Here is a 71,666-nt window from a genome sequence, read left to right as displayed (position 1 = left end):
GGTAATGTGTAGGGTAAACATGGACAGGGTCACAAAAGAACAATAAGTGAACTCAAGAGAGTCACATGCCAGATGTCAGTATAAGCACAACTTCACATGGCATTAATTTAATTCACTCAACGCACATGGAAGTGTCCCTGTAACTTGGTTGTCTGCTGTCTCTGTGCTACTTGTATGTATGACCCAAAGTGAGTGCACCACCCTTAGGATTTCCTGTATAGACAGAGAGCATCTGTTCTCTTCTATAGGAAGTCCAAGTGAGATAAATATCGATTTCTACACAGTTGTTTTCAATCCTTGGAAGGAAGGTAACTAGCAATGGAATTAGTAGAGAAGCACCTAGCAAAATTAAACACCAGGACAACTGTCCAAAAAAGAAATTTAGTTGTCTGTGATACTAGTAAGTGAAAGCGGCCTTAGAGGCCTTTCAATTCCTAAAGAGAAGGTAGAACATCTCAGAGAGTCTATAAAGCTTTAATATCTGTACTCACCTCACTGTGCATGCTCAGTTGCTCAGTTGTCTCTGAATCTTTGTGACCCGCACAGACTGGATGGAGCATGCCAGGCTCCTCAGTCCCATGCATTTTCCCATCAAGAATACTAGAGTGGGTTGCCATTTCCTTCTCCAAGGGATCTTCCTGGCCAGGGTTCGAAGCTGCATCTCTGCATTGGCAGGAGACACTCAGCCTCCTGAGCCACCGGGGAAGCCCTTATTCACTTGACTACTTCATCTTAAATTCAACATGGCTTAGGACCTGTGGGGAAGCACTTGGTGTGGAAGTTCATCTGTGCTTCCTGTTCCTGAAAGTACCATCCTGGGATGGTTGAGGCTCCTTCCTCCTCAGAGCTTTGTGGCTGGTCTGTTGGGTACCTGCTTGACCCCCTCTCCCATCCCCAGACAGACACACTCCACTTCATATAAGAGAGGACAGTTCCTTCTGTCTTGAAGGGGCCTGCTCTTGTACTCTCTGTGACCACTCCGCATGCCTCCTGTCAAAACCAGCCAGCATGGCTTGGGGTCAGATCGTCTTCATTTAACTTTCTATCACTCCTTTCCCATCTGGCACAGCATGGAGCTGCAGGAGGTTGAAAAGAAGGAAGTGCATGAAGAATCCAAGGATGAATGTGTTTTGATGCCTTCAATTCTCCAAGGAAGTTCTGATCAGCACCTGCCTTACAGTGATGACAAATTTAACTTTAATGAACTGGAAGTAGACGTTGATCCGGATGGACCATGTGGTTACTCTCATGCTAAAGAAGATGAAATTCCAACCAATATCTCAGGTAGCCCCCATATTATTTGTCCCCACAAGCTGTGTAGACCAAGGAAGGTCATCTCTGAGGACAGGCTGTATAGACACATCTTAGTCGAAACCAGGGAAAAGGGTCTATTATGGAACAGAGACATCAGGTGGTCAGGGAGCTTTCATTCTTTTCTTGGCTCTGGGCTTGCCTCTGTCACCCTGACCCCAGTGTCAGGCATTTGACCCAAATCAGTTTTGACAACTCTCACCCACCTCAGCTGGAAATCCACAGGAGGTATCTGTCAGAACTAGTTTGGAGCCAGTGTATTGTTACCTGCAGTGATCTAATTTTTGTAAATGTTCCTGGCCTCTCCAGAAATGATGATGGTGTTGCCTCTTTATAAGGAGAGGTGATTTCCAGGTTTGGTTTTATTCCTCTCAGCCCCAGTCTCCCCTTTCTCGATGTTGGCAGGTCTTAGCTAAGATGTTATCTGACACCAAGACAGACACAACTGTACCATTGCCTCGCTTGGATGTTTCCATGCAGCAAGGCTGGGCTCTGGCAGTTCCTCCAGCTTCCAATGGCCATGGCTTCTGTGTAGCACCAAAGATTCTTTTTGATTTGAGGGTTAGTACAATTCACTGGGTTATCGTGGTGTCTCAGATGGTTAAGATCTGTCCTCAATGCAGGGACCCAGGTTCAATCCCTGCGTCATGCAGATCCTCTGGAGAAGAGAATGGCACCCACTCTAGTATTCTTGTGTGGAGAATTCCATGGCCAGAGGAGCCTGGTGGGCTGTAGTCCACGTGGTCACAAAGAGACGGATATTACTGAGTGGCTAAGGCTTTCACAATTCACCCATCACTCTAGCCCCAAGTATAAATTCCTCTAAACCATCAACAACCACATAATCTGATGGGACTAAGCAGTACTACAGAAATAATTCTAGAAAATAACTCAGCTCATGTTCCAGCATCTCTGTGGAAAATACATTTTTAACTGCATATACAGACTCAGAACAAAAGATGATGGGAGAGATACCAGCTCAAGCAGCAAATTTCCTCAATGGCTCTGGAAGCAGTCCAGTCTAATTCTCATAAGACTTAAGTGTCCTAGAATAACTTTGCTAAAGAATTATGTTCTTACAATGAGAATATTAAAGTCCTTGTTGTATATGTGATTACTGAGTAGATATGTGTGAGGTCTGATTTTCTTATTATGACCTGCTGTCTCTGAATTTCTTACTAGACAATGAAAATTATCACAAGCAAGTGAGTGGACAAGAGCTCACATTTCCCAGGTAATTTGAAGATCTGTGGGCTGTGAATGTCAGTGGTGACAGCAAGAGACCTCAGATCCAAAGAAAAATAGAAAGTAGCCTATGTAACTCTTTCATCTATTCATTCAACAACAATTATCTCTTTAACAACGTTGTCTATTTATGTTTCACATGTTTTTGCATTTCAATTTTTTAATCCTTCAAGTTTAGTAATGTACAGTGAGTTGATGCAGGTGAAATAACCAAACCTAGGAGTTCCTGTGTTCATGTGCTTTCTCCTGAGTGGTTAATGCAGGGTGAGATTCTATGGTCTTACACTGGTTTGGCATCAGCATGTTGGCAAATATTGGATTTCAAGGGAAGAAAACAGAATGATATTCATATTACAACAAACTATTGAAAAAATAGTTATTGAAGGCAGAATATCTAGTCTATAACTCCTTTTTCTCCAACTCTGAAATACTAATTTGGAAGGTATATTTGTGCAAATAAAAAATTTTAAATTGAATGGAATAGAGTCCAAACTCAAACAAATTTTTAACTTCTTAACAGCTGTGATGACTTGGACACAGGATATCCAGATCAACACAATGTGTGCAGAGAAGTTTGCACCGAGGTCCCAGTCCTCTGTGTGTGCTGGGAGTCATGACATTAGCATGCAGGGAACGTTCCGACTACTCCTTCAGCCACCGGTTGTGTGGCCAGTGTTCGGAGAACCTGCTGTCTCTTTCCCACCCCAGGGCAGCCACACTCCACTCCACATCAGGAGGAGTTACGTCCCTCCTTAAGGGGGCTGCCCTTTTGCTTTCTGTGACCACTTTCAATGCCTGTCCTCAAAACCAGCCAGATAGCTTGGAGTCGAGTCCTCTTAAGCTTCTGTCCTCCCTTTTCCCTCTGACACAGTGTGAACATGCAGGATGTGGAAAAGAAGGTGGTGTTCCCGCAATCCCAGGATGAATGTGTTTCAGTAGCTTCCACTCCCCAGGAAGGTTCTGCCTGCAACCAGCCTTACAGTGATGGGAAAGTTGCATTTGATGAAGAGAATGTGGAGTCTGCCGTGGATGGAGCCTGTGGTTGCTCTCATGCTGAAGACGATGAAATTCCAACTGGTCTCACAGGTAGGCTTCACTACATCTGTTAGTCTGCTCCTGGAGAATTAATCCCCTTTAATAGACCCTATGCTTACATCCTGAAGCCTGGTTTGAACCAGACTCTATAATTCCATTTAAAATAAGACATTCTATGAATGAACTTTTCTAAGTTCCCTGTCATGGGTGTCCCTGTGGTAAACCACTCTACCCAAGGTGGTCCAGCCAGACTCATGTGTACCTCAGCAGCTGTGGCCCAGGAGATACCGTTCAGGCTTCCTAATTTTGAGTGAACCTCTTAGCTCACATGAAATGCTTTAATTTTCATTTCTGGGTAATGTCCCTGAGTTCCTACACCTGTCCAGGGCTTTTGGCAGGCTTGTTTATACCTTTGGAGATGTCACTACTTTGATTCACTTCTATCAACCCATAGGCTCTCTTTTCCTTTGACTTATCTTGTTCGAAGTCTTCTGAAACCAGAAGGTAAGCCACACTGTCATCTTTTGGTATGTTTCTCTGAGCTAAGGCAGGGCCCTGGAACTTCCCAACCTGATGAATGGCCACTGATTGCAGCTTTGAGATTCATTTGACTTGATGGTGTATGGATTCCACTTCCATTTATCTCAGTGTGTAATCACTTATCCCATTAGTAAACAACATTTCAGATGAAAAAAGCCTGAGTATTATAGCAGGCTGAGAATGTAGCAAAGTTGTTCCCCAGGAACTGTGGTGAAAAGGATTTATTTAGCTGTTTGCACAGACTCACGACCAGGATATTCTGCCAATGACATATGACATCAAGGAAATTTGCCCAATGGCTCAAGAAGGAAACCCAGTGCCTTCTTATGAGGCTCTTTCTAGGGCCTCCTGGATGATTTCTGTCTCAACAGCCTGTTACCACATTGCAAAGACAGGCATACGATTGGGCGTTTTTGAAAGGCATTTTCCCGATATAATTCTCCTGTTAATTTATTTGCAGAAAAGCAGAATGATCATGATGACCTGAAAGGACCAGAGGTGGTTGCCCCGAGGTAATTTTGAATATCTGTGGGCTCTTTGTACAGTGATGACATCTAGAGACCCCGATACAGGGAAAACCGGAAAGTGCTGAATATATTGTGTCGGCAGTTTTGCCCACCACTATTATCCTTTATCATAATGTTCTCTGCTTTCACTGTGGTACTTCTATTATTTCCCATTTCGTATTTACTTGTGAAGTATAAAAACCAAATCAGTTGACCCGGGTGAACTAAGTCAGACTGGTGCTTTTATACTCAACCAGTATGTCAGGTGTGGTTTACAGAGTGAGATGTGTATCTGCTTTCTGTTTGGTGTTGCATGCTGGTGTGTGTGTCATAGTAATGTCAAGGCAGTGTAAATGGAAGTGTGAAAGCCAATGTTCTGTGTTCCTGTATGTGAGGCATGACTGCACCATCAGAGAGAATTCAGTCTGTTCATCAGCCTGTTCTTTGGCCAGAGCACTGAGCACCTACTGCTGTTTCTCTGTTCTGCCCCTGTGAAACCACGCTGTGTCTCACACACAAAACAGACTTTTCTCTCTCTAATGGATGAGACCCTTGGCGTGCTTCGCCACTCAAACATTCCACCAGAACCAGATAGAACTGTACAGTTTCTGATCAGTCTTGGCTTAGTCTTTTGCTCTCCCTCTCCCACCAGGTTCAGTAGACAGATGCCACAGATGGGAGAAGATGGTGTCCCACAGAACTCTCTGGATGACTATTATCTGACTTACTCGGTGCTTCCTAACCTGTCAGACTCCTTCTGGCCTTATAGGAGCACAGCCGTCTTCTCACCTGAGGACCTGGATGTCTCTTATGCTCGGGATGTAACCAGTGAGTATTTTCTTGAGATAGAACTCCACCTGGATACCCAGGTAGACTCTGTGTGCTTCGTACTCCTCGCCGCTGGGGTGCTGAGATTTCTCATCCCTGTTGGAAGTTCTGTAGACAGTGATTTGAATCAGACTCTGTGGTAGAGTTTTAAGTACAGACGTCAGGTGGGTCTGGGAGCTCTGCTGTCTTCTTCATTCAGGTGAAGCCTACGGGTCAGGCCCCAGGTTAGATCATGGACCCAAGGCTGGTGTGACACACTCACTCACTTGTATGTGTACAGGGGTCCGGAGATGACTGTATTTTTTCCTGACTCCTTTGCGATGTCTCTTCTTACCCACAAGCCTCCCATTTTCACACCCAAAGTGTCCCTTGAATTTCCACGCCTTCCCACAGGCGCTCACAGCCTTCAGTATTTGTTCTCCCCTGGTGTCACTGCTGTCACCCCCAGTGTCTGCTTCTCTAAATTGCTTGTCTTAGCAAACCAATCATCTGGGCCCCAGGATGCAGAGAGCCCTCCCATCACCTTGCGTGTGTGTTTCATGAAGCAAGGCAGAGCCCTGGCATTATCCCGCCCCATGAATGACTGAAGGATCCGTGTAACAACTAGGATTCATGTCACTCGAGGATTTGTTCATTCCACTCATCATTCTGCTAAAGCAGTCAGCATATGATGAGAAAAGCCTGAGTATTACAGTATTCTGCAAGAATGCTGTGGGCCATTCCCCAGACTCTGTGGGGAAGATGAATCTTTAACTTTTACTGAGACTTGGAAGAGAATACTGTGGTGAGGATCTACCAGGGAAGGGAGATCTTGCCTGATGTCTCAGGAAAGTAAACCAAGCAGATTCTGAGAGATCCAACTTGAGGCACCTGGAATATCCTTCTTAAATAGCCTATCATCTCATTGCTGATATAAATGTCCCTATGGTAGTATTAGACATTGGATTATTAATTTACACAATGAGATCTGCTAAATGTTTCTCAACCTGTCTGAATTTATCCATAGAAAATCTTGCTGATCTTGAGGACGAGGAAAATCAAGACATCATCTGTTCTAGGTAACTATGGAGAAACACGGGTCTGACATCAGTGGTGACATTTGGTCATCTCACATGCATGGGAATCAGAAAGTGCTGCACATGCCTATTTCTTCCATTCAGACCACCACAAATTGTCCCTGTAACACCGTTATCTGTTTTCACCCTTTATGAATCCCTCTCAATTAGAGTAACTTGCAGTCAGTTGAAGCAGGGTTACTGATCAGCCACAGGATTTCTTGTACTCCTCTGTCCTCTCCTTTTTATTAAAACCAGCATGCCATACTTATCTGCCTCTGTCTTTGGTCTTAAGACCTTGGCAGGTATTTCATGGCAAGGAAAGTAACTAGGAAAAAAAAAATTCATGTCCCATCGCATTATTAGAAAAATTGGTCTGGTAGACACAAGATTCTAGGAGTCCATTATGCTGCCAGAGCTGGTATTCATCTGGATGCAGCATGTAAATTTCAACAAATTTTATGGTGCATTTGAAGCCGCCTTTGTGTTCTGAGGGCGTGTGTGACATGACTATGTGTCCTGGGGTGGCTCCTCTCCTTCCTCCTGAGCTCATTTCTTCTCTGTGCTCAGAGCGTCTGATGCTCACTCTCCCTCACTCTCTCTCACTTTCCCTTTGCAAGTGCTTTCAGGCCCAGATTGGGGTTGTGGGTGGGGGGATTGTTATGCCTCCCTTTAATGGACTCCCCATTTGTTTTTCGCAACATGTCCCTTAACCCTCCCATCAAAACCAATTATTGCTCCAGGTTGACTAATCCCTCTTGTTTAACCATCTGCTCTCCCAACCCCACAAATCTCAGTATGGACCAGCTGGTGGTAGAAGAGAATGAAGTCCACCCGGACTCACTGGATGAATGTTATCTGGCTGCTTCTATTGGCCATCATCTGGAAGGCTCCTGTCATCCTTCTAGGAGTGTCTCCTTCCCAACAGAGGAGAGAGAAGTTTTCTTGGCTCTAGATGTAAACGGTGAGTACTCCCAGACAGATTCTTAGGCTCTGGTCGATTAGAACTATGTTCTCAGTTTGAACTTTTAAAAGGCATCATGAGCCTTTGCAAACTTCTTGCCCCAGGCTGCCCTCTGTCACCTGAACTCGTCTCACCAGCACTGCTCTGTGGTATCAAGTCAGACCAGAGAGGGCAAGTGGAGGGATAAGGGCAGAATCTCAGCTCCCACTGTCTCACCTGCAGGAATTTGTGTAACAGAGCTCTTTTTATCAAGATAAGAATCCTTAGAGTCATGAAATTTTGTTCCTAAATTTATTTCTTGAATAGTTTCTGGCAAGGTCTCTGGCTTTACATTCATGATTGCAATCTGCTCCATATTTTTAATGCACGTTATATTGTTCCTCAACTCCAGATTCTTACCCCTTTGCTGCCTACCTCCCTCTGAAGCATTTAGATACTAGGTCCTGAGCATCAAATCTGTCTATGCCCTGCCATTTCTGTGAAGCCAAATATCTGTCTCTGTTGTTCCATCCTCTAGAAACACCCTTGTGTTTCATCCTTTGTGAAGCAAAACGGAGTTTTCCATGTGTGGGTTACAGTTTCATTGTTTTAAGCAATATCAGTGGTATAATCTCAAGGAAACACCCATAACCTGTGTATCTGATGGGGGTATTGACCTAATTTATGGGCCAGGTCCACTTGGGTATCAGTTCATAGGGTGTGGAGATTAAAACCTAGTGTGAAATCCTTCTTGGGCTAGTTTTTTGACTTTTTCTTTAGGAGAAGCATTCTTATTGTTAGGACTTTGATACATAAGATCATCTTGATAAACCAAAAGAAACTCCATTATGTATCAGACTTTATCTGACTTCTTTTAAAATGATATTGGGCATATAAATGTTGTCCGTCAATCAGTTGGCGCCTTTTCCCCTTGGAAGCAGTTTCTTTCTGATTTCTCATTCTTCCCTGAGGAGCAGAGAAGCAAAGGCTTTCTCAGGATCACAGTAGTTCAGAAACCAGAAAGGGAACACACAGTTATTGTGCACCTGCTGTCCTCCATGCTCTTCCTAAGCGAGCTCCTAGTGCACTATAACCCCTTCAGCCCTCCCAGGCACCCTCTCAGGTAGCTGTGGTGTCCCATGGTGGAGCCGAGGGCACTGAGGATCAGCAGGTCCCTTCCCTGGGCCCAGACTCCTGGCCACTGGCAGGTGGGACACTGACCTCTCCTGGGCCCGACTCCCTGGCTCAGGCTCTGTCCTCTCCTCTCAGCAGTCGGACCATCAGTGACTCAGAGAGGATGTTGCTCACGTTTTTCTCTTTGCCCTATCCAAATGATTTGCAACTATCTTAATCTTCAAAAGAAATTTGCCAGAGGGCTGCAGAGAAGCCCTGCGGTCCCTCACTCAGACTGCCAGCTCCCAGCCCCTCTGTGCACTGTGTCCCAAGGGCAGAGCCAGCGGCTCCCTGGCCCCTCCAGGTGGAGCCACAGCTCCATGGGGCTCTCTCTGGGATCAGCCAGGGTGAGAGTCCACCTGCTCCCCACTCGTGCCCCCCGGTTACCTGCTGTCATGACGGGTCCAGGTGGACCTTGAATTTGTCTGTGCTGAAGCCATTGAAAACTGTGGAGCTCTATCTCAGAGACACTGACCGCCGGGTGTGGGTTCCCGTGAAGAGGATGAGTGAGGCTCAGACACGTGACTCAGATATGTGTCTGAGATGTTTGTTAGTGTGTGATAGGGCCCAGTCCCGGGAATCCATTGTTCACAATGGGCCAGGAAAGGCCAAAGCCCCACAGATGGATTGAGATGAATGAATAGAATATCTAACTATACAGCATCCATCCTGCGTCTGGGTTCACATGATAACCTGAGGACAGTGTGAATAGCCATTATGCAGCCATGCGGGTACAAGTAGTCAGGCCTACCCCGTCCTCTCTGTACAAGGAGAAACCCTGCAGAAACAACACAGACACTTGATTTTTAAATTATATCTTGATCTTCTATTGGAGGCTCTTCCCCACACTAACAATATTGGGCAGTATTGTTGATGATTATTAAAATGTTTGGTTATTATATATTCTGTCAACGCAAAGAATATTCAAAGCATAGGTTTAATAAAACCCATTCTCAAGAAAGGCAAATAAAATTAGATGATGAAATTACACAGTGCTAATTAAAGACAATCCTAGACATCGATTCATAATAACATTGGAGAATATTAGTTTTGACAGTTCTTTCAAACACCAAATTTGTTGATATACAAGGATTTACCCTTCAGCATAATGTGAATTATCATAAAATCTGATGAAGTGTCCTAAAACATGATGATTAATATTTAATGAAGTTTGCCTGGTGGAAATATGAAGGGCACACCAAACTGAGAGAGGTGCTTTTGGAAACAGCCCTGGAAGCTCACAGAGGCTCCTAGTACAGGGCTGGGGTCAGAAAGGGGCCAGCCTGAGTCCTAGGAGGATTTGCAGAGGGAGTTGTGGGAAGTGATGTTGCAAAAGAAAGAGGGACAGAAGCCAGGAGCCCTGGAAAGGCAGGTGAGGAGGTTAGATCTGTGTAGCAGGGAAGGGAGGATGAATTTCCATAAACTGAGGCACATGTGATAAAACAGGATTGGGGGGGGTGATAAGCCAGGTGACCTTTCAGAGAGTGGAGAGGACTGAATCAGAGAAAGCAGTGGGAAGGAGGTTGGATGAATCTTTGATGAGAGTCAAACTCAGATGCTCTCTGGAAGACTAGAGATAACAGACACATGAGAGACAGCTTCAGAAACAAACCCTGTTGAGGGTGCGGACGCATAAGGAGGTGAGAGGAGGGACCCACAGCAATGGAGAGCAGGCCCCGGCGGCCGGGACCTCACAGCAGCCTGAGCTGCACCAGAGGAGGGAACTTCGTGCCTTTGGTTAGCCCAGGTTCTGAGAATATGTACTCATTTCGCAGTGGAAATATAAACAGATTTCATTAGGAGCACTGCCCAGGCACCAGCAGGAGGACATGTATTGAAGGAGTATACTTATATAATCTCTCTAAAGAGACACATAGGTGTTTCCAACAGGGTCTTGGCCCTCTCCCCCACTAGTTCTAGCTGCTAATACCATCCATCCCCATTCTGCCCCACGTGGGAATGGATTTTATTCTATATGTACATGTACGGGTGAGTTGAAGGGTAGACAAACATTTCAAGCAAGGAAGTTCAAAAGGGTCTGGAATGTACTGTATTTTCTCAGCTCAAATTCTAGTAGGACCTGAAGCTGTCAGGCCATATGTCCCTTCCGGTTCTTTTATTCCTGTGGGTAGATATCAACAACTCTTTCTCCCCCATGCCTTGATGCTTGTCTAGAAGCTTCTCTCTAGGCTCCAAGACTAATTAGGCTCATAACAGAATAAGAGGCTTGACCTCCTGTGTCACCCAAAACCTCTCGACTCAAGTGGGTGATTTCTCATCTCAAGAAATTGCAGCCTAGCACCTGCCTTCTCAACACCCCAGTCCCAGCCATAAATACGGCGCCTTCTTCACATTGATGTCTGCCATTGTTGTCTGGGTTATTGGGTGGTTTCACTTATGGGCTAGGACAGCAGAAATGGGCCCTCTGGGAGGGCTTAGCAAGAAAAAGCTTTCATTGGTTTCATTCCTGAACCCTCTTTTCCTTTCAGGTGACACCTGGGAGGACTCTCACCAGGAACCTGTGAGTTTCCCAGGGTCAGAGGTGCCAACTTCACAGGCACAGCTTCAGAAAAGCACCCACATGACTGATTGTCTGCAGCGGCAGCTGGACCAGCATCTTGACTGTGGTGACAGCAAAGCCATTCTTGGTCTTTCTTCCACCAACTGGGCCTTTACCACCAACCCTGATTCTGGAAACCAAGGACCACTCTTTCTAGGTAAGAAAGAAAAGGGGATTAGAACGCTCTGTCCATGTGCTGGTCATCACAAAGCTGTGGGTGGAGGAGGCAGAGGGCTTCTCCCAAACCCGCTTACGGCCCAGTTGAAACCCGTGACACTCTAACAGAGTGAGGTGATCAAGAGCCTGGGACTTAGGACCAGCTCAGCCTCAGGTCCTGGTTCTGCAAACTCCTGCTTGTTTAACTGAGCCAACTTATTTATCTTCCTAGGTATTTGCCTCTCTCGTCCCTCAACTGAACTCATGAAAATTCTATCTCCTTTGCATGATTGTTGGGAATCTTAAACAATATAATGTCCAGGGCATCTGATTCGCTAAAATTTGTTTGATAACCACTATGAATATATAATATCTAAGCATTGTGTCTTTCTGGTGCTTTAACGCTTACAAAATGATTGCACAATGGTTGTTTCCTCTATGGTAGCATAAGCTTTATTGTCTCCCTTTCTCTAAACCCCATCTTCCCTTGCTTTCTCAGGAAGGTAGCTTGGCCAGTATTTTCCTCTCCTTTCAACATCTGTCATCAAGACAATTTACTCCTGTTGGGTGCTCCCAGAAACAGTGTATTAGCAACATGCAATAGGAGTATAAACACTGGCCCTGCAACTCAGTCCCATGTTGGCTTTTCATATCCAGTTTCTTTTCCTCATTTTCCCCTCATTTTAATATAAAGGGCTACCCTCATTCTTGAAGTGCACCCATCAGTCTCTTTTGTGACCCTCCATTTAATTCATTCTCTCCACTCATCTCCTTTTCCGTCTCCTAGTCTTCCTCTCCTCTGGATCCACCTCTGTTCAAGTTTCCTTCAAAGAGCTTTCAGACCCTCACATCCATTTCATCTGGGACGTGTTCATCCTTACCCTCCCTCGCTCTCCATATCCTCCACTGGAGCCTGGGGCTGCCTGGTGCTCCTCCCTCAGGCTGTGGCTTCATGTGAGGATCCAGGAGAGACGCACGTCCTCAGGTGGAGCTGAGCTGAGAAGGAATCCCCTGGTGCAGCACCCAGAGTCTCACGGAAAGTGCTCAGGGAGGGAGGGGTGCAGAGCCTGACAAGAGCCAGTAGGTCTTGTGGTGTTTATTGTCTCCTCTTCCGCTTATCTCTCCTGTTCTTGTGCTTGGTCTCCCACATTCTCAGCCAAGACTGAACCCCACTGGCTCAGTCACTCTGTTTCCTGCTCACCTTCCATGGAGACCTGAGCATAAATCCAGGCTTCACAGCAGACTTGCAGCAAAGGGTAGTCTTAATGCCCTTTACTTTCACACCCCTTCACACTGTGACTCCCATCTGCCCTCCCCCATATCTCCTAGTTCCTGTCACCAAATACAGCTTCTTTCTCATTCTTCTTATTTTTCTATTTTCTTTTCCAAATTCAACTCATCAGGAAGCCAACAGAATGATCCATTCAATAGCTCAAATCCTTCATTCATTTATTCCATCAAAAACACACTCACCTTTGAGTTTTCTTCCATTTTTATCATATCATCTATGCCTTATATAAATTATGTATAAATATCATATGTAGTGTGTGTCCATATATATGAAGTGTATATTGATGCACATTTAAAAGTTTTCCAATTTAGACTTCCCCACTTCTTTTCTCTCATGAGGTTCTCCTTCAACTTCCACTTTCCTTCATCTCTTCCCTCCCAACAGTACAAACTACATCCTGTAGGAGTTTCTTGCCTTTGTCTTTTCTACCTAGGAATTTTTGGTTGTCATCCATTTTATTTTCCTTGCTCATTTTTGGCATTTGGAAACACGTTCGCCCTGTGGCACACTTAGCAATAGTGGGTAGTATGAGAAAGATCAGCAAAAAAGAAAATATAAAAATATCTCCATTGCTTCACCTACCCATGGGATTTCAGATGGCCTTTGTTGTTCCTGGACACTTTTGGTACCTGCTGTCCTTCTTGGGTGAAGGAGTAAGTCTCTGTAAATCATGAATAACAATGGATCCTGTTGGCTGTGGTTTTCTCTTCAGAGCTGGATGCTTCCATCAGAATGAAGAACCCTCGCAAGCTGGAAGGTGAGGGCTCCACAGCAAGCACACAGGAGCATCCAGTCTGTAACAAGATTAAAGGCTTAAGTGTCCTGAAACAGAAGATTCTCAGAAGAAAACTGCTGTTTGGCAAGTGGAGACTAGCGTGCAGATTCCCTGGCCTTCAAGCTTAGGGTACAGAGGTAATCCCATGCACTTCTTCCTTATGCTCTTTATCTCTTATGGCTCAATCTCCCACTAAGTTTTCTCTTCCCCATTTGTTCACTCAACAGCTGACACACCTCTGTGTGGTCTTTCCTCTCTTTTCCGTGGGGGCTGCCACCCTGCAGTGCCCTTCCCTCTCACTCTCCTGTTTCCACTCTGACCCGTACTGTTTCCCCACTGCTACCGTCCTCATATTCCCTCTGACCTTTCCTATTAGCCACAAGGAAGCCCAGATCCATGGTCCTCCTCATCAGAAGAGCGGCATTTAAGCCACTGAAAACATTGGCCTTCAATCACACACATTCTTGGTTTCCTCACCTGACTTTCCCCCCTTTGCCTCCAAGTCCACTGCCTCTTTCTTTCAGGATCATGACTGAAGGAATCTCTCACATGTGAGTTGGCTTCTGGAGGAATGAACCTAGGAAAGTCCTTAACCCTCAGCTTTTCCACCTGAATAAGAAATGCCAGAGCTGAAGGAAAAAGCCTTGATTACTAACATAAAAGAAGAACCTGGGTCATAGGTGGGAGTGCTGGACTGGCCTGAGTCATGATTCCCCTCAGGCCCTGATGGGCAGAACTTTGCTAATGTGCAGGGGCTTCCAGGAACTCACTGGAGCTGGCATTAGGGGGAGGGCAGTAAATGGCTCCCTAAAGGGACACTGGGGAAAAGGAGATAGAGAAGCCAGGTTTTCAAAATACACAGAGCGTGAGATGGACAGCGCTCGGACCTCTCCAGTTTACTCACATTATTCCTTCTCAGTATTAGTCAAAGCCCAGAAAAATGAACTGAGTTGAAGTCTGAGGCCAGGGAATGTAGGACAGCATTATACTGAATTAACTTGGGCCACATTTATGAAGACCCAGGGAGATACACAAGAATACCAGATAATCATTGCTTCTGACCATCCAATTGAGAAGGCCAATTATATATGAGAGTAACAGCAAAAGACCAAAACATCTTTAGGGCCAGTGGGGAGAAGTCCATATTGGAATAGAAGGAGAAAATAAAAAGAGTGATGTGAAATAGTGTAGTCTAGTGTGTAGTTCTAAATCATGCTATTGTAAAATGTAAACGGGTTGGGTTTTGAACTAACATGAATGCCTTAACCCAATCCATTGAAATTCTGATTTTAAAGTTCTGAGGATGAGGTTTGGATATCAGTATCTGTCCAAGCTCTGCTAATATGCATCAAGGATCAGAGGACAGTGGACCGGATAGGATATAAGTAACCAACATGGCAATGGCCTATGAGTGGCTGCTTCCTCAAAAAGCTGAATATCAACAATTAAGGGGATTTGCATTCTTCTCTTAACAGAACTATTTTGTACAGCCTGGAGAAGAGAAAAGAGAGAAAAAGAGATGTAGATAGTTAAGTTAGATATATAATCTCTCTGTTTGGATTCAAGTTTCTCACAATTTTCATAGTACAATTTACAAGAAAAAAAACAAACAAACAAAAGAACATTACAAATGCCTCAAAGTATAAAATCAACCCTCCCCTTGCCACAAGAATGCAGTTTAGTATTTCCTTTTCAAATGTTAAAATGCACTTGCAGTTAGCTATTCACTTGACGTGTTTCACAGTCTACTAACTGGTCAGAAGAGCAGATGCAACAGAGTTTTTTTCACTGAATATATTCTTTATGCAAAAGCCCCCTAATGAGTATTAGGCTTTACCCTGCTATGTTTACCCTTTTACACACCCGTCTATCAGTTCAGTTAAGTTCCTCAGTTGTCTGCAAATCTCTGCGACCCCATGGACTGCAGCAGGCCAGGCTTCTCTGTTCACCACCAACTCCCAGAGCTTGCTCACATTCATGTCCATTGAGTCGGTGAGGCCATCCTACCATCTCATCCTCTTTTGTCCCCTTCTCCTCCTGCCTTCAATCTTTCCCAGCATCAGGGTCTTTTCCTGTGAGTCAGTTCTTCACATCAGGTGGCCAAAATATTGCACTTTCAGCTTCAGCATCAGTCCTTCCAATGAACATTCAGGACTGATTTCCTTTAGGATGGACTGGTTGGATCTCCTTGCAGTCTAAGGGACTCTCAAGAGTCTTCTCCAACACCATCGTTCAAAAGCATCAATTCTTTGGCACTCAGCTTTCTTTATGGTCCAACTTTCACATCCATACATGACTACTGCAAAAACTCTAACTTTGACTAGATGGACCTTTGTTGGCAAAGTCACATCTCTGCTTTTTAATATGCTGTCTCAGTTTATCATATCTGTTCTTCCAAGGAGTAAGCGTCTTTGAAATTCATGACTGCAGTCACCATCTGCAGTGATTTTGGAGCCCAAGAAAATTAAGTCTGTCTCTGTTTCCATTGTTTCCCCATCTATTTGCCATGACGTGATGGGACCAGATGCCATGATCTTCGTTTTTTTGAATGCATAGTTTTAAGCCACCCTTTTCACACACCTCTCACTTTCGTCAAGAGGCTTTTTAGTTCCTCTTTGCTTTCTGCCATGAGGGTGGTGTCATCTGCATATCTGAGGTTATTGATATTTCTTCTGGCAATCTTGATTCCAGCTGTGCTTCATCCAGCCCAGCATTTCACATGATATACTCTGGATTTAAGTTAAATAATCAATATGACAATATACAGCCTTGACATCCTCCTTTCTCAATTTGGAACCATTCCGTGTTCCCTGTCCAGTCTAATGATGCTTCTTGAGCTGCATACAGGTTTCTCAGGAGGCAGCTAAGGTGGTCTGGTATTCCCATCTCTTTAAGAATTTTCCATACTTTGCTGTGATCCTCAGGGTCAAAGGCTTTGGCCTGGTCAAGAAAGCAGAAGTAGGTGTTTTTCTATACACTAGCAGAAAATACTAGGAGAGACTCTTTCTTAGAGAAAAATTTGGGAAAAATGTGATGAGAATTTAGTGTAACTAAACTGAATGCTCTTTCACTTCAGAGTTTGATTTGTGTAGATGTCAAGGATATTCCTAGAAATGCCTTAAGGTAGATCCAGCATGAAATCACCTTCATAGCATTTTGGTGTCCACAGGATGCAAATGGGTTGAGACACAGTTCCACTCCCTGCTCTCTTTTTGCTCATTTTATTTTGAGTTTACCCCCTTTCCATTCATTCCTCAGTCTCTTTGGAGCAGGATTTCCCTGAAACACTTAATTCCTGTCCAGGAGGATGACCAAATAGCCTCTATTAACTGTTGACTCGTCCAGATGGGAGCTTTCCTCTTCTCCTCTACCATCCTGCAAATGTGTAGGAAGGGCCTGTGGCCTGGGTTGTCAGTAACAAGTCATGTGGTTTTGGATAGTCCTTAGACCTTCAAAACATAGCTCCTCCCCTGTAAATTATGGAACTGGACTTGCATACATTCTGAGGTCCCTTTTGGTGCTCACATCCAGGACTCTCCGGTAGCCTGCTTCTCCTCCTCAGAGGGCAGGGATGAAGAGGTAGAAAAGGGTTCTTTCTCAATGAGGATCCTCTGCTCCCATAGCAGTCTATTTCCAGCTGTGTATGAGGGACGCTCAGCACGTCCATCCCTGAATGTGTGGGAAAGCGTACAGATGAAGGGGATTCAAGAGTGAAAGGACTGTTGAGGATTGAGTGGTGGGGATCCAGTTAAGGCTCTGAAGCAGCTCTGAGCTGAGACGTCACCAAGCTCAGGTGGGGTGAGGAGGGGTCCTTCGATGCTGCACCGCAGGCTAGAGGAAAGTTTAGGGAGGTATTCCTTCTAAATCATGGATCTCACTTTCCTCTCCAGCCAGCCTGTGCTCTCCCTTCAGCTCGTCCTGTCAACAGCTCTATCTGCCCCTGGCCCCAGTCACCATGTGGCCAACCCTCCAGTCTCAGCAGGACCTAACAAACACTCACATTGCTTCTCTCCCTCTCTCTGTCTTTCACAGATACCAATTACTTTAGGAACTAAGGAAAGATATTGTCAATTTGAGAAACCACACTATAAAATGTACCTTTTCCATTTGATGCAAAAAAATATCTACGACAGCAACTCAATTTAAACCTCAGCAACACTGGAGGGATCCTTTCCTGAGAATGAGCATCCCAACCGACAACCACGCTCCACACCCCAAGGGACAGAATTGATGGGAGTCATCCCAGTCATCAGCCTCAGAATGTAATCCTCAGTAATGTGATCAGTGCTTTGATGGACACACAGTTTGGAAAGACGTTCACTCTTGCGCCTCTAAATATTCGTCCTCCACACACCAGCATGGGAACAATTGGAAGAAGACAACATATCAACCCGGTCGTTCTTTGCCACCAGATGGACTGTGCTCAAAGCAGACAGCATTTACTATGCATTGTTCTTGCTGAAAGTGTTTGTCCTGTGTTTACTATTGAGGTAGATATCAGATAACTGCAGAATTTAGACCTTTGAACCAGACAACTGGCCTGTCTTTCTTCAAAAAGTCGATGTTTGCACCAAAAAGACAGCAAAAAGGAGAAGAGATGTTTGAGGTTTCAAAGGACTAAAAAGATCGTGTTACTTTATTTCTTTAGTCCTTTGGATCCTCAAACCTCTCCTCAGCTTCTTGTCGCTGTCTTTGATGGTCGTGACATTGACTTGTTTGCAGAGGATAGGTCAGCTGTCTACTCAAAGGTCTCCATTTTGCAGTTGTCTGATCATTTCCTCATGATTAAATTCAGGTGAACCCTTTTTGCCAGGAACACCATCTAGTACATGCTGTGTGCTTCCTAGTGCAGCCTGTTTGGAGGCTAAGAGTGTCCACTTTACCTGTCACCACTATCATTATTTTAGCATTGAACACTGTTATGCAGAGGCTTAGAAGATCTGTTCATTGAAAAGACAGGCTTTTGTGTCTGTAATGAGTAATTTGATGAGTGGTATTTTGAGAGTGTATGAATATCATACTCTATGATGCTCTTTCTGTAAAGATTTCACCATCCTTTATTGATCCCTGATGTGTGTCAACTATCATATGTGTGGTATTGCCAGCTTTGTGCTGTGGAAAAGACAATCCCTACCCCTAACATATTATTAAAAATATTTTTGTGTTTCAGTGTGGACCCATGCTTTTTTAAAATTCAGTGTTATAATCCCTTATTTTCTTACATTTATTTTTAATTGGAGGCTAACTGCTTTACACTGTTGTGCTGGTTTCTGCCATACACCAGTGGGAATCAAACTTAAGTATAAATATGTCCCCTCCTTCTTGAACCTCCTTCCCACCACTCCCCCACCCACAGTCCATTATTAACATGATTGATTTTATTAATATAAAGACTCTGTTTCTCATGTGCCGTGCTGTGCTTAATTGCTCAGTCGTGTCCGACTCTTTGCACCCCCATGGACTGTAGCCCCCTGGCTCCTGTGTCCATGGGGATTCTCCAGGCAAGAATACTGGAGCGGGTTGCCATGCTCTACTTCAGGGGATCTTTCCAACCCAGGTATCCAGGCCAGGTGTCCCCCATTACAGGCGGCTTCCACCAGGGCAGCCCAAGAATACTGGAGTGGGTATCCCATCCCTTCTCCAGGGAATCCGACAACCAGGAATCGATCCGGGGTCTCCTGAATCCCAGGCAGATTCTTTACCAGCTGAGCTACAAGGGAAGCCCCTTTGTTTCTCCTATTCAGTTTTGTGTCTTAAACTCCTCTCGCATCTTTTCATCTATGTTTACCATTTGTAGTAGATGGTATCTTCTGTGTTTCTTTCTCTGTGATTTTCTTTTCTTTGTGTATGCATATTTGTGTGTGTGTGTGTGTTTTGCTTGGTATTTTGGAAGGCCTGGATAGCTAGTTAGTGCACTAACATTTTTGACACGCTAGTCCTTTAGTATTTTGTCACATGTCTAATATTTGAAGTATATGTTTTAAATGTTGTCTATCAACCTCAACTACTTACTACTGTGATGATCGAGGACATTCTTTGCTTTTTTCTTCTGTCTTTACCTACCTGATAGTATTATTACCTTATTGCATTATTTCAACCCAATCAAATGTATGCCCTTTATATACCATATTTTCCCTACCTTTTTTTGTTAATGTGCTAGTTGGTAGGGTAGAGGTAGGAGCTGGAGGAGGGGCCCACTAGGTCCTTTCGACCCCCTGGTGGCACAGGATGGCTGTCCCACTCTGGGAATACTAGCAGCCTCCCTGCAGAAGTTTGAGGGTGTACCTAGGCTGCCCTTACAGCAGGGCCCACAACACAGTGGCTTAATCAATCTACAATCACATATATTCAGTGATGACCAGATGTACAAAACTCAGTTTCCTGTCAATTCTTGATGAGTAGAGTTCATCTTTAAAGATTTCTCATGATGGTCTGAGGACTTCTTAAGTTTGATATACCTAATACTTTTTTTCTGTTGCTTTGATTCAGTACAGACACCTTGGCAAAATAAAAAGTACTTATCCACAATGAGTTCTATTGATTTTTGAAAAAAAAAAATATTGTCTTAATTTGTATGTTCTGCTGAGATGTAGAATGCAAATTGATGTTTTTTCACTGAGGACAAAGAGTGATTGGAGCTTCAGGATATGTTTTCTTTTAGAAAGCAAGTCTTTCAGCTCTCCTAGGATAGGTCTTAGAACTGACCATTCCAGGTCTGTTTCCCCTAGGTCTCTATAACATTCTCTCCGATCCTTTCTCACTATCTTTTGTTCATTTCTATTCTGTTCGATGTTTTCATTTTTAATGCAGTGTCCCTTATTAGTTTTGATAAATATGTTCTCTAAGTACCGTGTCATTTAGCCTTTTTTTTCAAAGAATTTTCTTTACCGTCAATTTTTTTTAATCTCTGCCAGTTCCAACTACTCATTTCTTCTTTCCTATCTACTTCTATCTCATGTTCTGCATTTTTAATTAAAATATTGAAGTTTTTTCCATGTGTATGTGTCTACAAATGCTTTGTTCAGAATAATTCAAAATATGGATGCCATTTTACATTTCCCAATGTTCTTTGTGTGATTTTGAGGCAATCTTCTTATTTGCTGAAATTTTTGACTCCACCTGCAATGCGGGAGACATGGGTTCGATCCCTGGGTTGGGAAGATTCCCTGAAGGAGGGCATGGCAACCCAATCCAGTTTTCTTGCCTGGAGAATCTCCATGGACAGAAGAGCCTTGAGGGCAACATACAGTTCATGGCGTCCGCAGAGCTAACACAACTAAGCACACAGCACTCGAAAAAACATAGCTTTGACTGGAATATAGTTGGAACAAAAGTTTAAATGTCCTTCCCTGGTTATTCTGACATCTGTGTCAGCTCTCCGTCACTCATAAATGATCACTGTGTCCCTTCATTGTGAGTCATTTCCCCTTCCTCTTTGGATACCTAAAAATCTGATGGAATCCCAGACATTGTAAATTTTGTTGGGAGCTGGATCGTTTTGTGTTCCTATAAATGTTGAGTTTTGTTCAGGGTTGCCCTTAAGTTATTGGTAAACAGTTTGACGGTCTCAGGTCTTGCTTTTATGATTTGCTAAATGGTCTGGAGCAGCTGAACACTCAGTCTAGGGATAAGAAATTCCTGCTACTGAGCTAAGACTTCCTTGAGCACTCCACTCCACGATCTCCTTAATTACAAGGTTATTATTAGTATTTCCTAGTGTACCTGCTGAGGGCAAGCATGACTGTGAGTGCCAGGCTCTCTGTTCTCTCTGACCCTGTGGAAGCTTTCCCCCTGACTTTGGGGAGTTTTCTCCCAGGGCTGCACTGATCAGTACTTTGCTGCCCTCTGGAGGAGCCTCCTTTGCAGGGCTCTCCTGATTACCCTCACCATCTCTCTCCTCCCTGGGACTTTGTCCTATGCACTCTAGCTCCTTTGACATCCAGGAACTTGTCCTCAACTCAGCAAGGTCCACTGGGCTGGTTTTCAGTTTGCTCCTGGTGCCTCGCTTGGGAACTCTCCACGCAATCAGTTGGAGCCACTGGAGCCATTGTTTCCCATCTCTCAGGGATCACTCCCTGTCCTTCTTCACCTGATACCAAGTCTCCTGAAAATCTCTGTTTAATGTCCCCAGTCTGACTTTGTGGTTTCAGCAGTTCAGTAAACTTAGTTTCTATTAATTGTATATGGGTGTGGGGACCCTCTGAACTCAACTTGTGAAAAAACCATTAAGATTCGGAAAGAGTTCTACATGGTACAGAACACAGGTTCCCACTAAAATCTTTTGAGGTCTGCATTTGTCAAACAACAATTAAAGACTTCACACAAAGTGTCACGACTAGCAAACATCTTGCAAAGAAATCAGACATCATTGAGTGAGTGAACAACAACTGCAAGTATCTCAGTAGAAGTTTTGTCTGAGGTGTCTCAAAAGTAATCACACCCCTTCATTCAATTTCTTAAAGATTGGCTGACCTGCCTCTTGAGAAACCTGTATGCAGGTCAGGAAGCAACACTTAGAACTGGACATGGAACAGATTGGTTCCAAATAGGAAAAGGAGGACATCAAAGCTGTACACTGTCACCCTGCTTATTTAACTTATATGCAGAGTACATCATGAGAAACGCTGGACTTGATGAAGCACAAGCTAGAATCAAGATTGCAGGGAGAAATATCAATAACCTCAGATATGCAGATGACACCACCCTTATGGCACAAAGTGAAGAAGTAAAAATTCTCTTGATGAAAGTGAAAGAGGAGAGTGAAAAAGTTGGCTTAAAACTCAACATTCAGAAAACTAAGATCATGGCATTCAGTGCCATCATTTCATGGCAAATAGATGGGGAAACAGTGGAAACAGTGGCTGACTATTTCTCTGGGCTCCAAAATCACTGCAGATGGTGATTGCAGCCATGAAATAAAAAGACACTTACTCCTTGGAAGGAGAGTTATGACCAACCTCGATAGCATATTAGGCAGCAGAGACATTGCTTTGCCAACAAAGGTCCGACTAGTCAAGGCTATGGTTTTTCCAGTGGTCATGTATGGATGTGAGAGGTGGACTATAAAGAAAGCTGAGTGCTGAAGAATTGATGCTTTTGAAATGTGGTGTTGGAGAAGACTCTTGAGAGTCCCTTGGACTGCAAGGAGATCCAACGAGTTTATCCTAAAGAAGATCAGTTCACGGTGTTTATTGGAAGAACCAGTATTGAAGCTGAAACTGCAGTCCTTGGGCCACCTGATGCGAGGAGACCCGAGTGTGCTTTCCAGGTTAAGAAGATTCCCTGGGGAAAAAAATAGCGACCCACTCCAGTATTTTTGCCTTGAAAAAATCTCACAGAGAAGCCTGGCAAACTACACTCCGTGGGAACCGCAAAAGTCAGATACAACTGAATAACTAAATCACTGCCAAGGAAACATAGATTAACTCTGCAGTTATTACTTAGTTATCAGGGGAAAGCACGCACGCAGTCCCCCACTACCATAAATTACACAGTCGAATTTCCCCTATTTGAGGAAATCGCAGAGGTCAACACACCCGGACTGCAATGGGTGAGCCTCGCCCTGGGAGAACCACCTTCTTGATCATGGTATCTCCTCTGCCAGGTAAGTATGAGTTGACCTTCCCCCTGCCCCACACAGCCTTAGACACGTTCACTGTACACACACGCTGACTTTGCCGTTTCCCCGCAGTTCTTCCACTATCCTCCGTACTCTCTCCTTTCCCACACCCCGTCAGTCCCTCCAAATAACTCTTCTAAAAAAAATATCCAACAAAATCTCATGAAAATTTCCGTAAGGAGGGAAGTGGCTCGCTAGGAACAGGACCACTTCGCTGCAAGATTTACATAAACCAACCCCATTCGGGACCTCTAAGGCGGCTCCTCTTCTTCAACCCAACCCACCCCTGTGGAGATAACCAATGGCGAGTCCCCTGTGACGGGAAGTGACGTCATGACTTCATCAACGTTAGCAATGGACATACTTACAAGGATAGAAAAGACCTGGGGCGTCTTTGGTGGCTCAGGGGGTAAAGCGTCAGTTTACAATCCGGGAAACCCGGGTTCGATTCCTGGGTCGCGAGGGTCCCCTGAAGAAATGGCTAACCCACTCCAATACTCTTGTCTGGAAAAATCCATAGATGGCGATCCTGGTAGGCTACAATCTATGGGCTTGCAAAAAGTCCAACACGACTCAGCAATATAACCTTCACCGTTTAAATGAGACATACACGGGTTTTTATTTCTTTGCACTTTAAAATTTTTATTTTTTATTTGGGTATAGCCAGTTAAAATGTTGTGGTAGTTTCAGGTGAATAGCGAAGGGATTCAGCCATACACATACATGGAGATACGGATGGATTTTGCCAGCCTCCTCGGAGTCTGACTCTTCGGGTTGGATTGCACGCCAAGGAGAGAAATTTAGGGATCGTGTTTACACTGATACAAAAGTTTTTAAGTAATAAATAAGTTGTAAAAACATGTCAGGAAGCAACAGTTAGAACTGGACATGGAACAACAGACTGGCTCCAAATAGAAAAAAGGAATACATCAAGGCTGTCTATTGTCACCCTGCTTATTTAACTTATATGCAGAGTACATCATGAGAAACGCTGGACTTGATGAAGCACAAGCTAGAATCAAGATTGCCGGGAGAAATATCAATAACCTCAGATATGCAGATGACACCACCCTTATGGCAGAAAGTGAAGAACTAAAAATTCTCTTGATGAAAGTGAAAGAGGACAGTGAAAAAGTTGGCTTAAAGCTCAACATTCAGAAAACTAAGATCATGGCATTCGATCCCATCACTTCACGGGAAATAGATGGGGAAACAGTGGAAACAGTGTCAGACTTTATTTTTGGGGGCTGCAAAATCACTGCAGATGGTGACTGCAGCCATGAAATTAAAAGAGGCTTACTCCTTGGAAGGAAAGTTATGACCAACCTAGATAACATATTAAATAGCAGAGACATTACTTTGCCAACAAAGGTCCGTCTAGTCAAGGCTATGGTTTTTCCAGTGGTAATGTATGGGTGTCACAGTTGGACCATGAAGAAGGCTGAGCACCAAAGAATTGATGCTTTTGAACTGTGGTGTTGGAGAAGACTCTTGAGAGTCCCTTGGACTGCAAGGAGCTCCAACCAGTCCATCCTAAGGGAGATCAGTCCTGGGTGTTCATTGGAAGGACTGAGGTTGAAGCTGACACTCCAGTATTTTGGCCACCTCATGCCAAGAGTTGACTCATTGGAAAAGACTCTGATGCTGGGAGGGATTGGGGGCAGGAGGAGAAGGGGACAACAGAGGATGAGATGGCTAGATGGCATCACCAACTCGATGGACATGAGTTTGAGTAAATTCCGGGAGTGGGTGATGGACAGGGAGGCCTGGCGTACTGCAATTCATGGGGTCGCAAAAAGTCGGACACGACTGAGAGACTGAACTGAACTGAACTGAAAACAGTGAATAGAAATACAGAGACAAAATAAAAGCATATGTATATTTCATGTGTGTAAACATATGGATTTCAGATTACATCTCAAAGTGCTACTCGGTGGACTTGTTTTCTGTGCAGATTCTTCCTGTTTCATTCTGAGGATATCCCAAGGACCATGCTTTTCCTTTGCTTACCATACAGAATACAAGAAATGAGGACTCTGAAATAGAAACTGATGACTAAAATAAGGGCAAGAAAGATGACGTGAGAGAGTGAGGTTTGCTTGGAGAGTGAGGTTTGTCTATTTGTTTTCTCTTACTGCAGAAGACTGGGTTAGACCTGAGGGCAGAGAAGTGGGAGGCTGGAGAAGACAGCCAACTTGTGTTTTCCGACCAGAGAGCACGGGGAAATGGAGTAACTTGATCCTTGAGGTGCCTTTGGTTTAAGGGGGAAGGTGACTTCTGGAAAATCTTGGGGCGAACAGCAGAGGAACTCAACATGCAGTTAACTTCCACGAAGAATCTTGCTTTCTGCCTCCCTCCCCCCCCCCCATTTCTATCTCTGCAATATCAGAAATAGATTCTGGCTCTTTTCATATGACATAAACTTAAATCCAGGGCTAGTAATACCTTAGAGAATCTCCAGAAAACTGGAGAATGAATTTATACAAACTGGGAGGAAGAAAAAAGGCTGATGAAAGCGAGCACACAAACCAAATGGAACGGACACTGGTGCCTTCTGCTCAGTGACAAACCCTCTAACTGCACAGCTGACCCTGTTGGGCCTGGGCACTAGACACCACCCGTGGTTCCATGACTTATGCGGCACCTGGTTGGTGTTCAACTAAAGATCTTGTCGTAGGGGGATTCTTCTGTTGTAGTGGCCAGAAAGAATTATCCCAGGGCCCACTCCTGTGTCTCTCACCTCCTATTAAATGCTGGAGTATTTGTTACTTGTAGGGAGTGGCCAGTGCCTGGTAATAGATCCACATCTTAGCCCCTCAGAAAACTAAGTGTGTGATCCTCAGAAGTTGCAGAATATGGAAAATTCCTCATCAAAGGAAAGGGTGGTTCAGATAGTAGTTGATCAAGATATAACAAAGGACAGCCCTGCAGATAGCCCAGTGAAGAACATTATAAATTCAGTGCCCCATTTGACACAGTGCAACCCTGTGTCAAATAGACCAGGCATGCACAACCCTGTCTTGGAGCATACTAGGCGTTTATCCCTGAGTGCAAGCGAGGTTTCAGCCTCTTATATGGGGATGGTTGTACCTCATCCAGTATTATTTACATTTTCTTCACTGAGAATTAAATAGCTTGAAAGTTCCCATTTCTGGGGATAGAGTAATTGGTCTAAAGGTATGGTAACAGATTCCCACCATAAGTGGTTTTAAATATTCTTTATTCACCGAGGTCCACTGTAGGAGTTTCCTATTGCTACTGTTACATGTCACTACATATTTAGTGCCTTAAAACAACACACATTTCTTATCTTATGATTCTGGAGATCAGAAGTTCAAGATGCATCTCCCTGGGCTAAAATCAATGTGACAGTTGTGTTGTGGTGGTTCTTGGAGATGCTAGGGGAGAATCCGTTTACCTTGTCCAGCCTCTAGAAGATGCCCAGATTCTACTCTCATGGGCTGCTAGTTACAACTGATCAAGTTATTCTCACAACACATTATTCTGACACCAACTCTCTTTCCTCCCTCTATATGATCTTTGTGATTCCATGCAGTGCCCATCTCAAGATCTTTAATTTAATCACACTGCAAAGTCTCTTTTGCCATGTCAAGTAACATAATCACAGATTCCAGGGACTCAGATGTGGACATCTTTGGGGAAGCATTAGCCTGCCACCGCAGCCAGAATCCTCAGTGACCACATTTCTGCTCCCTTCTGAAACTCATCCAGGTGAAAGGAAGTCAATCCACGGCTTCTTAGAATCAGCCAGTCAACAGCTGTGCCCTGAGCTCAGGCAGTAGAGTCAGAGAGAGAGAGAGAGAAGGAGAAAGTCTATGGGGAGATGAATCTGAGTAGCCAGTGCCTGGGAAGTTCCTAGGGACTAGAGCTGAGAGCTGCAAATGCCTTCATGGGGGGAGAAGGCTGGGGAGGGTGTTAGGAACTGAATGTATATCACCACCACCAGCACCCACCACCACCTAATTCATATGTTGACCCCTAATCCCTGTGGGGCTGTATTTGGAGAAAGCATTTTGAGGAAGATGTTGTTCAGTCATGTCCACCTCTTTGCAACTGCTGTGGCCTTCAGCATGCCAGGCTTCCCTGTCCTTCACATCTGGAGATTGCTCAAACTCATGTCCGTTGAGTCGGTGATGCCATCCAACCATCTTGTCTTCTGTTGTCCCCTTCTCCTCCTGCCTTCTATCTTTAAGGAAGTAATTAAGGTGGTTCAGACGGTAAAGCGTCTGCCTACAATGCGGGAATCTGGGTTTGATTCCTGGGCCTGGAGGATCCCCTAGAGAAGGAAAGGGCAACCCACTCCAGTACTCTTGCCTGGAAAATCCCATAGCCGGAGGATCCAGGTAGGCTACAGTCCATGGGCTTGCAAAGAGTCAGACATGACTCAAAGATATAACTTTCACTTGCATAAGCTTAAATGAGGCCATAGCCTTGGGGTCCTGATCTGATAGGATTAGTGTCCTTGTGAGAAAAGAAACCAGAGAGCTTGGGCTCCTGCCCTACCCCAGCTCAACCACAGAGAAGAAGCCCGGAGAGGACCCAGTGAGAAATCTGCTCTAACATTTGCAAGCCAGGAAGAGTGTTTGCATCATAAATTGAATTGACATGACATGACAGGAACGTGACATTAGTCTTTATCTTGGACAACCAGCCTCCAGAATGTGTGAAAACAGACTGATAGTTAAGCCACCCAATCTATGGTAATTTTGTATGGCTTGCCTGAGCTGACTAATACAGGAGGTTGCTTAACCATTGGCCTGAGAATCTTCTCCTACCTGGGCCTTTGTGAGATCTGCCCCCATTTTGTTCATTTCCTGTAATTAGTACTCACAGCCTGCTTTCCCTTATTAAGGCTTACCTGTGACTTTAGAATAAGAATTGATCACCTGGTTTAGGGTTTTATAGTATAAGTTATTCCATGTAACAATAACCTGCACAAAGGAGTTGGTTTTTTGGGTTTTTTTTTTTTTTGTAAACAGTTTTTGCATCTTCCCAAATATCAACCTGGCATGTTTTGAACAGCCAGATTGAGATTTTTGCAGAGTGACCCCATGAGAACATGTGGCCTGCATTTCCTCTCCTCCTGGGAGATTTCTGTGGTTTGGACTCTCCAGAGCCACAGACTAGGGTTTGGGTGCTGGTGAGGAATCTGTGGCTAGCTCTAAGGAGACCTAGGCAAAAAAGAAAAAATCCCTAGAATCAGAGCATGGAAGGGGGCTGGAGGGGAATGAGATAAGAGGCTGCCCTTATGGGAATCAAGAGGGTTGGAGGATGAAAGAGGTGGTTGGGCATGTGTAACTGTCCACCATGAGGTCAGGAGAAGTTCAAGAGAGAGCAGCTGCTATTCTGGGACCAAGGACTAGAACTTTCTTTGCCATTCAGGCTCTGGTCATCTTCCTCCTTACTCTGCCTCTGTTTTCCCCTCCTCCTCCTTTAGAATTGACAAGGAAACATATTATCCCTTAAAGCCTTCAGAAGGTAAGACAGTCCTGTTGACATTTTGATTTTAGTCTAATGAGAACTTTGTTGGCCTCCTACAAAATTGAAGATAATAAAAGTGTGTTCTTTTAAGGTAATAAAAGTGTGTTCTTTTCAGAGGCTAAACTCATGGGCACTTATTACAGCAGACATAGAACATCAGTTCAATGTGTCTGTTACATTCACTTTAGAAGTTATAAGATGGGGGACATAATGAACCCTGTATGGACCTGCAGGTTGTCTACTGACAGGTCAAGCAATATTGGTACTTCTTTGAAGCATTTCATTAAGTGTCTTTTTTCCTTTCTGTTTTTTTCCCCTCAAGGACTCTCATCCTATTTCCTGCACAGTTGTACCCAACGTGGTTCTCATTTACAGCAAATTGGAAGACATTGGTGATGACACAGGTTGATTTCATTTGTTTTAGAATGGGTTCTAACATGTAGAGGGAAATAATATAATTTATGAAAAGTTAAATATTGTAGAATACTCCATCTTAAAGATACACTTTTTTGCAACTTTTTTTTTAAATTAGGGTGAAGCACTACCTTTCAAAGGGTGAAACACAAAATAGCTTTTAGGAATTTTCCCCAAAAGTAATTTGTGATTTGATCCTGACCAGGTCTGAAATTTACATGATTCATATGCTGTTGTTTTTGTAAAATCTTTGTCCACAAAATGAAGTTTTTTAAAAGCATTACTTGAGTCCTCCATTAATTACTGATTATATCATCAATTCCTAGAGTCCTCAGCAACACTGGGATGAAGGAAAAATTTCTGGGATGCTTGAATAACCACAGAGCAAAGGATACTCCAATTTTACTAATTTATCTTAAAATAATAGTTCATATCTTGGCTGACTTTTCACCCATTCTGCTGATTCTACCAGTGAGTTCCTCTATAGTGACAGCCAGAGGTGCTGATGGAAAATATATAATTAGCTAAGTGTAAAAAGCAGAAGTTGAGGTCTTTCCATCTACTTCAAAAAGGGGGCATGTCGCTGTACCTCAGGGCTGAGTCTCTTGAAGGATCGTTTTGTAATTGGTGGTAGGGGTGGTGAGTTTTTTTGTTCATGTTGTTGCTTATTTTATTTTTCAACTGTTACTAGGAATTAACTGTGGAATGAGTGCTTGATTTTAATTCTGGAAGGCAAAAGAATGTAACGAAGGACATTTTCCAAGGAATGTTTGAAGATCTTCATGTTAATTTGTGGTTCAACAAATCTACTTTTTAATTAAAGATATTTAATTAAAAGAGAACAAACTTATATATGGGTTTGACTCAGTGTTATAGAACAATATGTCTTAAACTTTGATCTACAGCTTACCCACATCAGAAACATATGGTTGTGTTTATGTGAAAAATTCAGACTCTAGGACTCCACACCAACTAAATCTCTGGGAAATGGAAGCCAGGAAATATATTCTCGCTAAATAGACCAGAAATAGGAGGCCCTGGGCCTCTCCTACTGCTTCCGTGGGCCTGAGGAGCTGAGCCTGTGTTCCAGGTGCTCCTGTGGGTGGTTGTTAATGCAGATGGACTCCTCTAGGCCCTGGGGCAGATTCCAGATTTCACCAAGATGTTCCTTTAGCAGGTCAGCCCCTGCAGCCACCTAGCAGGACAGGAGGAGGTGGGAATGGAGCACCCTGGTCACTCGTGGGGCCCACACTGGGGGTGGGGCTCGGCCAGCAAAATCCCAAAGATCACCATCCTCTCTCACACAGACATCCAGAAGTTTAGGTGAGCTTGCTTGAAGAGTAAACTGGCTTCAAACACAGGACAGGTGATGCTAAGCAAGCCCCAGTGGCCTCCTCCCATACAGGGTATGTGTAAGGGATTGTAATACATGGCCAGTTACCTGGGCAACTGGTAGGTGTAAGGCGTTTCCCATTGTCTAGAAAAATAACTGAAGGCTGTGGATCTCGGTCTAGACCCTAGACAGGTGTGACCTTTGCCTGAGTTGACTTGAGGGTACTAGGGAGGAGCTCAATTAAGCTTAATTCCTCTCCTTGCACTGACCCTTGACTGAACATTCCTTCACAAGGAACAATGCTCTTCCTCCACCCTTAGAGAGAAGGCCTAAGGTAAAAGTGGGTATCTCATGGACTTCCCTGGTGGCCCCGTGATTAAGAATATGCCTGCCAATGGAGGGGACATGAGTTTGATACCTGGATCAGGAAGATTCCACATGCTGCAGGGCAACAAAGCCCATGCGTTCACCACAGCTAGTGAAGCTCATATGCTCTAGAGTCCTGGCTCCATAACAAAAGAAGGGACCACAATGAGAAGCTTGTGCACCATAACTAGAGAGTAACCTCCACTTGCTGCAACTAGAGCAAGGTCCTGCATAGCAATGAAGACCCAGCACAGCCAAAAATAATAAATAAATAAAGTTTAAACTGTTAGTACCTCATGTCAACTCATCCTGTGTGGTTAATGATTGGTTCTCAACAATTCCCTGAAATCACTTTTATTATGGAAGGAAGAAAGCTCCCTGAACTTTGCCAAAGAGATCTGTGATGTGGTCTTTGGGAGCAAAAATGATTGTACTGATGTCTGCTATTTAATGTTTCAACTAACCATCCCTTGCCTCATCAAGGCTATTGCCTTTGGTTGCTAAAGTTTTGAATACTTGCCATCTCCAGTCCTTTCAGCAGGTAATCCAGGTGAATTTGCTTTTCCAAAGGAGATTGGCTGATTCTATGTCCTGTTATTTGCAAACAGACCTTAAAATGCCTTTTCTTAGGTCTTCTACCTGCAACCCTGATTTGGAACTGCCAGTTCAATCTCAGTCACAATTATCTACTCCTCCATAAATGGCTGCACCTGTGTTTGCATAAAAACATCTCTAGTATGACATTATCTTTGTCTGTATGGCACTGAAGTAGGAATCTGACAGCTGATTAGAGAGTTGGAAAAAACACTCCAAAGAAAAGAACAAAAGATGCAGGAAAGAGCAGTGGGTGGGGTGCTGATGACAGACTCCATCAAATGCCTCATTTTACCTGAGGACAGCCTTTTTCTGAGAATCCCAGTTGTCTTCTGTTGGAACTGGGCTGCATCCCAGCATTCACCTGTGTGGCTGCACCTCTCCACCAGGTGGAGACCAGGGAGCTAGGAGTTAGAAGGAGAGTTTGAATTGGGTTAGTACACAGGGCACGTTCATGGGGTTAGGATCTGTGTAGAAACAGCCCCACATTCTGTTATAACTCTTGATGATGGAAGATGTTCTGTGAATGTTGGCACCTGGCATTCTGGAAGGGTCTGAGAGTGGGCTGCGAGGGGACCAGGGTGCAGGGACCGAGAAGGATGTGATGAGAGCACAGAGGTAGTCACTGACTCGCTCACACCCCTGCTCCGCCCCGAGGCCCAGGGTGGGGAGGATGAGGGGTGCACTTGGAAGGACTTGGCACTGCTAGGGCCCTTCCTTTTCCTCACTCTGTGAGCAGGGTCTAGAGGAGAAATGGAGGAGGATGCCCTGGTAGAAAAGAGGTGGATCCTAAATGAGACTTCATTTCACAGGCTGACCCACTCAGCTTTGTGTTTACCTGTGGGTTTGGAGTGAAGCTGGCACATGGAGGATCCTGAGGATAGGTCTCCAGTTATGCTCACTTCCTGAGGCCTCATCATGTACCACTGGCCACTGCTGCCCAGTTCTGCCCTGGAAGAGAGTGGGGCTAGGCAGTGTTGGGCACCATCCTACAAAGGAGACATTTTCCCTTGAGAAGCCACCTTGACAAGGGACTTGTTTTACTTAAGCTGAGTCATGCCTGTTGCTGCTAGGACTTCAAGGTCTTCATTCTCGGCCATTTGTTTAATGTTGGGGCTTTTTCCTTCATGAGAACCTCCCTGGAATTTTTGTCTGAAATGCAGTTTCTCGAGTCTTATCCTCAAGTTTACAACTGTAAACTGTAGTGTCTCTGGTGTAGATTTCCTATACTGTGCAGCCAGCACCCAGGGATTGGTACCTGTCTCCTGTGTGATATCACAGTTAATCATCCAAGGTTAGTACTACTTTCTCTATTTACATGATACATTCTTCTCCATTATACATGAGATCCATATGCTCAAAGAGGGGAATGAAATCACCATGCAAAGCAGACTTGGTATTTTGGTGGAGTTGGAATTTGCATCTTGGACTTCTGTCACCAGCGCTGTGCTTTCATTGTTTTCACATAGACACAGGGTAGGATCGGTGGAAATCGGGTAGGGAGCAGAAGACCTCAGTAAGAGTTAGTGATTCCTGGTAACTAGTATGGATCTGCTTGACAAGTATTTACTGAATATTCTATGTGGCAGGCTTTGAAGAGACTTTGGGTGGAGGGTGACTGAGGCTCAGAGAAGGCCTGTATCTCAGGGATATGGCCTGTAGCACAGGAGCCAGATGCTTTACAGAGAAGCACATCTAATTTTAAAATACAGACTGTGACGTATTCAACATTCATGCATTCCTTGGTCCCACTGTGTCCACCAAGTTGGTAAACACAGTATAAATATGGGACTACTGGGAGGAGTTTGGGCTTCTGGTGATTCAGATGGTAAAGAATCTGCCTGCAATGCAGGAGACCTGCGTTCAATCCCTGGGTCAGGAAGATACCCTGGAGAAAGAAATGCCAATTATAAATACAGGACTATTGAAAAGACATGAAATTCTTTTGGGGAAATGTCCATCAGGTATTTTTATTTTAAGAAGGAAAATAAGAAGTATGTTTGATCAAATGTCCCCTGAAATTTAGCCATGGGTTCCTGGTGCTTTTGGATACAAAAACTTGTGGTCAAGGTTTGTGTGGCAGCTATGCTGCCTAAGGGTGTGGGAATTTAGGCAAAATCTCCACATCTCTCTGGGCCTCAGTTTCCCCATCCGTAAGAGAAGGTTATTCCAATTCTCCAAATTCCTTTCCTGCTGAGTTTTTTCTGAGTGCATAAGAGACTGAGATGTATGTTAAACGTGCACTGGGATCTGCAGCCAAGACCTGATCTTGGTTCCTTCTCTGTGTGTCTACTATAGGAGCCTCAACTTGGCCCACACACTGGAAACACAGAGAGGAGAGAGGGGATGGAAGAAAGGAAATCAGCAGGTTCGGAGGATGAGAAAACCCCAAGAGAAGCAAGGTAATGGTCGAGGAGCTGTTTGCCAAGGGAGGTGAGGATAAGGACAAGTTGAGCTTGGAAAGTTCAACAGGAAGTGAGGAATGCACAGCATCATCTAAGTTCTCAAGGAGCAACCTGAGCTGAGCAGGAAGGACCAGGAGAGGAACTTAGTCCACAGTGAACTTGTGCACCTGCCGAGGAGATCCACACGACGGATCCAGTTGGCTTATACTGCTAGGAGCACCAATTCCAGGAGGAGGATGAGGTCTATACTGCTGGAAGCACCAATTCCCGGAGGAGGATGATGAGACCCTGAGGCTCTGCCCTAGACCCCCAGCCTGAAACGTGGAGGTGCCCACATGTGGATGTCCTCCAAGTAAGTGTGCAATAAGGTGGATAAATGGTGTTTGGAGAAAATTAGAGATCTTCATTCTTATCAGGGACCAGGATAATGGGACTCATTTCTGAAGCAGAGATGGTAATAATATTCTTCTGCATGTACAATTTTGAGGCTTTACACACATCATCTCTTAACTATGTGTTGAGTGCTTAATTTGCAGACAAGAAAAAGTATGTATACTGTTCCATTGTATAAATTTGTTAAAAAGGCAAATTCATCTAAACTGGCAATGGTTCCTTGGGGCTAAGAGTTGAGGGCATGATGCACTGCAAAGGGGAACAAGGAAAGTTGTGACCAATGGAAACACCCTGCATCTTGATTCTGGCTGTGGTTTCCATAGTGTATACATCTATCAAAATGCATTTAGTTGTATATTTTTAAATGGTGCAGTCAAGAGGACTCATATAAAAATCTACCACATTTCTCCATACCAGCAGTATTAGGAAATGAAATTCAATAAAACATAATAGAGAGAAACATCCATGATCATTTAATGCTTAAGGATACAGATACTGACGACTCCTGAAATCTATTGCTAAGGGAAATTAAAGAAGACCTAAATAAACAGAAATATACATTATATTCATAGATTGGAAGACAATATTTTTAGAAAGTCAAATCCTTGTTCCTCTGAATAGTATTGCAGCTGGCATTTGGGGGGAGGTATAATTTTGCAGGCGAATTATAACATGTAAGTAGAAATCAAAGTATCTCAATGAGCCAAGACTGAGAATTAAGTTTGAGGATTTACTCTACTAGATTTCAAAACTCAGGTTAAAACTACAGTAAGTAGGAGACTATACTGGTATAAGTAAACAGAACACAAATTGATGAATGAAAGAGGAAAGATAGAAAAGTTACCCACACCCATATTCAGTTTTTTAATAAAGTCACAAATATGCATCACGGGGTAATGATAGACTTCTCTGAAAAATATCTGTTGTGATAAACAGTATCAAGTGAGAAATTATCAATACATTGGGGAAGTTTTCGGTAGAAATGCAGTATAGGGGAAGGAAACAGCTATTTGGAAGAATCTGACACACGAGTGAACTGGAAAATGTGGGCTGGGTTTTCGGAGTAGAAGGGATGCTACCCGGGTGTGGCTCCAGCACGTACTGCAAGGGGGTCTGGGCCCGTTAGAGACCCTCTCTGTGCCTCAGTTTCTTCAACTGCAAAGCAGCAGAGAGTTATGTTTTTAGCACCAGTCAATTTTGAACAGTAGAAGTACCATAAATGAAATAATCATCCCCTCGAATCATGAAGGAGGTCAATGAAATCAGTGGGTAAAACTAAGTGCACACCTGAGTGCCTTTAACAAATAGATTCCAGGTCCCACATCAACTCACTGAACCACAGTTGCTTCAGGAGAGGAGTGTGCACTTGTCTGGGTGCTAACTCAGATTAGTGACTCTTACAATGATCAGCTTGGGGACAGAACACACTGAGGTGTATAACTTTTACCCAAACACAGAAGTAGGACAGAGCAGAAGCACAGGGGTGTTTCCAATCCAGTGACTAAAGCAGAGGACTGTTGGAAGACTCTAGAGTTGAAGGACTAGGCCCATCTGGCCCCATTTTACTCTTGTCCAGTTTACAGCAGAGACACAAGTCCTTGGGGACACATGCCTGTGGCAGCTGACCATCCACCTTGAGGAAAGTGAGAGGCCGAATTTTTAACTCAGTCTGGTTTTGAGTGAAAGCTAAATTCACCCTTGTTTGCTCATTGATGGGACCAATCTCCTCCAAGCTGCCACTTTCTAAAAAATAAATTGCATTGCTATAAATGCAAACTTCAACAATGATGTTTATTAGAAAATTTTATAAATACCCAAGCCACCTAACAAGAAACCAAAAAGTTGGCAAGAGCATTCAATTTCAGGAGAGTTCAGCCCGATAGAGCACAGTCACTGAGAGAAAAGATTCTTGAGTTGAAGGGAAGTGATCCCTTTCTGTCCTGTGACATCCTGCTAACTTCAGTGGGCTGGGAAAGCAGCTGCCCATTCTAACAGACGGGATTCTCAGGTGGCGCTAGTGGTAAAGAACCCACCTGCTAATGTAGGACACGCAAGAGACATGGTTTTTTGTTTTTCTTTTTATTTTCAAATCGAAGGTCAAGTTTAAATTTAATGACTTCAGTATTAACTATACACATACTAGTAAGTGCTAAGACTTAAAATCTTCCGATTCAGTTGTGTGTGACTCCAGACAGGATCCAGAGAAGAGTTCTAAAAATCTCTTCTCTGGGTTTTATGGAGACTTTCTTTACCCTCCTGTGTTAGCCTCTTAAGGCACTGCGTCAGCCTTAAAAGGGCAATGGAAAGCGTGAAGGAGACACGGTTTTGATCCCTGGTCAGGAAGATTCCCTGGAGGAAGAAATGGCAAGCCACTCCAGTGTTCTTGCCTGGGAAATTCCATGAGCAGAGGAGGCTGGAGGGCTACAGTCCATGGGATCACAAAGAGTCGGACATGGCCGAAGCAACTTAGCACACACACGTTCTGACAGACGGGCTGCTCTTGCCTCCAGACGGTGTCTGGTGTCCTGAAACACGTCAGCGCTCAGGGAGCCTTTAGAAGGGCCCAGCCCTCACTTCTGCTATTGCTCAGTGCATAGAAATGGTTCAGTTGACAAAAGGTAGGGCTCTAGGAATAAAGTCAGGTCACAGAGAAACAGAGGAGTATGAAATGGGATAAAGGCAGGATAAAAACAATATAATTCTCCTACCTACAAAATACAAAGCAATAGCTTACTTGCCTTGATAAAATGTTTTTTTTTTTTTAATTTTAACTTAGGTTGAATAAATTTTTTTAATGTACTTCTTCTAAAATGATGTTACCTTGAATGATTACGATAAAGGAAAGTTTCATAATATGTGTGAAATGCCTGGCACGGTACCAGTCAATGAACTGTACCTATTATACACTTCTGCTAGCATGGCAAAATTCATCCCCTTTTGACCTCAAGTCAGATACCTTCTGGTGAGCTTTTTTGGTTTCATCCTATTTATAATGAAGAAATTTGACACATTTTTCTTTCTCCCACAGAATGTCAGGCCCCACAGCAACCGGAAAGTAGATTCCCTTCAAGCCTTTGCTGCATCTCACATACCAATTATCACTAAGCATTGAGTTGGAGGATTGTGTGGGGGTGTGGGGAAGATAAGCTTTCATAAATAGTTGTTCCAGTTCTGTATCTTTTACCTTAACATGAACAAATGCTCAGTGGCCTGTTGTCACACCCATTTCACCCTCCATCCAGGTTATACCAACTGCTAAACTGAAGAGACAGATGCTATAGGGGTTCCCCAAGTCTCAGACTTACAAGACCCAGGTCGGAAGAGATGCTAGGGAAATGAAGAGTTGGTTCAGACCATCACTGTCCCAGGGTTGCCTGTCTCTCTTACCTCAAACTCAGCTTCTATGTCACTGAACACAATACTTATGTTCACTTTGGATCATCATGATCCCTGACCTATGACCTTGAACTCAACCATGCTCTGGAATACATGTGTTCTGGTTGTATCTGGAAACAACCACAGGTCAATGGAAGGAGGAAAACTCAAAGAGATGGTCAAAGTGTGTGCCACCAACACTGCTCTGGAGCCCTGGTCTGTTCAATATGTGGGTGAACTGAATGAACACAGAAGGATAGCACGAGGCTGTCAGATCTTTCCTAAACAGACAGGTACCCCATGTATTCAGTGGCTCAGTGGTAAAGAATCAGCCGGCAATGCAAGAGACACAGGAGATGCGGGATCGATCCCTGGGTCAGGAAGATCCCCTGGAAGTGGGCATGGCAACCCACTCCAGGATTCTTGCAAGGAGAATCCCCATAGAGAGAGGAGCTTGATGGGCTACAGTCCTGGGATCGCAAAGAGTCAGACAAGAATGAAGTGATGGCACAAGCACACCATGTTTTCTAGGATATACACATAGACTCTTTTACTCACTTTGACAGCCTGGAAAGAGCTCTTGTGAGGTTACAATGAAATACATAAGTGAAAGTATGAAATGCAGTGTTTAGTAACATTTTTTAAAAAATCAAATAGAACAACCCAGACCCAGAGGAAGAATTTAGAAAGTAGGGATATCATACTTAAGTTTATTCTGAAGACAACATGCTGCCCAGCAAAGAGAAGAAAATGACATAACAACAGGATGCAGCAAAAGCACTGAGATGGGACAAAAAATATATTTAAAAATTATTTATTCACTAGGTATCTTACTTTGATTTGTACCCTACAGTTTTTAGGACACAGACTAAACTGGAGAAGACCCAGAGAAGAAGTTCATGACAGTCTACAAGTTTGATGTCCTTCACTTGTGGAAAACCCTTAAGATCAGTTTAAAGAGAAGATGAGGTGATATGGTTTGCCCAGTAGTCATGTATGCACAGGAGAGTTGGACTATAAAGAAAGCGAGTGGCGAAGAATTGATGCTTTTGAAATGTGGTGTTGGAGAAGATTCTTGAGAGCCCCTTGGACTCCATGGAGATCAAACCAGTCCATCCTAAAGGAAATCAATCACGAATATTCACTAGAAGGACTGATGCGGAGGCTGAAACTCCAATACTTTGTCCACCTGATGCAAAGAACTGACTCACTGGAAAAGACCCTGATACTGGGAAAGATTGAAGGCGGGAGGAGAAGGGGATGACAGAGGATCAGATGGTTGGATGGCATCACCGACTCAGTGGATGTGAATTTGAGTGAACTCCAGGAGTTGGTGATGGACAGGGAGGCCTGGTGTGCTGCAGTCCGTGGGGTTGCAAAGAGTCGTACATGACTGAGCAACTGAAATGAACTGAACTGAACTGAGGTGACTTTATGACAGCCCGACAGAAATTAAGACCTGCTGGCAAAGTTTTTTTACCATGAATATTTTTATGCACAGATGAATGAACAATGGGAACTCAGCTGAGATAGTTTTTGGAAGGAGATAGGTCAGTGGAATCGGAACGTATGTCGACAACCCAAGAGTGGCTGCTGAGGGATTGGGTGCTATCAGTGGTGATGTCCACAAACGGTCATGGCCTAGGCACCTGGAAGGCAGGGGCCCCCAAGATTCCATGAACCCCTCCCCCTTCTAGTTCTGTTATGGCAACTCCAGATGGTTACCTAGCATGCTGGGTCCCCCTCCTTCACTCCTGTCTTAGTCTGAGCCCCACACAGCACCTGTGGCTCTGAGCTCTGGCATCTTCAACTTCTCTTTGAGGTTGAGAACCCTCTAGTTGTTCCCAACAGTAAGTCAGGAATTCCGTTTTTGTCATCCCTCAGTGCTGATGAAACCAATGTGATTTTGCTTATTTGAATCCCCCATATATTGGGTATCTCCTCCCCACCCCTGGCTTCTACCTCTTCTACCACTTGTCACCATGGCAGTATGTCTTCCCTCTTTATCGGATCTGAGGGCAGAACGTACCCTCATGGAAATCAACCAGGAGCTTCAGTTGCAGCTAGAAAAGTACAAGCCGGACTTCAGAGACCTCACAGAGAAATTCCTCGTATCCCAAGCTACTGCTTACTCCCTGGCCAATCATCTGCAGAAATACAGTAAGTCCTCGGGGTCATGGTCACCAAAGCAATGAATGATCACTGTCTTCCATCTAAGAAACTAAGTCTCTAATATTGGTCTCCTTTTCCCTTAGTCATTTTGAATTCCATTCTGACCACAGTGCAGGAAAGGTAGTAGTGTGGCTCTTTTGCCTTCAGTCCCTGAGGCTGGGGAAACTGAGGCACAAGGAGTGAGGCACTTTTCCAAGTTTTTAGTGATGTGTAGGGGGAGATTCGAGTTAAAATTCCAGACAGTGATTCCTGGTGCCAGCACAGGAGTGCCCGTGTCTCTCAGGCGCAAACTAAGCTGCGTTGACTGGAATCTTTTCTGTTCTGTATCTGATCCTGCATGCCTCTTGGCTAAACCTCTGGGACTAATGAACTCCATCAGTTTAAGGTTCCCTGAAGTTCCATTGGCAAAGCCCTGTGCTATCTGCACTGGGGTAATGTGTGGTTACACACTGTGAGAAGCAGGGGATATGATTTAAAGGAGCTTAAGGATGAATCTGCTTCTCACTGAAACCATGGTCTCTGTGATGCCATCATGACACGGACTCCCTTGTGAGAAGGAATCCATGCTTTCTGAATGTGCAGGTTCTCCTTCCTGAGTCCAAGAAAGCCATGTGACTCTGTGGCAAGAATGAAGGTGTTTCTGATGAAATCAGACAATCTGCACTTTCCCCTCTCTCCCCACTTGAGCTGGTGAAACTTTGGTGATACCGGTTGACCAGGAGTCCAGAGACCCTGAGTCTATGCTATAAGTTGTGTGACCAACATGAAGATGATAGTAAGTGGGGGGAGATCACCAGCCCCAGTAAAAACTCAGGTTGAGTGTGAGTTGGCACTTTGCACCCACAGTCAGCCTGGAAATTGGAATCATTTTTTCCTGTTCAGTAAGAGGGGCCTGGAGTAAGGAAAGAAGTCATGACCAGGGTACATGCACAACAAGGAGATGAGAGGAATCTTGACAACTTGTGTCTGTGTCACTTTTCTACATGATTTTCAATGAAGCGATGAGGGAGTCAATGAAAAATGACTGACACAGAGAGACGTAAGAGGTAAAGTCTCCTATTTAAGAAAGTGAAATGATGAGCTTTGGGGAAAGGACAAACCAAGTTTTATTTACCCCACTCCTTATGATAGTCACAAAATTCTAGGAAAGACATTGTGAGGCTGGTGAAGAAGAAATGTCTCACCAGGACCCTGGTGTGGAGGTCAGGGTCACCTTTCACACCAGAGCACAGTGTGAAAGACGTGGACTCTGGGCCAGGCTTCCTGGGCTCACATCCCTGGTGGGAACCTTTCTGTGTCTTGCTTTCCTCCTCTGTCCGTGTGGTTCTGTAATAGGAACTCTTGTTTGAGTTGTAGTGAATACTGAGGAAATCTGACAAAGCTCTGACAACAGTGCCTGGCTCAGTGTAAATACACTTAGTTCATACTTCCACTGTTCCTAATGACACAGGCTTTCTCAGGGTTTGGGCCTATCTCTTTCAGGTCCTTACGGTTTCACGTATTCTATTTCACACCAGTGTGTCCAGGTGAGTTGTATACTTGAGACACCTGTTCATTACTGAGATCCCATCATGAGGGAACCAGCAGCTCTGTAGTCCTAGGAGACTTCCCGACCCCACAGGACTCGCCACCCCAGGCCCACGCTCAGTGTCTCACCTAAGAGGCTGCACGTCCTGGTTCAGTGGCCCGGGATTCAGGGTCAGTCTCAGGGGATGTGAATTCTGACTTTGCCAAAAGGTAGTTCATCTTGTCAAGTTGTGTTCTGTGCCTAGGAACTTCTCTTTCCTCAGCTCTAAAATGGGGAGACACCTCGGTTCAGATGCTGAGGAATCAGATGTGGAAATCTCTCCATAGAGACTGGGGAAGGAGTTACATCCACCACTGAGGTGGCCCATCCTCCTCCCTTGAAGGCAGTGACCACAGCAGCAAGGACGGCTTTCCCTGATGCAGTGTCTCTCTTTCCTCAGAGTGTGAAGGATGTAAGGACATCGTTGAATCCGTGCTGGGGGAGAAGCTACCCGTTGAGGTGCGGAGTCCAGCAGAGAAGCTGGCAGAGAAGCCAACACTTGATGAAAGGTTGAGGTAAGGAGGGCAGGGATATTCATCACAGGCACAGGGCAGAATATGATAAAATTGGTGGAGAATACCAGTTGGTGTATTATGGACTCCAGTTGTTTTTCAGGAAGTAATTTACTTTGCTTTTAAATAAACTAGTGACTTGAATCTCATCATGAAATTCACTACATTCAAGTGAATCAGTGGCACTTAGCTCATTGACAATGTTGTGCCATCGGTACCTTATTTGCCTTTCAATCACAACTGCCTCCTGACTGACTACATCCTGGAATGCTTTCTTGACCCTGTCATTCTAACGTTCTTCCCAATTCACAGCAGCTATACATGTCCACACTCTATATCTGGCTGTGTGTCATTCACTGGACAGTAATTTGTGTTGCCACATTAAAAATACAGAAAATATTTTGTGTATTTTTTAAAGAAAATAGGCATGGCCGAGAGAGGAACTGAAGAGACATCTTCATGATGCAGATTTAGGAAGACATTGATGCATGCATGTGCACTCAGTAGTGTCTGACTCTTTATGACCCCATGGACTGTAGCCCACCAGGCTCCTCTGTCCATGAAGTTTCCAGGCAAGAATACTGGAATGGGTTGCCATTTCCTTCTCCAGTGAATGTTCCCGACTCAGGGATCAAACCTGCATCTCTTGTGTTTCCTGAATTGTCAGTCATGTTCTTTACCAGTTGAGCCTCCAGGGAAGACATTAGGTTACCTTTACAGAAGGACAAGATGAATGGAATGTCACAGAATCTTACAGGAGTACTGTCTGATACAGGGGAAACCTTTGTTTACCTTGTTTGTCTTTGACATAGGCCAGTCATCAGATATGGAGTAGAAAATAGCAACCCAATCCAGTATTCTTGTCAGGATAAGCCAATGGGCAGAGGAAACTGGTGCACTATACTCCATTTGATCTCAAGAGTCGGACATGACTGAGTGACTGAGCCAGTCATCAGATATGTGCCAGAATTCTATTTCGAGGTCTCCTTAGGGATGTTCTCACAGAAATCCCTAACTGTCTTTCATCTAACTCTTTGCCTTTTCCAATTGTGTCTTCTTTTCCACCTAGGACGTGTGACGTCCTAATTCGAAGTCAGGCACGAGAGCTGACCCAGTTACGGCAGACACTACAGGATAGGAAAGATGACTCTGTCCTGCTCAAGCAGCACCTCAAGGACCTCCTCACCCACAATGACCTGAACAACTACCAGGGGCAGGGCTTCCGAGAGAGCCTGTCTGAGGGATACCGCCTGGCAGAGCGCCTTGCCTGCAAGCTCAGCCCAGGTGAGGGGGCCACAGACCCTGAGAGCACTGATCCTCTCCTAGGTCCCCAGGTGATAAGATGAACACTTCCACTGGGAATGTTTATCAGCTTTCCTGTTTCATGTCCTATTTGGGGCTATGTAGGAGCAGGATTGTCTTAGGAAGAGGACAGAGGAGAAATGCACAGGATGGAAGTCAGTGTATCCCAACGGTCTGCTTCCTCCCTGATGGACCATGGCCACTGGGGAAGGAGGCAACATCCAGCCAGTATTAAAGCACAGAAAGGAGAAGGTGACAGGCAGCTTGATAGAGTGAATAGAGCCCTCAATGAAGCTTGGAAGTTCCCAGGTTCCATGCTGAGTGCTGTGTTTATAACTGGGTGAGAATGACTGCTTTTCCTTATGTTATTAACTGTTCTCATCTGTAAAATGGATGAAATAATCTGTTGATGGTGGCTATAGTGATGAAATTGGGGAATATTTACAAATATACTGCAGCAAAGAGAAAACCCTTCACTTTGTGGTGTTGGATAAGGTACTTGATAGAGTTGGACTTGGTGTTGGGAAAATGGTTTAAACTGGAGCACTCACTTTCCATGGAGAGACTTTCGCAGTTAACACACAAAAGCTACCTTGAAGAGCCAGGATGTTCCCAGATGGAGGAATGTGGGACGTCGTTGTTCTCCTTAGAGCAAGGACACCATCTTGTGAGACCTGAGAAGGTTTATAGAGGCTGTGTCTTTGGCAGAATTTGTGGTAGGTTGGATGATACATTTGTAGAAGTGGAGATGGGAGGTGGACAATGTGAGGTAATATAGGAAGAAAAGACAATTTAAATGTTTGCCCAATTTCAAGCAGAAGGTGTCCTGCGGATGATCTACCAGTTTAGAAACAGACTGCCTGTTGGGTCAGAAATCCATGCTTGGGCAGCTGTTTAAAGACAATGCATTAAAACTCCCGTACAGTACTGCCTCACACCTAGATGGTTATGGTTCTGTGACCAGGAGTCCCTGTGTTTGCAGTGGGTGAAGTGACTAGAAACTGACTGGGTATTTCTGATTTTGTTTGCAGAAACTGATGAAGGTGAAGATGAAGTCAATGAACAAACACAAGAAATACCAACCCCCAGGTGATGATTATCTATCAGTTCAGTTCAGTCCGTCAGTCGTGTCTGACTCTTTCTGACCCCATGGACTGCAGCCCACCAGGCCTCCCTGTGTGTCACCAACTCCCGGAATCTGAAACTCAGGTTCATTGACTCGGTGATGCCATCCAACCATCTCATCCTCTGTCGTCCCCTTCTCCTCCCACCTTCAATCTTTCCCAGCATCAGGGTGTTTTCAAATGAGTTAGAACTTCGCATCAGGTGGCCAAAGGATTGGAGTTTCAGCTTCAACATCAGTCCTTCCAGTGAATATTCAGGACTGATTTCCTTTATGATGGACTAGTTGGATCTCCTTGCAGTCCAAGGGACTCTCAGGAGTCCTCTCCAACACCACAGTTCAAAAGCATCAATTCTTCGATGCTCAGCTCTCTTTATAGTCCAACTCTCACATCCATACATGACTACTGGAACAACCATAGCCTTGACTACATGGACCTTTGTTGGCAAAATAATGTCTCTGCTTTTCAATATGCTGTCTAGTTTGGTCATAACTTTTCTTCCAAGGAGTAAGCGTCTTTTAATTGCACGGCTGCAGTCGCCATCTGCAGTTATTTTGGACCCCCCAAAAATAAGTCTGACACTGTTTCCTCTGTCTTCCGATCTATTTGCCATGAAGTGATGGGACCAGGTGCCATGGTCTTAGTTTCCTGAATGTTGAGCTTTAGCCAACTTTTTCACTCTCCTCTTTGACTTTCATCAAGAAGCTCTTCAGTTCTTCTTTGCTTTCTGCCATAAGGGTGGTATCATCTTCGTATATGAGGTTACTGATATTTCTCCTGGCAATCTTGATTCCAGGTTGTGCTTCATGCAGCCCAGCATTTCTCACGATGTACTCTGCATGTAAGTTAAATAAAGAGGGTGACAACATACAGCCTTGACATACACCTTTTCCTGTTTGGAACCAGTCCATTGTTCCATGTCCAGTTCTAACTGTTGCTTCCTGACCTGCATACAGATTTCTCAAGAGGCAGGTCAGGTGGTCTGGTATTCCCATCTCTTTCAAAATTTTCCACAGTTTGTGGTGATGCACACAGTCAAACGGAGAAGGCAATGGCACCCCACTCCAGTACTCTTGCCTGGAAAATCCCATGGATGGAGGAGCTGGTAGGCTGCAGTCCATGGGGTCTCTAAGAGTCAGACACGACTGAGTGACTTCACTTTCAATTTTCTCTCTCATGCATTGGAGAAGGAAATGGCAACCCACTCCAGTGTTCTTGCCTGGAGAATCCTAGGGACGGGGGAGCCTGGTGGGCTGACATCTATGGGGTCGCACAGAGTCGGACACAACTGAAGTGACTTAGCTTAGCTTACACAGTCAAAGGCTTTGGCATAGTCAATAAAGCGTGATAGTTGTTTTTTCTGGAACTCTCTTGCTTTTCCATTGATCCAATGGATGTTGACAATTTGATCTCTGGTTCCTCTGCCTTTTCTAAAACCAGCTTGAATATCTGGAATTTCATGGTTCAGGTATTGTTGAAGCCTGGCTAGGAGGATTTTAAGCATTACTTTACTAGCATGTGAGATGAGTGCAATTGTGCAGTAGTTTGAGCATTCTTTGGCATTGCGTTTCTTTGGGACTGGAATGAAATCTGACATTTTCTAGTCCTGTGGCCACTGCCGAGTTTTCCAAATTTGCTGCCATTTTGAGTGCAGCACTTTCACAGCATCATCTTTTAGGATTTGAAATAGCTCAGCTGGAATTCCATCACCTCCACTAGCTTTGTTTGCAGTGATGCTTCCTAATGCCCACTTGACTTCACATTCCAGGATGTCAGGCTCTAACTGAGTGATCACACCGTCGTGGTTATCTGGATCATGAAAATCTTCTTTATATAGTTCTTCTGTGTATTATTGCCACCTCTACTTCATATCTTCTGCTCTGTGAGGTCCATAAAATTTTATTGAGCCCATCTTTGCATGAAATGTACTCATGGTATCTCTCATTTTCTTGAAGAGATCTCTAGACTTTCCCATTCTATTTTTTCCTCTATGTCTTTGCACTTATCACTGAGGAAGGCTTTCTTATCTCTCCTTGCTCTTCTTTGGAACTCTGCATTCAAATGGGAATATCTTTCCTTTTCTCCTTTGTTTTTCACTTCTCTTCTTTTCACAGCTATTTCTACTGCCTCCTCAGACAGCCCTTTTGCTTTTTTGCTTTTCTTTTTCTTGGGGATGGTCTTGATCTCTGTCTCCTGTACAATGTCATGAACCTCCGTCCATAGATCATCAGGCACTCTATCAGACCTAGTGCCTTAAACCTGCTTCTCACCTCCACTGTTTAATCATAAGGGATTTGATTTAGGTCATACCTGAACGGTTTTCTAGTGGTTTTCTCTACTTTCTTCAATTTAAGTGAATTTGGCATTAAGTAGTTCATGATCTGAGCCACAGTCAGCTCCTGGTCTTCCTTTTGCTGACTGTATGGAACTTCTCCACCTTTGGCTGCAAAGAATGTAATCAATCTGATTTTGGTGCTGACCATCTGGTGACGTCCATTTGTAGAGTTTTCTTTTGTGTTGTTGGAAGAGAGTGTTTGCTCTGACCAGTGCATTCTCTTGGCAAAACTCTATTAGCCTTTTCCCTGCTTCATTCTGTACTCCAAGGCCAAATTTGCCTGTTACTCCAGGTGTTTCTTGACTTCCTACTTTTGCATTCCAGTCCCCTATAATGAAAAGAACATCTTTTATGGGTGTTAGTTCTCGAAGGTCTTGTAGACCTTCATAGAACTGTTCAACTTCAGCTTCTTCAGCATTACTGGCCAAGGCATAGTTTTGGACTCCTGGGATACTGAATGGTTTGCCTTGGAAACGAACAGAGCTCATTCTGTCCTTTTTGAGATTGCATCCAAGTACTGCATTTTGGGCTCTTCTGTTTACTATGATGGCTACTCCATTTCTTCTAAGGGATTCTTGCCCACAGTAGTAGATATAACAGTCATCTGAGTTAAATTCACCCATTCCAGTCCATTTTAGACCGCTGATTCCTAAAATGTCAACGTTCACTCTTGCCATCTCCTGTTTGACCACTCCCAATTTGCCTTGAAACATGGACCTAACATTCCAGGTTCCTATGCAGTATTGCTCTTTACAGCATCAGACCTTGCTTCCATCACCAGTCACATCCACAACTGGCTGTTGTCTTTGCTTTGGCTCCATCTCTTCATTCTTTCAGGAGTTATTTCCCCACTGATCTCCAGGAGCATATTGGGCACCTACCGACATGAGAAGTTCATCTTTCAGTGTCCTATCTTTTTGCCTTTTCATACTGTTCATGGGGTTTTCAAGGCAAGAATACTGAAGTGGTTTGCCATTCTCTTCTCCAGTGGACCACATTTTGTCAGAACTCTCCACCATGACCCTTCATGGCGTTTCTCATAGTTTAATTCTATTAGTCAGGCTGTGCTCCATGTGATTAGATTGGTTAGTTTTCTGTGATTGTGGTTTTCAGTTTGTCTGTCAGGAGCTGGTAATGTGTAGGACCAACATGGACAGGGTCACAAAAGAACAATAAGTGAACTCAAGAGAGTCACATGCCAGATGTCAGTATAAGCACAACTTCACATGGCATTAATTACTTCACTCAACCCACGTGGAAGTGTCCCTGTAACTTGGTTGTCTGCTGTCTCTGTGCTACTTGTATGTATGACCCAAAGTGAATGCACCACCCTTAGGATTTCCTGTATAGACAGAGAGCATCTGTTCTCTTCTACAGGAAGTCCAAGTGAGATAAATATCGATTTCTACACAGTTGTTTTCAATCCTTGGAAGGAAGGTAACTAGCAATGGAATTAGTAGAGAAGCGCCTAGCAAAATTGAACACCAGGACAACTGTCCAAAAAAGAAATTTAGTTGTCTGTGATACTAGTAAGTGAAAGCGGCCTTAGAGGCCTTTCAATTCCTAAAGAGAAGGTAGAATATCTCAGAGAGTCTATAAAGCTTTAATATCTGTACTCACCTCACTGTGCATGCTCAGTTGCTCAGTTGTCTCTGAATCTTTGTGACCCCCACAGACTGGAGCATGCCAGGTTCCTTTGTCCCATGCATTTTCCCATCAAGAATACTAGAGAGGGTTGCCATTTCCTTCTCCAAGGGATCTTCCTGGCCAGGGTTCGAAGCTGCATCTCTGCATTGGCAGGAGACACTCAGCCTCCTGAGCCACCGGGGAAGCCCTTATTCACTTGACTACTTCATCTTAAATTCAACATGGCTTAGGACCTGTGGGGAAGCACTTGGTGTGGAAGTTCATCTATGCTTCCTGTTCCTGAAAGTACCATCCTGGGATGGTTGAGGCTCCTTCCTCCTCAGAGCTTTGTGGCTGGTCTATTGGGTACCTGCTTGACGCCATCTCCCATCCCCAGACAGACACACTCCACTTCATATAACAGAGGACAGTTCCTTCTGTCTTGAAGGGGCCTGCTCTTGTACTCTCTGTGACCATTCCCCATTCCTCCTGTCAAAACCAGCCCGCATGGCTTGGGGTCAGATCGTCTTCATTTAATTTTCTGTCACTCCTTTCCCATCTGGCACAGCATGGAGCTGCAGGAGGTTGAAAAGAAGGAAGTGCATGAAGAATCCAAGGATGAATGTGTTTTGATGCCTTCAATACTCCAAGGAAGTTCTGATAAGCACCAGCCTTACAGTGATGACAAATTTAACTTTAATGAACTGGAAGTAGACGTTGATCCGGATGGACCATGTGGTTACTCTCATGCTAAAGAAGGTGAAATTCCAACCAATATCTCAGGTAGCCCCCATATTATTTGTCCCCACAAGCTGTATAGACCAAGGAAGGTCATCTCTTAGGACAGGCTGTATAGACACATCTTAGTCGAAACCAGGGAAAAGGGTCTATTATGGAACAGAGACATCAGGTGGGTCAGGGAGCTTTCATTCTTTTCTTGGCTCTGGGCTTGCCTCTGTCACCCTGACCCCAGTGTCAGGCATTTGACCCAAATCAGTTTTGACAACTCTCACCCACCTCAGCTGGAAATCCACAGGAGGTATCTGTCAGAACTAGTTTGGAGCCAGTGTATTGTTACCTGCAGTGATCTAATTTTTGTAAATGTTCCTGGCCTCTCCAGAAATGATGACGGTGTTGCCTTTTTATAAGGAGAGGTGATTTCCAGGTTTGGTTTTATTCCTCTCAGCCCCAGTCTCCCCTTTCTCGATGTTGGCAGGTCTTAGCTAAGATGTTATCTGACACCAAGACAGACACAACTGTACCATTGCCTCGCTTGGATGTTTGCATGCAGCAAGGCTGGGCTCTGGCAGTCCCTCCAGCTTCCAATGGCCATGGCTTCTGTGTAGCACCAAAGATTCTTTTTGAGTTGAGGGTTAGTACTATTCACTGGGCTATCCTGGTGGCTCAGATGGTAAAGATCTGTCCGCAATGCAGGGACCCAGGTTCAATCCCTGCGTCATGCAGATCCTCTGGAGAAGAGAATGGCACCCACTCTAGTATTCTTGTGTGGAGAATTCCATGGCCAGAGGAGCCTGGTGGGCTGTAGTCCACGTGGTCACAAAGAGACGGATATTACTGAGTGGCTAAGGCTTTCACAATTCACCCATCACTCTAGCCCCAAGTATAAATTCCTCTAAACCATCAACAACCACATAATCTGATGGGACTAAGCAGTACTACAGAAATAATTCTAGAAAATAACTCAGCTCATGTTCCAGCATCTCTGTGGAAAATACATTTTTATCTGCTTATACAGACTCAGAACAAAGGATGTTGGGAGAGATAGCAGCTCAAGCAGCAAATTTCCTCAATGGCTCTGGAAGCAGTCCAGTCTAATTCTCATAAGACTTAAGTGTCCTAGAATAACCTTGCTAAAGAATTATGTTCTTACAATGAGAATATTAAAGTCCTTGTTGTATATGTGATTACTGAGTAGATATGTGTGAGGTCTGATTTTCTTATTATGACCTGCTGTCTCTGAATTTCTTACTAGACAATGAAAATTCTCACAAGCAAGTGAGTGGACAAGAGCTCACATTTCCCAGGTAATTTGAAGATCTGTGGGCTGTGAATGTCAGTGGTGACAGCAAGAGACTTCAGATCCAGAGAAAAATAGAAAGTAGCCTATGTAACTCTTTCATCTATTCATTCAATAGCAATTATCTCTTTAACAACGTTGTCTATTTATGTTTCACATGTTTTTGCATTTCAATTTTTTAATCCTTCAAGTTTAGTAATGTACAGTGAGTTGATGCAGGTGAAATAACCAAACCTAGGAGTTCCTGTGTTCATGTGCTTTCTCCTGAGTGTTAATGTAGGGTGAGATCCTATGGTCTTACACTGGTTTGGCATCAGCATGTTGACAAATATTAGATTTCAAGGGAAGAAAACAGAATGATATTCATATTACAACAAAATATTGAAAAAATAGTTCTTGAAGGCAGAATATCTAGTCTATAACTCCTTTTCCTCCAACTCTGAAATACTAATTTGGAAGGTATATTTGTGCAAATAAAAAAATTTAAATTGAAGGAGTAGAGTCCAAACTCAAACAAATTTTTAACTTCTTAACAGCTGTGTTGACTTGGACACAGGATATCCAGATCAACACAATGTGTGCAGAAAAGTTTGCACCGAGGTCCCAGTCCTCTGTGTGTGCTGAGGGTCATGACTTTAGCATGCAGGGAACGTTCCGACTCCTCCTTCAGCCACCGGTTGTGTGGCCAGTGCCCGGAGAACCTGCTGTCTCCCTCCCACCCCAGGGCAGCCACACTCCACTCCACCTCAGGAGGAGTTACGTCCCTCCTTAAGGGGGCTGCCCTTTTGCTTTCTGTGACCACTCACAATTCCTATCATCAAAACCAGCCAGATCGCTTGGAATCGAGTCCGCTTAATCTGTCATCCCTTCTCTATCTGACACAGAGTGAATGTACAGGATGTGGAAAAGAAGGTGGTGTTCCCGCAATACCACGATGAATGTGTTTCAGTAGCTTCCACTCCCCAGGAAAGTTCTGCCTGCAACCAGCCTTACAGTGATGGGAAAGTTGCATTTGATGAAGAGAATGTGGAGTCTGCCGTGGATGGAGCCTGTGGTTGCTCTCATGCTGAAGAGGATGAAATTCCAACTGGTCTCACAGGTAGTCTTCACTACATCTGTTAGTCTACTCCTGGAGAATTAATCCCCTTTGATACACCCTATGCTTACATCCTGAAGCCTGGTTTGAACCAGACTCTATAATTCCACTTAAAATAAGACATTGTATGAATGAACTTTTCTAAGTTCCCTGTCATGGGTGTCCCTGTGGTAAACCACTCTACCCAAGGTGGTCCAGCCAGACTCACGTGTACCTCAGCAGCTGTGGCACAGGAGGTACCGTTCAGGCTTCCTAATTTTGAGTGAACCTCTTAGCTCACATGAAATGCTTTAATTTTCATTTCTGGGTAATGTCCCTGAGTTCCTACACCTGTCCAGGGCTTTTGGCAGGCTTGTTTATACCTTTGGAGATGTCACTACTTTAGTTCACTTCTATCAACCCATAGGCTCTCTCTTTTCCTTTGACTTATCTTGTTCGAAGTCTTCTGAAACCAGAAGGTAAGCCACACTGTCATCTTTTGGTATGTTTCTCTGAGCTAAGGCAGGGCCCTGGAACTTCCCAACCTGATGAATGGCCACTGATTGCAGCTTTGAGATTCATTTGACTCGATGGTGTATGGATTCCACTTCCATTTATCTCAGTGTATAATCATTTATTCCATTAGTAAACAACATTTCAGATGAAAAATTCCTGACTATTATAGCAGGCTGCGAATGTAGCAGAGTTGTTCCCCAGAAACTTTGGTGAAAAGGATTTATTTAGCTGTTTGCACAGAATCACGACCAGGATACTCTGCCAATGACATATGACATCAAGGAAATTTGCCCATTGCCTCGAGAAGGAAACCCAGTGCCTTCTTATGAGGCTCTTTCTAGGGCCTCCTGGATGATTTCTGTCTCAACAGCCTGTTACCACATTGTGAACATAGGCACAGGATTGGGCATTTTTGAAAGGCATTTGCCTGATAAAACTCTCCTGTTAATTGATTTGCAGAAAAGACGAATGATCATGATGACCTGAAAGGACCAGAGGTGGTTGCCCCGAGGTAATTTTGAATATCTGTGGGCTCTTTGTACAGTGCTGACATCTACACACCCTGATCCAGGGAAAACCGGAAAGTGCTGAATATATTGTGTCAGCAGTTTTGCCCACCACTATTATCCTTTTTCATAATGTTCTCTGCTATCACTGTGGTACTTCTATTATTTCCCATTTCGTATTTACTTGTCAAGTTTAAAACCCAAATCAGTTGACCCGGGTGAACTAAGTCAGACTGGTGTTTTTGTACTCAACCTTTATGTCAGGTGTGGTTTACAGAGTGAGATGTGTATCTGCTGTCTGTTTGGTGTTGCATGCTGGTGTGTGTGTCATAGAAATGTCAATGCAGTGTAAATGGAAGTGTGAAAGCCAATGTTCTGTGTTCCTGTATGTGAGGCATGACTGCACCATCAGAGAGAATTCAGTCTGTTCATCAGCCTGTTCTTTGGCCAGAGCACTGAGCCCCTACTGCTCTTTCCCTCTTCTGCCCCTGTGAAACCACGCTGTGTCTCACACACAAAACAGACTTTTCTCTCTCTAATGGATGAGACCCTTGGCGTGCTTCACCACTCAAACATTCCACCAGAACCAGATAGAACTGTACAGTTTCTGATCAGTCTTGGCTTAATCTTTTGCCCTCCCTCCCCCACCAGGTTCAGCAGACAGATGCCACAGATGGTAGAAGATGGTGTCCCACAGAACTCTCTGGATGACTATTATCTGACTTACTCGGTGCTTCCTAACCTGTCAGACTCCTTCTGGCCTTATAGGAGCACAGCTGTCTTCTCACCTGAGGACCTGGATGCCTCTTATGCTCGGGATGTAACCAGTGAGTGTTGTCTTGTGATAAAACTCCACCTGGATGCCCAGGTAGACTCTGTGTGCTTCGTACTCCTCGCCTCGGGGGTGCTGAGATTTCTCCTCCCTGTTGGAAGTTCTGTAGACAGTGATTTGAATCAGACTCTGTGGTAGAGTTTTAAGTACAGACGTCAGGTGGGTCTGGGAGCTCTGCTGTCTTCTTCATTCAGGTGAAGCCTACGGGTCAGGCCCCAGGTTAGATCACGGACCCAAGGCTGGTGTGAAACACTCACTCACTTGTATGTGTGCAGGAGTCCGGAGATGACTGTAATTTTTCCTGACTCCTTTGTGATGTCTCTTCTTGCCCACAAGGCTCCCATTTTCACACTCAGAGTGCCCCTTGAATCTCCGCGCCTTCCCACAGGCGCTCACAGCCTTCATTATTTGTTACTCCCCTGGTGTCACTGCTGGCACCCCCAGTGTCTGCTTCTCTAAATTGCTTGTCTTAGCAAACCAATCATCTGGGCTCCAGGATGCAGATAGCCCTCCCATCACCTTGCGTGTGTGTTTCATGAAGCAAGGCCGAGCCCTGGCATTCTCCCACCCCATGAATGACTGAAGGGTCCGTGTAACAACTAGGATTCATGTGACTCGAGGTTTTGTTCATTCCACTCATCATTCTGCTAAAGCAGTCAGCATATGATGAGACAAGCCTGAGTATTACAGTATTCTGCAAGAATATTGTGGACTATTCTCCAGACCATCTGGAGAAGATGAATCTTTAACATTTTACTGAGACTTGGAAGAGAATACTGTGGTGAGGATCTACCAGGGAAGGGAGATCTTGCCTGATGGCTCAGGAAAGTAAACCAAGGAGAGTCTGAGAGACCCCACTTGAGGCATCTGGAATATCCTTCTTAAATAGCCTATCATCTCATTGCTGATATAAATGTCCCTATGGTAGTATTAGACACTGGATTATTAATTTACACAATGAGATCTGTAAATGTTTCTCAACTTGTCTGAATTTATCCATAGAAAATCTTGCTGATCTTGAGGATGAGGAAATTAAAGACATCATCTGTTCTAGGTAACTATGGAGAAACGTGGTTCTGACATCAGTAGTGACATTTGGTCATCTCACATGCATGGGAATCAGAAAGTGCTGCACATGCCTATTCCTTCCATTCAGACCACGACAGACTGTCCCTGTAACAAGGTTATCTGTTTTCACCCTTTATGAATCCCTCTCAATTACAGTGACTTTCAGTCAGTTGAGGTAGGGATACTGATCAGCCACAGGATTTCTTGTACTCCTCTGTCCTCTCCTTTTCATGAAAACCAGGATGCCATACTTACATGCCTTTGTCTTTGGTCTTAAGACCTTGGCAGGTATTTCATGGCAAGAAAAGTAACTAGGGAAAAAAAAATTCATGTCCCATCGCTGTATTAGAAAAATTGGTCTTGTAGACACAAGATTTCTAGGAGTCCATTATGCTGCCGGAGCTGGTGTTCATCTGGATGCAGCATGTAAATTTCAACAAAATTTATGGTGCATTTGAAGCCGCCTTTATGTTCTGAGGGCGTGTGTGACATGACTATGTGTCCTGGGGTGGCTCCTCTCCTTCCTCCTGAGCTCATTTCTTCTCTGTGCTCAGAGCATCTGATGCTCACTCTCCCTCACTCTCTCTCACTTTCCCTTTGCAAGTGCTTTCAGGCCCAGATTGGGGTTGTGGGTGGGGGGATTGTTATGCCTCCCTTTAAGGGAACTCCCCATTTGTTTTTCCCAACATGTCCCTTAACCCTCCCATCAAAACCAATTATTGCTCCAGGTTGACTAATCCCTCTTGTTTAACCATCTGCTCTCCCAACCCCACAAATCTCAGTATGGAGCAGCTGGTGGTAGAAGAGAATGAAGTCCACCCGGACTCACTGGATGAATGTTATCTGGCTGCTTCTATTGGCCATCATCTGGAAGGCTCCTGTCATCCTTCTAGGAGTGTCTCCTTCCCAACAGAGAAGAGAGAGGTTTTCTTGGCTCTACATGTAAACGGTGAGTGCTCCCAGACAGGTTCTTAGGCTCGGGTCGATTAGAACTATGTTCTCAGTTTGAACTTTTAAAAGGCGTCATGAGCCTTTGCCTGCCCCAGGCTGCGCTGTGTCACCTGAACTCGTCTCACCAGCACAGGCCTATGGTATCAAGTCAGACCAGAGAGGGCAAGTGGAGGCATAAGGGCAGAATCTCAGCTACCACTGTCTCACCTGCAGGAATTTGTGTAACAGAGCTCTTTTTATCAAGATAAGAATCCTTAGGGTCATGAAATTTTGCTACTAATTGTATTTCTTGAAAATGCAAGCTCTCTGGCTGTGCATTCATGATTGCAATCTGCTCCATATTTGTAATGCATGTTATATTGTTCCCCAACTCCAGATTCTTACCCCTTTTCTGCCTATCTCCCTCTGAAGCATGTAGATACTAGGTCCTGAGCATCAAATCTGTCTATGTCCTGTCATTTCCGTGAAGCCAAAAGCTGTCTCTGTTGTTCTATCGTCTAGAATCACCCTTGTGTTTCATCCTTTGTGCAGCAAAAAGGCGATTTCCATGTGTGGCTTATAGTTTCAATGTTTTACGCAATCTCAGTGGTATAATCTCATGGAACCTATCTATAACTTGTGCGTCTGATGAGGGTATTGACCTAATTTATGGGCCAGGTCCCCTTGGGTAGGAGTTCATAGGGTGTGGAAATTAAAACCTAGTATGAAATCCTTCTTGGGCTATTTTTTTTTGTACTTTTTCTTTAGGAGAATCATTCTTAATGTTAGGACTTTGATACATAAGATCATCTTGATAAACCAGAAGAAACTCCATTATGTATCAGACTTTATCTGACTTCTTTTAAAATGATATTGGGCATATAAATGTCTGTAAATCAGTTGGTGACTTTTCACCTTGGAAGCAGTTTCTTTCTTATTTCTCATTCTTCCCCGAGGAGCAGAGAAGCAAAGGCTTTCTCAGGATCACAGTAGTTCACAAACCAGAAAGGGAACAGACATTTATTGTGCACCTGCTGTCCGCCATGCTCTTCCTAAGCGAGCTCCTAGTGCACTATAACCCCTTCAGCCCTCCCAGGCACCCTCTCAGGTAGCTGTGGTGTCCCATGGTGGAGCCGAGGGCACTGAGGATCAGCAGGTCCCTTCCCTGGGCCCAGACTCCTGGCCACTGGCAGGTGGGACACTGACCTCTCCTGGGCCCGACTCCCTGGCTCAGGCTCTGTCGTCTCCTCTCAGCAGTCAGACCATCAGTGACTCAGAGAGGATGTTGCTCACGTTTTTCTCTTTGCCCTATCCAAATGATTTGCAACTATCTTAATCTTCAACAGAAAGTTGCCAGAGGGCTGCAGAGAAGCCCTGCGGTCCCTCACTCAGACCTGCCAGCTCCCAGTCCCTCTGTGCACTGTGTCCCAAGGGCAGAGCCAGCGGCTCCCCGGCCCCTCTAGGTGGAGCCACAGCTCCACAGGGCTCTCTCTGGGAACAGCCAGGGTGAGAGTCCACGCCGCTCCCCACTCCTGCCCCCAGGTCACCTGCTGTCACGATGGGTCCAGGTGGACCTTGAATTTGGCTGTGCCGAAGCCATTGAAAACTGTGGAGCTCTATCTCAGAGACACTGACCGCCGGGTGTGGGTTCCCGTGAAGAGGATGAGTGAGGCTCAGACACGTGACTCAGATGTGTGTCGAGATGTTTGTGAGTGTGTGATAGGGCCCAGTCCTGGGAGTCCATTGTTCACAATGGGCCAGGAAAGGCCAAAGCCCCACAGATGGATTGAGATGAATGAATAGAATATCTAACTATACAGCATCCATCCTGCGTCTGGGTTCACATGATAACCTGAGGACAGTGTGAATAGCCATTATGCAGCCATGCGTGTACGAGTAGTCAGGTCTACCCCATCCTCTCTGTACAAGGAGAAACCCTGCAGAAACAACACAGACACTTGATTTTTAAATTATATCTTGATCTTCTATTGGAGGCTTTTCCCCACACTAACAGTATTGGGCAGTATTGTTGATGATTGATAAAATGTTTGGTTATTATATATTCTGTGAATGCAAAGAATGTTCAAAGCATAGGTTTAATAAAACCCATTCTCAAGAAAGGCAAATAAAATTAGATGATGAAATTACACAGTGCTAATTAAAGACAATCCTAGACATCGATTCATAATAACATTGGAGAATATTAGTTTTGACAGTACTTTCAAACACCAAATTTGTTGATATACAAGGATTTACCCTTCAGCCCAATGTGAATTATCATAAAATCTGATGAAGTGTCCTAAAACATGATGATTAATGTTTAATGAAGTTTGCCTGGTGGAAATATGAAGGGCACACCAGACTGAGAGAGGTGCTTTTGGAAAAAGCCCTGGAAGCTCACAGAGGCTATTGGTACAGGGCTGGGGTCAGAAAGGGGCCAGCCTGAGCCTAGGAGGATTTGCAGAGGGTGTTGTGGGAAGTGATGTTGCATAAGAAAGAGGGACAGAAGCCAGGAGCCCTGGAAAGGCAGGTGAGGAGGTTAGATCTGTGTAGCAGGGAAGGGAGGATGAATTTCCATAAACTGAGGCACATGTGATAAAACAGGATTGGGGGGTGATAAGCCAGGTGACCTTTGAGAGTGCGGAGAGGACTGAATCAGAGAAAGCAGTTGGAAGGAGGTTGGATGAATCTTTGATGAGAGTCAGACTCAGATGCTCTCTGGAAGACTAAGAGATAACAGACACATGAGAGACAGCTTCAGAAACAAACCCTGTTGAGGGTGCGGACGCATAAGGAGGTGAGAGGAGAGCCCCACAGCAATGGAGAGCAGGCCCTGGCGGCCGGGACCTCACAGCAGCCTGACCTGCACCAGAGGAGGGTACGTCGTGCCTGGTTAGCCCAGGTTCTGAGAATATGTACTCATTTCGCAGTAGAAATATATAAACAGATTTCATCACGAGCACTGTCGTGGCACCAGTGGAGGGACGTTATTGAAGGAGTGTACTTATATAATCTCTCTAAAGAGACACAAAGATGTCTCCAACAGGGTCTCAGCCCTCTCCCCCACTAGTTCTAGCTGCTAATACCATCCATCCCCATTCTGCCCCACGTGGGAATGGATTTTATTCTATATGTACATGTACGGGTGAGTGGAAGGGTCGACAAACATTTCAAGCAAGGAAGTTCAAAAGGGTCTGGAATGTACTATATTTTTTCAGCTCAAATTCTAGTAGGACCTGAAGCTTTCAGGCCATATGTCTCTTCCTGATCTTTTATTCCTGTGGGTAGATATCAACAACTCTTTCTCCCCCATGCGTAGAGGCTTGTCTAGAACCTTCTCTCTAGGCTCCAAGACTAATAAGGCTCATAACAGAATAAGAGGCTTGACCTCCTGTGTCACCCAAACCCTCTCGACTCAAGTGGGTGATTTCTCATTTCAAGAAACTGCAGCCCAGCACCTGCCTTCTCCACACCCCAGTCCCAGGCATAAATACGGCGCCTTCTTCACATTGATGTCTGCCATTGTTGTCTGCGTTATTGGGTGGTTTCACTTATGGGCTAGGACAGCAGAAATGGGCCCTCTGGGAGGGCTTAGCAAGAAAAAGCTTTCCTTGGTCCAACGAACCCTCTTTTCCTTTCAGGTGACACCTGGGAGGACTCTCACCAGGAACCTGTGAGTTTCCCAGGGTCAGAGGTGCCAACTTCACAGGCACAGCTTCACAAAAGCACCCACATGACTGATTGTCTGCAGTGGCAGCTGGACCAGCATCTTGACTGTGGTGACAGCAAAGCCATTCTTGGTGTTTCTTCCACCAACTGGGCCTTTACCACCAACCCTGATTCTGGAAACCAAGGACCACTCTTTCTAGGTAAGAAAGAAAAGGGGATTAGAAAGCTCTGGTCCATGTGCTGGTTATCACAAAGCTGTGGGTGGAGGAGGCAGAGGGCCTCTCCCAAACCCGCTGTCAGCCCAGTTGAAACCCGTGACACTGTAACAGAGTGAGGTGATCAAGAGCCTGGGACTTAGGACCAGCTCAGCCTCAGGCCCTGGTTCTGCAAACTCCTGCTTGTTTAACTGAGCCAACTTATTTATCTTCCTAGGTATTTGCCTCTCTCGTCCCTCAACTGAACTCATGAAAATTCTATCTCCTTTGCATGATTGTTGGGAATCTTAAACAATATAATGTCCAGGGCATCTGATTCGCTAAAATTTGTTTGATAACCACTATGAATATATAATATCTAAGCTTTGTGTATTTCTGGTGCTTTAACACTTACAAAATGATTGCACAATGGTTGTTTCCTCTAAGGTAGCATAAGCTTTATGGTCTCTACTTTCTCTAAACCCCATCTTCCCTTGCTTTCTCAGGAAGGTAGCTTGGCCAGTATTTTCCTCTCCTTTCAACATCCCTCATCAAGGCAATTTACTCCTGTTGGGTGCTCCCAGGAACAGTGTATTAGCAACATGCAATAGGAGTGTAAACACTGGCCCTGCAACTCAGTCCCATGTTGGCTTTTCATATCCAGTTTCTTTTCCTCATTTTCCCCTCATTTTGAAATAAAGGGCTACCCTCATTCTTGAAGTGCACCCATCAGTCTCTTTTATGACCCTCCATTTAATTCATTCTCTCCACTCATCTCCTTTTCCGTCTCCTAGTCTTCCTCTCCTCTGGATCCACCTCTGTTCAAGTTTCCTTCAAAGAGCTTTCAGACCCTCACATCCATTTCATCTGGGACGTATTCATCCTTACCCTCCCTCGCTCTCCATATCCTCCACTGGAGCCTGGGGCTGCCTGGTGCTCCTCCCTCAGGCTGTGGCTTCATGTGAGGATCCAGGAGAGACCCACGTCCTCAGGTGGAGCTGAGCTGAGAAGGAGCCCCCTGGTGCAGCACCCAGAGTCTCACGGAAAGTGCTCAGGGAGGGAGGGGTGCAGAGCCTGACAAGAGCCAGTAGGTCTTGTGGTGTTTATTGTCTCCTCTTCCGCTTGTCTCTCCTTTTCTTGTGCTTGGTCTCCCACATTCTCAGCCAAGACTGAACCCCACTGGCTCAGTCACTCTGTTTCCTGCTCACCTTCCATGGAGACCTGAGCATAAATCCAGGCTTCACAGCAGATTTTGCAGCAAAGGGTAGTCTTAATGCCCTTTACTTTCACACCCCTTCACACTGTGACTCCCATCTGCCCCCCCCCCCATATTTCCTAGTTCCTGTCACCAAATAGAGCTTCTTTCTCATTCTTCTTATTTTTCTATTTTCTTTTCCAAATTCAACTCATCAGGAAGCCAACAGAATGATCCATTCAATAGATCAAATCCTTCATTCATTTATTCCATCACAAACACACTCACCTGTGAGTTTTCTTGCATTTTTATCATATCATCTATGCCTTATATAAATTATGTATAAATATCATATATAGTGTGTGTCCATATATATGAAGTGTATATTGATGCACATTTAAAAGTTTTCCAATTTAGACTTCCCCACTTCTTTTCTCTCATGAGGTTCTCCTTCAACTTCCACTTTCCTTCATCTCTTCCCTCCCAACAGTACAAACTACATCCTGTAGGAGTTTCTTGCCTTTGTCTTTTCTACCTAGGAATTTTTGGTTGTCATCCATTTTATTTTCCTTGGCTCATTTTTGGCATTTGGAAACACGTTTGCCCTGTGGCACACTTAGCAATACTGGGTAGTATGAGGAAGATCAGCAAAAAAGAAAATATAAAAATATCTCCATTGCTTCACCTACCCATGGGCTTTCATTTGGCCTTTCTTGTTCCTGGACACTTTTGGTACCTGATGTCCTTCTTGGGTGAAGGAATAAGTCTTTGTAAATCATGAATAACAATGGATCCTGTTGGCTGTGGTTTTCTCTTCAGAGCTGGATGCTTCCATCAGAATGAAGAACCCTCGCAAGCTGGAAGGTGAGGGCTCCACAGCAAGCACACAGGAGCATCCAGTCTGTAACAAGATTAAAGGCTTAAGTGTCCTGAAACAGAAGATTCTCAGAAGAAAACTGCTGTTTGGCAAGTGGAGACTAGCATGCAGATTCCCTGGCCTTCAAGCTTAGGGTACAGAGGTAATCCCAGGCACTTCTTCCTTATGCTCTTTATCTCTTATGGCTCAATCTCCCACTAAGTTTGCTCTTCCCCATTTGTTCACTCAACAGCTGACACACCTCTGTGTGGTCTTTCCTCTCTTTTCCGTGGGGGCTGCCACCCTGCAGTGGCCTTCCCTCTCACTCTCCTGTTTCCACTCTGACCCGTACTGTTTCCCCACTTCTACCATCCTCATATTCCCTCTGACCTTTCCTATTAGCCACAAGGAAGCCCAGATCCATGGTCCTCCTCATCAGAAGAGCCGCATTTAAGCCACTGAAAACATTGGCCTTCAATCATACACATTCTTGGTTTCCTCACCTGACTTTCCTCCTTGCCTCCAAGCCCACTGCCTCTTTCGTTCAGGATCATGACTGAAGGAATCTCTCACATGTGAGTTGGCTTCTGGAGAAATGAACCTAGGGCAGTCCTTAACCCTCAGCTTTTCCACCTGAATAAGAAATGCCAGAGCTGAAGGAAAAAGCCTTGATTACTAAAATAAAAGAAGAACCTGGGTCATAGGTGGGAGTGCTGGACTGGCCTGAGTCATGATTCCCCTCAGGCCCTGATGGGCAGAACTTTGCTAATGTGCAGGGGCTTCCAGGAACTCACTGGAGCTGGCATTAGGGGGAGGGCAGTAAATGGCCCCCTAAAGGGACACTGGGGAAAAGGAGATAGAGAAGCCAGGTTTTCAAAATACACAGAGCGTGAGATGGACAGCGCTCGGACCTCTCCAGTTTTACTCACATTATTCCTTCTCAGTATTAGTCAAAGCCCAGAAAAATGAACTGAGTTGAAGTCTGAGGCCAGGGAATGTAGGACAGCATTATACTGAATTAACTTGGGCCACATTTATGAAGACCCAGGGAGATACACAAGAATACAAGGGAATCATTGCTTCTGACCATCCAATTGAGAAGGCCAATTATATATGAGACTAACAGAAAATGACCAAAACATCTTTAGGGCCAGTGGGGAGAAGTCCATATTGGACTAGAAGGAGAAAATAAAAAGAGTGATGTGAAATAGTGTAGTCTAGTGTGTAGTTCTAAATCATGCTATTGTAAAATGAAAACGGATTGGGTTTTGAGCTAACATGAATGCCTTAACCCAATCCATTGAAATTCTGATTTTAAAGTTCTGAGGATGAGGTTTGGCTATCAGTATCTTTCAAAGCTCTGCTAATATGCATCAAGGATCAGAGGACAGTGGCTCTGATAGGATACAAGTAACCAATATGGCAATGGCCTATGAGTGGCTGCTTCCTCAAAAATCTGAATATCAACAATTAAGGGAATTTGCATTCTTCTCTCAACAGAACTATTTTGTACAGCCTGGAGAAGAGAAAAGAGAAAAAAAGAGATGTAGATAGTTAAGTTAGATATATAATCTGTCTGTTTGGATTGAAGTTCCTCACAATTTTCTTAGTACAATTTACAAGAAAACAAACAAACAAACAAAAGAACATTACAAATGCCTCAAAGTATAAAATCACCCCTCCCCTTGCCACAAGAATACAGTTTAGTATTTCCTTTTCAAATGTTAAAATGCACTTGCAGTTAGCTATTCACTAGACGTGTTTCACAGACTACTAACTGGTTCAGAGGAGCAGATGCAACAAAGTTTTTTTCACTGAATATATTCTTTATGCAAAAGCCCCCTAATGAGTATTAGGCTTTACCCTGCTATGTTTACCCTTTTACACACCCATCTATCAGTTCAGTTAAGTTCCTCAGTCTTCTCCAAATCTCTGCCACCCCATGGACTGCAGCAGGCCAGGCTTCTCTGTTCACCACCAACTCCCAGAGCTTGCTCACATTCATGTCCATTGAGTCGGTGAGGCCATCCTACCATCTCATCCTCTTTTGTCCCCTTCTCCTCCTGCCTTCAATCTTTCCCAGCATCAGGGTCTTTTCCTGTGAGTCAGTTCTTCACATCAGGTGGCCAAAATATTGCACTTTCAGCTTCAGCATCAGTCCTTCCAATGAACATTCAGGACTGATTTCCTTTAGGATGGACTGGTTGGATCTCCTTGCAGTCTAAGGGACTCTCAAGAGTCTTCTCCAACACCATCGTTCAAAAGCATCAATTCTTTGGCACTCAGCTTCCTTTATGGTCCAACTTTCACATCTATACATGACTACTGAAAAACTCTAACTTTGACTAGATGGACCTTTGTTGGCAAAGTCACATCTCTGCTTTTTAATATGCTGTCTCAGTTTATCATAACTTTCCTTCCAAGGAGTAAGAGTCTTTTAAATTCATGGCTGCAGTCACCCTCTGCAGTGATTTTGGAGCCCAAGAAAATTAAGTCTGTCTCTCTTTCCATTGTTTCCCCATCTATTTTCCATGACGTGATGGGACCAGATGCCATAATCTTCGTTTTTTTGAAAGCATAGTTTTAAGCCACCCTTTTCACTCACCTCTCACTTTCGTCAAGAGGCTTTTTAGTTCCTCTTTGCTTTCTGCCATAAGGGTGGTGTCATCTGCATATCTGAGGTTATTGATATTTCTTCTGGCAATCTTGATTCCAGCTGTGCTTCATCCAGCCCAGCATTTCACATGATGTACTCTGGATTTAAGTTAAATAATCAATATGAGTATATACAGCCTTGACATCCTCCTTTCTCAATTTGGAACCATACTGTGTTCCATGTCCAGTTTTAATGATGCTTCTTGAGCTGCATACAGGTTTCTCAGGAGGCAGCTAAGGTGGTCTGGTATTCCCATCTCTTTAAGAATTTTCCATACTTTGCTGTGATCCTCACAGTCAAAGGCTGTGGCCTAGTCAAGAAAGCAGAAGTAGGTGTTTTTCTGTACACTAGCATAAAATACTAGGAGAGACTCTTTCTTAGAGAAAAGTTTGGGGAAAAGGTGATGAGAATTTAGTATAACTAAACTGAATGCTGTTTCACTTCTGTGTTTGATTTGTGTAGATGTCAAGGATATTCCTAGAAATGCCTTAAGGTAGATCCAGCATGAAATCACCTTCATAGCATTTTGGTGTCCACAGGATGCAAATGGGTTGAGACACAGTTCCACTCCCTGCTCTCTTTTTGCTCATTTTATTTTGAGTTTCCCCCCTTTCCATTCATTCCTCAGTCTCTTTGGAGCAGGATTTCCCTGGAATGCCTTATTCCTGTCCAGGAGGATGACCAAACAGCCTCTATTAACTGTTGACTCCTCCAGATGGGAGCTTTCCTCTCTTCTCTACCTTCCCGCAAATGTGTAGGAAGGGCCTGTGGCCTGGGTTGTCAGTAACAAGTCATGTGGTTTTGGATAGTCCTTAGACCTTGAAAACATAGCTCCTCCCCTCTAAATTATGCAACTGGACTTGCATACATTCTGAGGTCCCTTTTGGTGCTCACATCCAGGACTCTCCGGTAGCCTGATTCTCCTCCTCAGAGGGCAGGGATGAAGATGTAGAAGAGGGTTCTTTCTCAATGAGGATCCTCTGTTCCCATAGCAGTCTATTTCCAGCTGTGTATGAGGGACGCTGAGCACGTCCATCCCTGAATGTGTGGGAAAGCGTACAGATGAAGGGGATTCAGGAGTGAAAGGACTGTTGAGGATTGAGCGGTGGGGATCCAGTTAAGGCTCTGAAGCAGCTCTGAGCTGAGACATCACCAAGCATAGGTGGGGTGAGGAGGGGTCCTTTGATGCTGCACCACAGACTAGAGGAAAGTTTAGGGAGGTGTTCCTTCTAAATCATGGATCTCACTTTCCTCTCCAGCCAGCCTATGTTCTCCCTTCAGCTCGTCCTGTCAACAGCTCTATCTGCCCCTGGCCCCAGTCACCATGTGGCCAACCCTCCAGTCTCAGCAGGACCTAACAAACACTCACATTGCTTCTCTCCCTCTCTCTGTCTTTCACAGATACCAATTACTTTAGGAAGTAAGGAAAGATATTGTCAATTTGAGAAACCACACTATAAAATGTACCTTTTCCATTTGATGCAAAAAAAAATCTACGACAGCAACTCAAATTAAACCTCAGCAACACTGGAGGGATCCTTTCCTGAGAATGAGCATCCCAACCGACAACCACGCTCCACACCCCAAGGGACAGAATTGATGGGAGTCATCCCAGTCATCAGCCTCGGAATGTCATCCTCAGTAACGTGATCAGTGCTTTGATGGACACACAGTTTTGAAAGACCTTCACTCTTGCGCCTCTAAATATTCATCCTCCACACAACAGCATGGGAACAACTGGAAGAAGACAACATATCATCCCGGTCATCCTTTGCCACCAGATGGACTGTGCTCAAAGCAGACAGCATTTACTATGCATTGTTCTTGCTGAAAGTGTTTATCCTGTGTTTACTATTGAGGTAGATATCAGATAACTGCAGAATTTAGACCTTTGAACCAGACAACTGGCCTGCCTTTCTTCAAACAGTCGATGTTTGCACCAAAAAGACAGCAAAAAGGAGAAGAGATGTTTGAGGTTCCAAAGGACTAAAAAGATCATGTACTTTATTTCTTTAGTCCTTTGGAACCTCAAACATCTCCTCAGCTTCTTGTCTTTGATGGTCGTGACATTGACTTGTTTGCAGAGGATAGGTCAGCTGTCTACTCAAAGGTCTCCATTTTGCAGTTGTCTGATCATTTCCTCATGAGTAAATTCAGGTGAACCCTTTTTGCCAGGAACACCATCTAGTACATGCTGTGTGCTTCCTAGTGCAGCCTGTTTGGAGGCTAAGAGTGTCCACTTTACCTGTCACCACTATCATTATTTTAGCATTGAACACTGTTATGCAGAGGCTTAGAAGATCTGTTCATTGAAAAGACAGGCTTTGTGTCTGTAATGAGTAATTTGATGAGTGGTATTTTGAGAGTGTATGAATATCATATTCTATGATGCTCTTTCTGTAAAAATTTTACCATCCTTTATTGATCCCTGATGTGTGTCAATTATCATATGTGTGGTATTGCCAGCTTTGTGCTGTGGAAAAGACAATCCCTACCCCTAACATATTATTAAAAATATTTTTGTGTTTCACTGTGGACCCATGCTTTTTTAAAATTCAGTGTTATAATCCCTTATTTTCTTACATTTATTTTAATTGGAGGCTAACTGCTTTACACTGTTGTGCTGGTTTCTGCCATACACCAGTGGGAATCAAACGTAAGTATAAATATGTCCCCTCCTTCTTGAACCTCCTTCCCACCCCTCCCCCACCCACAGTCCATTATTAACATGACTGATTTTATTAATATAAAGACTCTGTTTCTCATGTGCCGTGCTGTGCTTAATTGCTCAGTCGTGTCCGACTCTTTGCACCCCCATGGACTGTAGCCCCCCTGGCTCCTGTGTCCATGGGGATTCTCCAGGCAAGAATACTGGAGCGGGTTGCCATGCTCTACTTCAGGGGATCTTTCTAACCCAGGGATTGAGGCCAGGTGTCCCCCATTGCAGGCGCTTCCACCAGGGAAGCCCAAGAATACTGGAGTGGGTATCCCATCCCTTCTCCAGGGAATCCGACAGCCAGGAATCGATCCTGGGTCTCCTGAATCCCAGGCAGATTCTTTACCAGCTGAGCTACCAGGGAAGCCCCTTTGTTTCTCCTATTCAGTTTTGATTCTTAAACTCCTCTCGCATCTTTTCATCTATGTTTACCATTTGTAGTAGATGGTATCTTCTGTGTTTCTTTCTCTGTGATTTTCTTTTCTTTGTGTATGCATATTTGTGTGTGTTTGTGTGTGTGTGTGTGTGTGTGTGTGTGTTTTGCTTGGTATTTTGGAAGTCCTGGATAGCTAGTTAGTGCACTAATGTTTTTGACACGTTAGTCCTTTAGTATTTTGTCACATGTCTAATATTTGAAGTATATGTTTTAAATGTTATTTATCAACCTCAACTACTTACTACTGTGATGATCGAGGACATTATTTGCTTTTTTCTTCTGTCTTTACCTACCTGATAGTATTATTACCTTATTGCATTATTTCAACCCAATCAAATGTATGGCCTTTATATATCATATTTTCCCTACCTTTTTTTGTTAATGTGCTAGTTGGTAGGGTAGAGGTAGGAGCTGGAGGAGGGGCCCACTGGGTCCTTTCGACCCCCTGGTGGCACAGGATGGCTGTCCCACTCTGGGAGTACTAGCAGCCTCTCTGCAGAAGTTTGAGGGTGTACCTAGGCTGCCCCCAGAGCAGGGCCCACAACACAGTGGCTTAATCAATCTACAATCACATATATTCAGTGATGACCAGATGTACAAAACTCAGTTTCCTGTCAATTCTTGATGAGTAGAGTTCATCTTTAAAGATTTCTCATGATGGTCTGAGGACTTCTTAAGTTTGATATACCTAATACTTTTTTTCTGTTGCTTTGATTCAGTACAGACACCTTGGCTCAATAAAAAGAACTTATCCACAATGAGTTCTATTGAGTTTTGAAAAAAAAAATATTGTCTTAATTTGTATGTTCTGCTGAGATGTAGAATCTAAATTGATTTTTTTTTTCACTGAGGACAAAGAGTGATCTGGAGCTTCAGGACATGTTTTCTTTTAGAAAGAAAGTCTTTCAGCTCTACTAGGATAGGTCTTAGAACTGACCATTCCAGGTCTATTTCTCCTAGGTCTCTATAAATTTCTCTCTGATCCTTTCTCACTATCTATGGTTCATTTCTATTCTGTTTGATGCTTTCATTTTTAATGCACTGTCCCTTATTAGTTTAGATAAATATGTTCTCTATGTACCTTGTCATTTAGCCTTTTTTTTTCAAAGAATTTTCTTTACCTTCAATTTTTTTTAATCTCTGCCAGTTCCAACTTCTCATTTCTTCTTTCCTGTCTACTTCTATCTCATGTTCTGCATTTTTAGGTAACATATTGAAGTTTTTTCCATGTGTATGTGTCTACAAATGCTTTGTTCAGAATAATTCAAAATATGGATGCCATTTTACATTTCCCAATGTTTTTTGTGTGATTTTGAGGCAATCTTCTCATTTCCTAAAATTCTTGACTCCACCTGCAATGCAGGAGACATGGGTTCGATCCCTGGGTTGGGAAGATTCCCAGAAGGAGGCCATGGCAACCCACTCCAGTTTTCTTGCCTGGAGAATCCCCATGGAAAGAAGGGCCTGGAAGGCTACATACAGTTCATGGGGTCTGCAGAGCTGACACAATTAAGCACACAGCACTGGAATAATATAGCTTTGACTGGAATATATTTTGAATAAAACTTTAAATGTCCTTCCCTGGTTATTCTGACATCTGTGTCAGCTCTCGGTCACTCACAAATGATCAATGTGTCCCTTCATTGTGAGTCATTTCCCCTTCCTCTTTGGATACCGAAAAATCTGATGGAATCCCAGACATTGTAAATGCTGTTGGGAGCTGGATAGTTTTGTGTTCCTATAAATGTTGAGTTTTGTTCAGGGTTGCCCTTAAGTTATTTGTAAACAGTTTGATGGTCTCAGGTCTTCCTTTTATGATTTGCTAAATGGTCTGGAGCAGCTGAACACTCAGTCTAGGGCTAACAAATTCCTGCTACTGAGCTAAGACTTCCTTGAGCACTCCACTCCACGATCTCCTTAATTACAAGGTTATTATTAGTATTTCCTAGTCTACCTGTTGAGGGCAAGCATGACTGTGAGTGCCAGGCTCTCTGTTCTGTCTGAGCCTGTGGAAGATTTCCCCCTGACTTTGGGGAGTTTTCTCCCAGGGCTGCACTGATCAGTACTTTGCTGCCCTCTGGAGGAGCCTCCTTTGCAGGGCTCTCCTGACTACCCTCAGCATCTCTCTCCTCCCTGGGACTTTGTCCTATGCACTCTAGCTCCTTGGACATCCAGGAACTTGTCCTCAACTCAGCAAGGTCCACTGGGCTGGTTTTCAGTTTGCTCCTGGTGCCTCGCTTGGGAACTCTCCACGCAATCAGTTGGAGCCATTGGAGCCATTGTTTCCCATCTCTCAGGGATCACTCCCTGTCCTTCTTCACCTGATACCAAGTCTCCTGAAAATCTGTTTAATGTCCCCAGTCTGACTTTGTGGTTTCAGCAGTTAAGTAAACTTAGTTTCTATTAATTGTATATGGGTGTGGGGACCCTCTGAACTCAACTTGTGAAAAAACCATTAAGATTCTAAAAGAGTTCTACATGGTACAGAACACAGGTTCCCACTAAAATCTTTTGAGGTCTGCATTTGTCAAACAACAACTAAAGACTTCACACAAAGTGTCACGACTAGCAAACATTTTGCAAAGAAATCAGACATCATTGAGTGAGTGAACAACAACTGCAAGTATCTCAGTAGAAGTTTTGTCTGAGGTGTCTCAAAAGTAATCACACCCCTTCACTCAACTTCTTAAAGATTGGCTGACCTGCCTCTTGAGAAACCTGTGTGCAGGTCAGGAAGCAACAGTTAGAACTGGACATGGAACAGACTGGTTCCAAATAGGAAAAGGAGGACATCAAGGCCGTATATTGTCACCGTGCTTATTTAACTTATATGCAGAGTACATCATGAGAAACGCTGGACTTGATGAAGCACAAGCTAGAATCTAGATTGCAGGTAGAAGTATCAATAACCTCAGATATGCAGATGACACCACCCTTATGGCACAAAGTGAAGAACTAAAAATTCTCTTGATGAAAGTGAAAGAGGAAAGTGAAAAAGTTGGCTTAAAACTCAACATTCAGAAAGCTAATATGGCATCCGGTCCCATCACTTCATGGCAAATAGATGGGGAAACAGTGAAACAGTGGCTGACTATTTCTCTGGGCTCCAAAATCACTGCAGATGGTGATTGCAGCCATGAAATAAAAAGACACTTACTCCTTGGAAGGAGAGTTATGACCAACCTCGATAGCATATTAAACAGCAGAGACATTACTTTGCCAACAAAGGTCTGTCTAGTCAAGGCTATGGTTGTTCCACTGGTCATGTATGGATGTGAGAGGTGGACTATAAAGAAAGCTGAGCGCTGAAGAATTGATGCTTTTGAACTGTGGTGTTGGAGAAGACTCTTGAGAGTCCCTTGGACTGCAAGGAGATCCAACGACTTCATCCTAAAGAAGATCAGTTCACGGTATTTATTGGAAGAACCAGTATTGAAGCTGAAACTGCAGTCCTTGGGCCACCTGATGCGAGGAGCCCCGAGTGTGATTTCCATGTTAAGAAGATTCCATGGGGGAAAAAACAGCGACTCACTCCAGTATTTTTGCCTTGAAAAAAAAATCTCACAGAGAAGCCTGGCAAACTAGATTCGGTGGGAACCACAATAGTCAGATACAACTTAATAACTAAATCACCGCCAAGGAAAAATAGATTTAAGTCTGCAGTTATTACTTAGTTTTCAGGGGAAAGCGCGCACGCAGTCCCCCACTACCATAAATTACACAGTCGAGTTTCCCCTATTTGAGGAAATCGCAGAGGTCAACACACCCGGAGTGCAATGGGTGAGCCTCGCCCTGGGAGAACCACCTTCTTGATCATGGTATCTCCTCTGCCAGGTAAGTATGAGTTAACCTTCCTCCTGCCCCCCGCACAGCCTTAGACCCGTTCACTGTACACACACGCTGACTTTGCCGTTGCCCCGCAATTCTTCCACTATCCTCCGCACCTTCTCCTTTCCCACTCCCCTCAATCCCTCCAAATAACTCTTCTAAAAAAAAGAATACAACAAAATCTCAGGAAAATTTCCGTAACCCAGGAAGTGGCTCGCCGGGAACAGGACGACTTCGCTGCAAGATTTACATAAACCAACCCCATTAGGGACCTCTAAGGCAGCTCCTCTTCTTCAACCAAAGTCCGGCCCCACCCCTGTCGAGATGACCAATGGCGAAACCCCTGTGCCTGGAACTGACCTCATGAATTCATCAACGTTAGCAATCAACATACTTACAATGATAAAAGAGACCTAGGCCGTCCTTGGTAGGTCAGGCAGTAAAGCGTCAGTTTACAATAAGGGAAACTCGGGTTCGATTCCTGGGTCCTGAAGGTCCCCTGAAGAAATGGCTAACACACTACTCTTGTCTGGAAAAATCCATAGACGGCGGATCCTTGTAGGCTACAATCTATGGGCTTGCAAAAAGTCGAACACGACTGAGCAATATAACCTTCACCGTTTACATGAGACATAGATGGGTTTTCATTTCTTTTTTTTTTATTTAAAATTTTTATTTTTTATTTGGGTATAGCCAGTTAAAATGTTGTGGTAGTTTCAGGTGAATAGCGAAGGGATTCAGCCATACATATACATGGAGATACGGACGGATTTTGCCAGCCTCCTCGAAGTCTGACCCTTCGGGCTGGATTGCACGCCGAGGAGAGAAATTTAGGGATCGTGTGTTTCGATGATGCAAATGTTTTTAAGTAATAAATAAGTTGTAAAAACATGTCAGGAAGCAACAGTTAGAACTGGACATGGAACAACAGACTGGCTCCAAATAGGAAAAGGAGTACATCAAGGCTGTATATTGTCACCCTGCTGATTTAACTTATATGCAGAGTACATCATGAGAAATGCTGGGCTGGAAGAAGCACAAGCTAGAATCAAGATTGCCGGGAGAAATATCAATAACCTCAGACATGCAGATGA

General features: G+C 44.2%; 1 protein-coding gene, 1 long non-coding RNA gene and 3 other non-coding genes across 5 annotated transcripts; 2 read left to right on the top strand and 3 right to left on the bottom strand.

Moving 5' to 3' along the window:
• The first annotated feature begins 11,307 nt into the window (after positions 1-11,307).
• Positions 11,308-17,649, top strand: LOC122676957. The gene is made up of 3 exons (XR_006335678.1): positions 11,308-11,353; positions 13,356-13,555; positions 17,451-17,649. It is a non-coding gene; the product is annotated as an uncharacterized LOC122676957 (long non-coding RNA).
• A 5,217-nt stretch (positions 17,650-22,866) lies between these two features.
• On the bottom strand, positions 22,867-23,030 carry LOC122678642. The gene has a single exon (XR_006336289.1). It is a non-coding gene; the product is annotated as a U1 spliceosomal RNA (small nuclear RNA).
• Positions 23,031-36,221: 13,191 nt separating this feature from the next.
• On the bottom strand, positions 36,222-36,344 carry LOC122678593. Its single transcript, XR_006336245.1, has one exon. It is a non-coding gene; the product is annotated as a small nucleolar RNA SNORA26 (small nucleolar RNA).
• Positions 36,345-39,452: 3,108 nt separating this feature from the next.
• On the top strand, positions 39,453-56,656 carry LOC122676726 (neuroblastoma breakpoint family member 6-like). Its single transcript, XM_043876318.1, has 6 exons — positions 39,453-39,579; positions 41,559-41,673; positions 42,740-42,954; positions 52,146-52,197; positions 52,844-53,019; positions 56,565-56,656. Exons 1-6 carry the CDS (start codon positions 39,453-39,455, stop codon positions 56,654-56,656), a joined length of 777 nt encoding a protein of 258 aa, XP_043732253.1.
• A 13,766-nt stretch (positions 56,657-70,422) lies between these two features.
• Positions 70,423-70,586, bottom strand: LOC122678630. Its single transcript, XR_006336278.1, has one exon. It is a non-coding gene; the product is annotated as a U1 spliceosomal RNA (small nuclear RNA).
• Between the last annotated feature and the right edge of the window lie 1,080 nt (positions 70,587-71,666).

Source organism: Cervus elaphus, chromosome 20 (assembly GCF_910594005.1).
Source record: "Cervus elaphus chromosome 20, mCerEla1.1, whole genome shotgun sequence".
In the NCBI taxonomy this organism is placed as follows: domain Eukaryota; kingdom Metazoa; phylum Chordata; class Mammalia; order Artiodactyla; family Cervidae; genus Cervus; species Cervus elaphus.
This window is presented reverse-complemented; position numbering and strand designations above follow the sequence as displayed.

What these genes read in the sequence shown, in the direction of transcription:
- LOC122676726 (XM_043876318.1), top strand. Translation starts at nt 39,453, where the DNA reads ATGGAAATCAACCAGGAGCTTCAGTTGCAGCTAGAAAAGTACAAGCCG. An exon ending in CAATCATCTGCAGAAATACA is followed by an intron (nt 39,580 to 41,558) that starts GTAAGTCCTCGG and finishes CTCTTTCCTCAG; the next exon opens with AGTGTGAAGGATGTAAGGAC. An exon ending in CCAGAGGTGGTTGCCCCGAG is followed by an intron (nt 52,198 to 52,843) that starts GTAATTTTGAAT and finishes CTCCCCCACCAG; the next exon opens with GTTCAGCAGACAGATGCCAC.